General features: G+C 40.5%; 1 protein-coding gene across 1 annotated transcript; it reads right to left on the bottom strand.

Annotated features, from left to right (window-relative positions):
• Positions 1 to 36,305: 36,305 nt before the first annotated feature.
• On the bottom strand, positions 36,306 to 62,554 carry SDHAF3 (succinate dehydrogenase complex assembly factor 3). The gene is made up of 2 exons (XM_052692419.1): positions 62,334 to 62,554; positions 36,306 to 37,043 (listed from the first exon to the last, which is right to left on the bottom strand). The coding sequence occupies exons 1-2, from the start codon at positions 62,514 to 62,516 to the stop codon at positions 36,840 to 36,842; spliced, it is 387 nt and encodes a 128-aa protein (XP_052548379.1). The 5' UTR covers positions 62,517 to 62,554; the 3' UTR covers positions 36,306 to 36,839.
• Between the last annotated feature and the right edge of the window lie 9,535 nt (positions 62,555 to 72,089).

Here is a 72,089-nt window from a genome sequence, read left to right as displayed (position 1 = left end):
TTTATACTGTCTGATAGTGATGGGACAAGGAGGAATGTATTTTAACTAAAGGAGGATAGATTTAAGTTAGATGCTAGGAAAAGTTTTTACTCAAATGGTGGTGAAGCACAGGCACAGCCTCCTCAGAGAAGCTGTGGGTGCCCCATCCCTGAAGGCACTCAAAGCCAGGATGGATGGGACCCTGGGCAGCCTGAGCTGCCCAGCCTATCCTGAGGCAGGGGCTGGAACTGGATGGTCTTTGAAGTCCCCTCCAACCCAAGCCTTTCTGTGATTCTATGATGATATCACAAACTGATAGAGGCTAACTAAAAATGAAAATGAATGACGAGGAAAACATGTTTGTAAAATTGTATTAATTGTAGCACAGTGAGAAGAAATCTGAGATATTTGTATTTAATATTCGGCAGTGACTGCATCTCAAGGTCTCAGGAACAAAAGTGCCAAGGGGGCAGAACTTAACAGGCTGCCTAATGCTCCTCACTTTTCCCAAATCCTATAGTCATTTCCCCTATAGTCAACGCAAACAGTTTTTCCAACCAATATCCCATCAAGAGCTCCTGCTGTGTTAAATGTGCCTCACCCTGAGAGTCGCACTTTGGTGCTGTGTAGCGAAGCAAAGCCATTGCTTCAGTGAATCAAAAGTCTTTCACTACTCAGAGGGGTTGTCACCTCTCTGACAATGTCAAAATTAACTGCTTCACAGCAGGGGAGACCTTTGAAATAATGAAACTTCCTGGCATCACTTAAGTATAAGCAAGATAACAGGCACTTAAGACACAGAACTGTTAATATATGGTCCTTTTTATGAGGATTTTCACCTATAAGAAAAAAAAAAATTACCACTGAGATGAGGGAATAAATGTTCTCAGAAAAAAATCTTCTCTTCCTCCTTAATGCCTAACAGCCTGTATTATTTCAAATACAGTATCTCTGGTATCGCAGAGGTCACTGCTTCCTGCACGCAGGGGACAGGACCTGCATGCCAAGGAGCAGCGCAGTAAGAGGTGATTGAGGTGTTAACAGCCACGGCCTCCAAACAAAGAAAAGGCATGTCCTGAAAACCAACATCCATTTCTTCTCAAGGAAAATTTGTTCTCCAGCTTGATATTAGTTAAGAAAAATGTTAGGAAAATCAGAATCATAGAACTGTTTGAGTTGGGACCTTACAAATCATCTTGTCCAACTCTCTTGCAATGAAGAGAGGCACCTCCAGCTTGAATGGTAATTGGCACAACTTAAACTGCCTTTCTGGAAATGGGACGTGCACATAGATTCTGAGAACCAGCAAGCACTCCTCCATAGATTTCAGCCACATTCATTAATCTTGGAAAAAGCAAAGCTTTTTGCCCCAGAAATCAGAACATTTTTCGTGCTCATCTATGACGTTTATGATTTTGTTTTGATCACACAAAGGAATGGGACGGAAATACAAAATAGGAACACTTTGAAACCACAGCTGCACTCCTGTGGTGGTGTTAGTGGTGGTACAATTGAAACTGTTTTGTGTGTTCTGTGTGCTCAGCCACTGCCAAACAAAAAGCATCTATTCTGCAAACAGCACAGGGCAACACTAGCTCCTGCTAGGATAAAATGGGCTATTTTCACAAATACACTGTGTAATGGACTCTCAAGGCATTGGCAAAATTTCAGTTATGTTTAGATCCAGCTTTCCATTTTCAAAATGCCTTTTATGGGCCCACGTGGCAAAAATCTGATGTTCCCATAAAATGACAGTCTGCAGAGCGCACAAACCCTTGCTTCCTGCCATGAGCTGCCTTCCCATGCTCTTACTGTCAGAAGACCTCTATTATTTTTGAAAGCCAGGACTCTGGTCCCCATCTGAGCACACAATTCTGTGCACTTTTGTCTCAAAAGTTCCAAATCCTTCACATAAAAAATCAAGTGAGTTACACAAGAAAGAGCATCAGCTACAGCTGCATCTGATCCTGCCCATGTGTAGTAGCCAATACATGTATAAAACAAACACACTTGGACATTTGCATATAAATCAGACTAGAGATAGAGGGTTCCTCATTTCTTATACACCGGATTCACTTGGTTCATTTCTAGGACAATAAGTCAAACATGAAAATCAAGAAGTGTTTTCAGAATAATATTATCATCTCTTCATTTTTGCCTTGACTGTTTGCTCATTTATTTTAGTAGATGTTTAAAAATACCCATTTTCAGTACAAACAATAGGTACAGGCATAACACAGTCATCTAGCATTTATATAACTTAAAAAAAATCAGTGCTTAAAATAGACATAGCCACAGCATAGCGTGCATCAGCGACTCACACAAAAGGATAAAAAGAAGGGAAATCTTATAAAACTTACAGAATATATTTCTATTAGGCCCAAAGACCCAATTTCTCTCAGTCGCTATAGATAATTTATCTAGGGAACAAAAAAAGATTTTTAGGATACAAGAGGAGACTCTGGAGACACACAGGACAGTGCAGTGAAGGTCACCATTTGCTTCCACCTTCAGCTGTCTTCAGCCTGGGCTAGGCTGAAGAGTGACACAGTCCGTGCTCATGGCAGAAATCGGAGCAGGGAGAGAAAGCTGTTGGTTTTCTCAAAGGTACAGCAAGGGGGTGGCTCTGACTTTCCTGTCTGAGAAGGCAGATGCCTGGCCAAGGGAACCAGACTGTTTCTAGAGGTCTGCGGTGATGCACCCCACGTCAGTGCTCCACTAGTTTCACCCTCACTGAAAGAAATAGCCTGTAGTTTGGGTGCTCTTCAACTTTCTGTATCACCGAGGAAATCTATGTGTCATATACTGTGGGCATTGTAATTGCCAGGAAAAGTTATCGCCTATGGCAAGCATGTTAATCAAGTAATGTTGGGGTGAGAAGTAGGACTGAAGAATCTTTTCCTAACACCCAGCCTGACCCTCCCTGATGAAGCTCCTTGCCATTCCCACAAGCATCACTTGGGGTTCACACTGGGGATGTCAGCTGACACCCATGAGTCTGCACAGGTCCCTGGTGAAGAGCTGCTGAGGGCAGCAGCAAGGTGTGTGCTAGCACAGAGCATTCCAGGGCTCACTGTCAGCACGGGGTAACACACTGGTTCATGGTAGAAGAAGCATGTTTCTTGTAACCTCCTCTGTTTTGAGTTTCGTGCTAGTCCTTCAGGTTGGGGGCTGTAATTAAAAAATGAAGGAAGAAAAAACCCTATCACTTTCCTGAAGAAAACTGCTCCTCTAATGTTCATTAGGCTCATTTGTGAAGCAAAACATCCCTGGGGGACAATTCCGCACTTATAAAATAAACATTTTCCACGCATGTGGTTAAGGACCCTCATAAAATATGTAACAAGGCATTTCTGCTCTGAACATGCCAGGCTTCCTGGCATGAAAGTGCTCGTGGAGAACCAAATGTGACTGTGGAAGAAGAGAGAGAGGTAATAAAACATCTGTGGATTAAAACAGAGATTGCAGGGAATCGGGGATTGGTTCCCCTTCTATTGATTTATGTTTCTATGGGGAGCAGAGCTCTAAGAATGATACAGGTTGTTTTCTACCATCTATAAATCAGGAAAGCAACTCTCAGTAGATCACTGCTTAAAATTTATTTCTTTTGGCTTGCTGTAGAAATCAGAATGCCAAGCTTACGCTTTCATCTTTTGGAGGTTTTCCCCTCAAGCACCCTCTCTTCCGCAAACCCTGGGGAATTTCCCTTCGGTGAGCACATCAAATCCCTCTGTTTCAGAGCGCTGCCGCCTCTCCTTCCCAGGACGGTGCCGTGCACTGTGTGGGAGCAGAGCTGCAGCCAGCAGGCAGCCTTCTGGCATTTCAGAAAAATCAATGGCACCTGTCAGAACAACTGCCTGGGACTGACAGCAGAAATAACAGCGAGAGCAGCTCTGTGAACTCCAAAGTGCTGCTTCTCCATGATTAAAAGGCAGAGCTCTCCCGTTTCCCATACAGCACTTTTAATTGCTTGGACTCTTTCTCCTGCAGACCTGTGCTGGCCGATTTATTAGACAAATATCATTAGTTGGTGTATCAAGTGGGATGAACACTACAGAACTGCAGCCCTCTTTTTCTCCCATTTGTGCTGTCTGCACGATGTGAAACTGAAACACTGGGGCTATACTAAATAATAGATAAGCAGTATTTAAGTTGCATGAATAATTTATTTTTATCTCTTGCAAAGGGGAGCCTCCTCCCATCCCTACACTGCTTGCCTGGGTTGAAGAGGCAGTTTGTTCAACCTCAAATTGAATGCTTTGTTTCAATTTCAAGATGGAATTTTAAAGATAGATGTATATATCTTGGGAACAAAAAAATCAGACTGTCTTATTTGAAGATGATGAAATAAATGCTTTGACTTTCATAGTGCCACTGCTCACATTTCAGTGCACAATTGGATATGAATACAGGAATACTTCTGAAGCTGAAATTGTTCATAAATACAGATTTTTATCAACTCATGAAAAGAGTTTTTCCCAAAGCACTGCTCTCACTGCCGACATCAGTTTGTCCCTTTGTAGTACCAATATCCCCAAGACACATAACCTGCTAAAAACAAATTTGTTCCAGACGGTGCTGAAACCTTCTGACAGAAGCTCCCTGAGAAGCATTGCTGAAGCCCAGGTGGAAACACTGCTCAGAACAGTAGCAAGGAATGAGTGCTTGACCTAATTGGAGTCCATTTTTAATGCTAACTGTACAGAGTGTTACACAACCCACTGCAGCATAGGGATGATGTCTTCTTTTACGAAAATGAATTTTTTGTGCCCATCCAAGAGGTCTAAAGCACCAGCAAGACTGCAGAGAGGGAATGCCGCTTGCAAGAACCCAAGCTTAGGAAGCAGCCAGATGAGATTTCTCTTTTCTGGACCTGGTTTCTTTAAGCAAAAAATAACTTTTTTTTTTTTTAATTGTAAGGTAAATTTCCTGCCTTTTCCTACTTTTCTTTCAATCACTTATTAATTTATTTTTTATTGTTTGAAACAATGTGAGAAATATGTGAGAAATAACTATCTGAATGACCATTTTTGATCAAGAAAGTGCTTAAATGAAACGAAGAGCGTGTTGCTGTGTCAGAAAGAATGGTCTGCAATTAGTTTCCCAAAATCATTTATACCGTCTTTCAAAATCCGAATGAATGGGTAATTCTGATGTAGGAGAAGCTGATGCAGTTTTCTCCTCAGCACACTCAGCTTTCTGAAGATCTCCCAGGAAGAATTTTGGATCCAGTATTAAGGTCAACTCCATAAATCTACCTCAGCAGCACTACACTGCCCAACCTGCAATGTGAAGCACTCAGACATTAGCAAAGAGCAGCCTAAGGATGCCCCTGCGCTCAAAGTCAGGCCTCTCTGGACAACACACCAGGACACAGGTCTCAGTTGAGCATGCCACTTCACCCTGCAAATCCCCTGCTGTCTCTAGCTCTACTGCCATGCTGGTGGGGCTGTACACGACATACTTCAGAATCAGAGAATCAAAGAATATTTAGAGTTGGAAGGGATCTTTAAAGGTGATCTAGCCCAACTCCCCTGCAATGAACAGGGACACATACAGCAACATCAGATTGCTCAGAGACCTGTCCAACGTGACCTTGACCGTCCCCAGGGATGGGGCATCCACCATCTCTCTGGGCAACCTGTGCCAGTGCCTCAAACCTCATTGTGAAAGACTTCTTCCTAATATCCAACCTAAACGTCCCCTCTTCAGGCTTGAAACCATCTCCCCTTGTCCTACCACCATAGACCCTGCTGAAGAGGGTCTGCCTCCTTCTTTCTTGCAGCCCACCTTTAGATACTGAAAGGCCGTTCTACAGTCTCCCCAGAGCCTTCTCTTCTGCAGTCTGTGCAGCCCCAGCTCTCTCAGCCTGTCCTCATAGGAGAAGAGTTCCATCCTATGGGTCATTTTTGCGGATATCCTCTGGACACTCTCCAACAGGTCTGAAACCTTCTCCACCTGTCCCACTCATCTCACAGAACCATCTCCATTGTGTCACAATGTCTTGTAGGAAAAAATCAGGAAACAGATCGTGAGCATCCCAGAGTGGGAAAGATGCTAATTTTCAAAGCTCTATTAATATATATATACGTATAGGTGTTGAAAGTATTTATGCAATGCGTAGGTTTCCAGCTAAGTGCTTCTAAAAACTGACACTTCTCTGTCAGTTGTTGTTTCACATAAGTCCTTTAAAGCCCTTTTGTAAGTAATTAAAATATATTTTAATAATTACTAAATGTTTTAGAGGGGGAGTTTTCTTTCTATCAAGCTGACACAAGATGCAGCCCTCCCACATGGTGGCACCTCACTCTGTTATTATTGGTGCCCTGCCCTGCTGCTGTGGCGGGTGTGAGTTGGTGGAGCTCAAGATTCCTGTTCACAAAACCTGCATAAGAGGAAGGTAAAGAAGGAAGGATCAGGACCATTGGACAGAACGCAGCCAGCTGTGGCTTTATTAAATTTGAGGGAAGCAGAAGATATTTGGGACTCCAGCTGCGAGTGTTGCAGCCAATATGGGGCGTTGGTTTGTCTTTCTTTGTTTCTGATGGCTGGAGATGCATGATGCTAGGCAAGCCAAGCAGCACTGGGCACATTGCTGTGAGAAAATATACAGTGGTAACAGCTTGAAAGCACCTGTCAAGTTCCCTGATTGGTGCAGTATTATTATGGTGGAAATAATTCTGCCATCTAGGGCCTGGAGCTTTGCTCACTTACACAACTTTATGCAATAAAGATATGCAATGGCTGAAGATACCTTAACAGAGTGAGGGAAAGAGACTTTTAATGTTGTATTTCATATATGCACACTGCTTGTTCTTCACAGAGACAGCTTTGCCAGCCCACCCATGGAGTCCCTGAAAGTGCCGTCTTCTAGATAGATGGAACTGCTGGAATATCACGACTGCTAAAATTGCTTGGAAATTAGATTCAGATAATGTTGCCAGTGCTCAGAGATCAGATTCAAACAGACGAAAACAACAGGCAGGCTAATGCCCTGCCATTCTCAAGACTATCAGTTTTTACTGCAAAGGTATCATCTTGTTTGTTTGTTTCCTTATAGTGGTCTAATCAATATTAGCTATGAAAAGCAGCATGGAGATTACTGGCAAGCATGAAAATTTTCCAGAATTTTCTTCCACAATAGGTTTCAACATTAATTTTGCTTTGTTTTCATTTCTGTTTGTGGAAGACAAAACAAAACAGCAGAGATACTACTGAAATGAAAATGCAGTTCTCTCCCAGCTTAGAACCCTCTGCTGTTCCCTGGAGAAAATGCCCCCCAGCAAGAACTCACAGCAGTTCAGCTGCACACAGTAGTTCCAGCTTCAGGACATAGTACAGCCGGGCAAAACATCTGCTTGAGGATGAAACCTTCCTTCTCACTGGCAACCCAAAGGTTTATTTCTTCTCTGTTCTTGTTTTCTTTCAAAGAATCTCAACATCTCCACTACTGAAGTCTTCAGTGGGTAGCAAAGGCAATGTTTAACAATCTAGATCTCTCAGAAATGGTTGGTTTCTCCCACCATATTTCAATTCCAGTGAATTTAAATACCTAAAGTGCGTCTGGATTCAGAAATCCTAAAGTTTCAGAAGTATCAGCAATTGTGTCTCACTGGTGCTAGCAGAGTTTTAGAAATCCAGTGCTTTATTTTGAAATCATAATTTTAGGAAATATGAACTTTGTAGGGGTAAAAAAAAAAAAATAAGGAAAGAAGAGAGAAAGAGAGAAAAAGGAAATACGTAAGTAGTACAGTACCAACCAGTACCAGACATTGACGCAATAGAGATTCCTGTGAATGACAACCAAGATGATTAGAGGCTGGTGCAGGTGATGGACAAGAACACACTGAGAAGTGGATTCTCTCTGCCTTAGAAAGGAAGGCTGAAGGGAGATCTTCCAGCTCTTTTCAGTTGTCTAACAAGAAATCATAGAGAAGATGAAATCATGCTGCTCTCAGAGCTGTACAGAGAAAGCAAAAGAGGCAAGAGCCACAAGCAAATGAAAGGGAAAGGCTGGCTGGTTGCACACAAGTAAAACAAACTCACTGCTAGGGTGGTCAAGAGAGGAATAGCTCATCCAACAGCTGTGGACTCTCCATCTCTGACGACATCCAAAGAGCAACTGGACACATCCTGGGCAACTGCGATCCTGCTTTGAAGCAGGGCATAAAAGGGATTGCCGCCCTTTGTACATGATTCTGTGCTTTTCAAAACCAGTGAATGAAAGGTTTGCCTTTTGCCTAAGACATTCTGGTACCCAGCAAAAGGCTTTTAAAGTTATGAAAATGACATCAGGTAAATCGATCTTCCCTAGTTTCTCAGCTGCTTATTCAACAACAATAAATCTATTAAATGCCATTTTTTCACTGGAAAACCATGAATCAGTGTCTTTTAAAATAACCTATCTGCTTTGTCAACCAACTTTAGTCCATCTGGTTTGTGTTAGGCACGCTGATTTTATTAAATAAAACCTTGGATATGCTATCTATCCAGCAACAAAGAAAAACATTGCTAAAGACAATTGGCCTGGTCTGATCTCTCTGTCTGTGTATGCAAAGAGCAACTTGACGGAAGTCAAATGAATTTGTGCTGGCATAATAGTGGTTCCTGGGGGAGAAGAATGCATTTTGGTTGCCCAAGGCAGTTTGACCATAGAGGAGAGCTGCTCAGCAGAAGCTAATGATTTTAAAGTGTTTACTTCCATAATCCCTGGGAGGGCTGAATATCTCTGCAGATCAGGATTTCATGCATAGATACACTGGATCATTTCAAATGATACACATTTACATTTACACAAAATCATTTCTGGCAAGAGAAAGACCTGTTCACCAGGTGGAAGTGGGAATAGCTGTTGTGAACAGGCAAAGCATTTGGGGTGTTTGGTGTAAGAAATAATCTTCAACTCAGCTACCTTTCTTTTATTTTCATTTCTTACGTCTGCAATAGAATGAATTAGCTTTACCATTACCTGAGTAAACAAAAAATGTCTAAATACAGCACATACCTGAGAGCACCACGGTGACATTTGTGGAGGTGAGAAGGATAGAAGTTTTTGTGGGCCTGTTCCATTCTGTGGGCAGCGTAATGAAGAATCTGCTTGCTGGCTGTTACTTCACTTGATGCAGATGGAAGGATTATGGGTGCTTTACTTTTAGGGAGATGGCAAAAGGAGAGAAGGTAGAAACAACAGCTTGTGGTATGTTTCTGGATTGCTTTGAGTTTTTTGCAAAGATTAGGTCTCGTTTTAGTTTATGCAGTCATCGTAGTCATTAGAAATCTAATCAGCTCACTGGAATCAATGAAGGGAAAGACAATTTAAGCACACCATTTTTTTTCTGGTAAATGAGAGCTGAAGCAGAATGCGAAGTTCTTTTGCAAGTTGATAGAGACAGAAATTTAGGACTAGAACACTTTACCTCAGGAAAGCAGCAGAAAAAGCTTTCATTGTAGGAAATCAAAAAACTTCACTATATATTAAGATCTGAAATGTAAAACCTTTATATCAATTTAATTTCAAGAAATGTACTGCTTTGAAATTCTGTAAGTCTTCATAAGAAGAAAATGTGTAATGACTTCAGAAAACAGGACTGAAAATCACCATTTTGAAGATCTGTAAAATCTTCTTTGGAGGGGGAGATGGGCAGGAAAAGATTGCGTCCATGAAAATTAGCCTCAAAAATCTGCATTTTTTAAACTAAATCAGCTGAAGTTTTGTGTGCCTTTAAGAAAAGGCTCCAAGCCCTATCGTTTTTTCTTCTTTTTTTTTTTAATATATGCATTTTTCAAGCATATTCAGAGTAATTTATATTACAAAAGGTCCTTTCAGGCTGAACAGCAGCTTTTGGTCTCAAATGCCACCTTTGTTACAGACTTGTATACAATTCAGGTCTTTTTAGCAGAGTCCAGAACTAGCTCAAATCACTAGGTCTTGCATCATGGACCATGACACTGTGTAGAAAATATATTTAAATATACACATACAGTCTTTCTGGTTCTTGTGATAGTTCTAGAATCTTCTTTTTGTTTGTTTGTTTGTTTTTAGTTTGGTTTGTTTATTTTTGTTTTTTGTTTGCTTTTCTCTTAATTGCCCTTTCTGTTTTTTCCTCACATTGCATCTGCTCTTTATTTGATGACGCTCTCTAGCATTCAGTGCCTGGGAAGAGTTGTATCATCACGGTGAATATGGTGGTGGGTGATGGAAGGGGTCAGGCCCATGCAGTGCTGCCTGGTTCTTGGCAGGATATGTAACAAGGACACTGCTTTTGCAGCTGGGAGCTACTTTTGTCAATGTCTACAGCTGAAAACACCCCCTGCCCACAGCTACAATCCTTATCCTCAGGTGAACAGCAGTTAAGTTAGCAAGGCATTGGTTATCCTTGTACAAAACAATCCTGATAAAAGTCAAAGCTGAAAGGCAGCATTTGCATAGAACACCTCAGCTCTCTTGCTAACAATAAGACGTTTTAGAAAAACAATAGCACCTTTGATGTACTTCTTGAGTGCTCTAACAATGCATAGGAAAGAGTTCAATTAAAGTATGGATCCATTTGAGACTGAGTAATGCACCATGTGCTGCTGACAGTGTCAGAGAACTGTGGAGAGCACTGAAATGATTGCGTGACTCCATAAGGAAGAGACAACAGAGCATTGATATCCAAAAATAAAAGGCAGCTTACTGGTATCAAGGGCTAATATGGATTATTGACCTAAATAATCTCTGTTCCCCTCAGACCTATTGTAGCAGATAGAAACCTGCCTTTGAGGTTCTCCAACACCCCCCCTTTTTAAGAGTTCAACTTCAGTCGTCAGCATTTTAACCGAAAAATTTCACCTAATATACTGGTGAATATATGGACATATATGGATGATCTTTAAGGTCTTTTTTCAATCTGATTCTATGATTCTATGATTCTATTGCAAGGTTTTTGCACGGAAGGAGGAGGGAAGAAATAAGAATGAAAATTAGACGGCCATTTCTGAGGACTAGTTCGCCTATTCTGAGAATTCAGACAACATTCTTTGTAGGATATGGCTGGATTTTGTACCCGGACAGCTCAGTTCTCCTGCTGTCCCCTAAAGAATCTCTTCAGATTCAGCCATGGTTGAAAAGCTTCAGCTGATAGAAAGCATGCCTTGGAGGACAAGGGGAAAGCAACCAATGTCATTTACCTGGACTTGAGCAAGGCCTTTTACATGGTCCCCTACCACATCCTTATCTCCAAATTGGAGGAATGTGGATTTGATGGATGGACCACTTGATGGATAAGAAACTGGTTGAGAGGCTGCAAACAGAGGGTGGCCATTAATGGCTCTGGAGCACCTCCCCTATGAAGACAGGCTGAGGGAGCTGGGCTTGTTCAACCTAGAAAAAAGAAGGCTGCGGGGTGACCTTGTTGCAGCCTTTCAGTACCTAAAGGGAGCCTACACACAGGAGGGGAATCCGTTCTTTGAAAGGGTAGATAACTGAAGGACAAGGGGAAAAAGTTTTAAGTTGAAGGAGGGAAGATTTAGGTTGGATGTAAGGGGAAAATTCTTCACAGAGAGAGTGGTGAAGTGCTGGAACAGGCTGCCCAGAGAGGCTGTGGATGCCCCATCTCTGGAGGTGTTCAAGGCCAGACTGGATGGGACCCTGGGCAGCCTGGTCTAGAATTAAATGGGGAGGTTGGTGGCCCTGCATATGGCTGGAGGTTGGAGATTCATGATCCTTGAGGTCTCTTCCAACCCTGGCCATTCTGCAGTTCTGTGAAATGAAGAACTGAGAGTGATCTTTAATTTAAAATTAGACATACTGCGTATCCAAACCAGAGCCAATTGCTGCTGAGAAGAGCTGTGGCAGGATGGCACCATGCTCCTTGAGGCTCAAACTCAGAGCTCAGAAATGTCCTTGTTAATTCTTCCTCAGCTTTTGAAAGAGAAAAGATCATCTCTGAGCTGACACCAGTTGTGAAAATTTTGGTCTCAAAGCAGATGCTTTTCATCCCAAGATGTAAAACCCCAGGATGTGAGAAGACACGGTGTTTTGTATGCATTCCTATGCTCTGTGAATGCTGTTATAGCTAGCAACAATCCTACACAGCCAATAAAATAAGACACTAATTGTTGTATTTATTCCCCTGTGAAGGTGTGCTCTGCCACTATTAATTGTACTTAGTCACAATCTGTGCATCACCAAATTGTTCTCCACAGAGATGAAGAGAACCAAATATTTACCCACATGAATTTATTAACACCAAGTCATGAATCATAGTTCTACAACCTGTGTGGTTTTTTTTCAAAGCAAGTAGAAACTGCAGAGAAGGAGATGTGGAATAGCACTGGGGTGCTGGGGCTTGGGCTCACTGGGGGCTGTAGCCCATGGGCTTCCTTCAGGGTATGAGGGCAAAGACTCACAGCCCATGTCTGTCCCCCCGTCCTGACCAATTAGGATGGGTTGGGGACATGGGCATAGTCTCAGCCCTGGACATAGCAGTGGGTGCTGTGATTGTTGGGCCTGTGGCCTGCTCACCCCACCTGTGGTGGTCAGCAGCCTTCTCTGAGGAAGAAAGCATGGAGCTGGCTCCATGCTTCTGTTTCAGCCTAAGTGCTCAGGATGGAGTTTCTACTGCATTTATCTTTCATGCAGATGGAGCTTTTCAGTGGCACTGCTGGAGACACACCTTAAGACTACTCTGAACTAAGCACATGAGCTGGCATTCCGCTAATTAGCTAGTGGGGTTAATTGGGTTTCCCAGCACGTCCTACAGGAAATGTACCAAAAATACTTTCCTAATAATACAAGAGGTAGTGAACTCTGCAGGCAGAGTCCTTGAGTCTCCCAGATAATTACCCTTGCAGCAAGGCTATGGGATGGGCTCAAGGCTCACATTAATCCCCATTTCTTCCAGATAGATCTGTCCCTTTATGCCATGTGACAGATGACTGGATCTTCTGGCAGGAAGAAAAATTCCTCTCTTCTGCTTCAATGGGAAAGGACACTTATCTTTTAATATACTGCAAAATATGTAAAAGCAATGTGCATTTGGTCATTTCTTTTGAAGGACTGGAAAATTCAATTTCATTACAAGTTTTGGGCTTTTACAACTTTCAAGTTAGTTAAAAATAGTGCAAGTCCTCTCTCTAGATGAGCAGCAGTCAATTTTACAGTCAGAAAGTTGGTATAGGTGCTACTCCTCTGTATTGCAAAGCAAGCCTTGCCCAGGGGCACATATACTGCAGACACCAGACGGGATTCTCACTTTGATTCAATCACAAGTTTCATAAGAGACCTGAAGACACAACATGATGCTTACAATTCGGAGTGTGGCCAAGAGGCGTTAGGATCCATGACAATCTCCTTGTGATCCTCAATTAGCAGTGTGCGTGTACAAGGAGGGCTGCATCACACAGTCTTTCTGTATTACAGCAGTGTTATTTCCACCTTCAAATTGGAATGACTGGAGCTTTCAACACGTTTAAGCATACTTTTTTCTTGTTGCTAAAGCTTCTGAATACAAATGTGTAATTTTCAATAGAATACTTAACCTCTGGATTGGGGTGTAATGAATTTTGGGAAGATGGTAGATGTAAAATATTTGGTGTGAAACCAAGGAGTTCTACTCCTCTTCAGTAATGTTTAGTGGCTAGAATAAGTTACATACTCCAGTCATGTTTAATGGCTAGGCTAAGTTTCATACTCCAGTCTGGTGAACTTGGCACTGAATTACTCTTTTAGAAAGTAAACCAGACTTAAAGGCTATGCAATAAATACCACTTAGCTTTATTCCTGCCACTTAGTGAAATTTTTCACTATCTTTCAGGGGAATATTATTATCACTGAAGGTGACTGCTAAAGTAAAGTTCTTATAGCCTTATTTATTACAGGATTGTTCCTCGTGTTCCCCTTGGCATATTTTACAAAATTAAAAAAAAACATTCCTGTCCACAGTGAGGCATACAAACACCCTGTCTGAGTTTATATTTGGTATTTATTTTCCTTTTTCACTTGGAAGCTATTAGCTCTAAAGACTCTAGAATATACAATATGGAGAGAAAATATAGGATTCTCTTTTGAACTTTGTTCTTGGTAGTCTAGAAATACAGCTTTAACATGTGTATAGGAATAATTTTTTTCTGTAAATCAAAGAAAAATATATTTGGTTAAATTACTTTGGTTAAATCCAGAAACCTTGCTTCAGAAGTTTAAAAACATGAAGGGTAGCAGTTTTATTTTCTGATGAAATCTTGGAGCAGTAGCCTCCTCAGCAGCAGGTGAACTCCAAAAAACAAATTATTACTTGTAAATGCTGTAGATTGAGCTCATTAATAATGTACTACTCAAGAAATTATTTCAACATATCACTAAATATTTTGAAATACAATTTCCTTTCACCACTGCTTGTGGACACCTGTGCAGCATCTTTGGATAGATTACCACCATATTTCAATTGGTAGAGAAAATATATCAACAAAGTAAATTTATCTGGAAGAAAGACTCCCTGGAACAAAAAAAAAGTCATTATCTTAACAAGTTGCTCTTTGTAAAAAGGGGGAAGAGATACTAGGATAACTTCTAGGATATTTTGGGGTTTTTTTGCTGTAAAACCACGATGTTAGCACATCCAAGTCATTATTCAGCTAGTCTACTGCTCATTTTTTGTTTCACATTCATTGCTCTGCTTCTAGAAAACTTGACTTCTCCAGAAAAGAGAACAGAGCAAATATACCATTCCATAGAAACATAGAAAGTAGACTCACAAAACCTTCAGCATGCCATCAGTTCCCGTCTCCCAACAGCCAGCAGCAGTAATTATGGAGCAGAGGTTCTGCTGGCACACTGGCATTTCTGACATGATGTTCTCTCCCTCATTTGACCTACAAATCTTGTTGATGCCGTGCTCTTTGGTCTTTGATGGACTTTTCAGTGAACAAAGAGTGATTTTTTTCTCTAAATCTCTGTGAGGTTTTTTGTTCTGAACAATGTTGTGCTGGATTGAGAGCCAGAAACCAGAATTTGTCTTCCCTCCAGGTAAGACTTGAAATCAGATCTTTGTATCAACTCAGTGCATCTTAATGGTGCCATCTTTTTTCTCCTTGCTTTTCTTTGACATTTTTGGTTGTTGTCTGGTGTTTTGCTTTGTTTTCAAAAACACAAATGGATTGTTCGAGAATTTATTGAAAAATATTAAATCCAGTCACTGCTCTCTAATTCAATGATGACATCCATTTACTGGGCTGTGTATGTGATAAGGAAGTTGGGAGATGAATGGGAATTTTTGTTAACTTGCATTATTAAGTCAATTCCATTAAATCTTGCATCTTTTACTTCAGGGACGTCAATTAGATTTTTCTGAAATGCAAATAATCGTACTTCAAGACAGGAGCCATTTAAATGTGAAAAATGTTTGCTGCTGAGAGAAAGCAGAGACAATGAAGAATACAAGTTATCATAGCACATGACACAGACAAATCCTTTGCAAAATTTCTCTGTGTTGCCCTCACCTGGATCAAAACAGCACAACGAGTACACAAGTTTTGTGACATCTCTGAATTTTAGTAAAATAACTCGTCATCTGGTAACAAAAAATACTCCCTAAGCATTCCTGATAACGAGAAGGCATTTGAAAGGTACAAGCAATGCATGTTTGCAAAAGTGAACAAAACCAGCAACGCATATTTAGATGCTAGATAGGTAGTTGTGAAAGGGAGCATGAACAGAAACACTTCAGTTATTCTCTCCCGGAAAATAATTCAGAATCTGGTCTACACTGTTGGATCTGCTGTGTGGGCTATTCTTCTTACTGGTGCTGTTCAAGAATTGCTGAGATGACCTGCGCAGTCAGAGCATCGGTGACTCCTGGCAGCAGTCTGAATGGAGACTGGGAGCTGAGAGCCAGACTGTCCAGAACTGGTAGCTTAATGAATCTAATCTCATCCTTAGTCTCCTCATCACATTTACATTTAGATAATGTGAGTTTTCTCAAAATAAATAAATAAATAAATACATTTTAAAAATAATAAAAAATTGAGGACTGGAACTTCTATGATTGCTGCTTCTTTTTTTCATGATACTGCATATTACAGAACTCTCTGTGGTTTACAGTTAATTCAGAGTGAGCTTGGTACTCTTAGACCCATGCAGGCAGTTTGGTCAATTAGAAGCATTTCTAATGAGATCAACTTCTGTCTCAACTCTTGTCACTGTTCCCACTGTGACAGCCCAATTTTTATTTATAGTGACAAGAATAGTCACTGTGTATTTAACACTGTTCCTTTTTTTCTGCCATAGTCACAAAATGCCTTGTCCCGTGGGCTTTTTTTGGCATTTCTTTTTTCACTGAGGATTTTCAATGCCAAATGAATTGCAGTTTTCAAGTAGGTCCCGTAGTATCAGTCTCATTCAATGCTGTAGAGAAGAAAACTTAACAAGATTTCAAAGATGGCAGAAGAGAACAAAGAACTCCTGAAATGAGAGGTAAAGCTGATTTTTTTTTTCCTGAATGCCTTTTGAAACTATAGGTTCCTGAAAATTGCTACCTTTCTTTCTTTATTTGAAAAACTGACATATGATTAATAGTTGGGTGCATGATCCTATACCCAATCTTGGCACAGAGCCACAGAATACCAGATTTGCACAGCAGTAATACATATTCTGAGAAGGAAATTAGAGGGCATTAGTAGGAAGCCACATTCTTAGGATTATTGCCTGGAATCAGACCATTTGGTGTCACAATCCATATGGGTGATTCCTACAGTAAAACATGGGAGTGAAAGATAACTGAGAATGTCATGCAAGGTCAAACTAACACCTAAGCTCTTCTGATCTCATCTGCCTTGTCTGTAATATTCCTTCTTCCCAAGCATCACACTGCTACAAATGTTCTAACACAGAAACTGGACTCCATCATCTCTCAAGAGCAGCAGCACAACTACAGTGACACATATAACAGTGATGTTACCTCTGACACAGGTGTATCACTCTGGCCGTGACATCCTGATGGATCAGGGAGATCCTGCTCCACACAGAGCTCTCAGAGACTGCGCTGCTAACAACGGTCATGGAAATGAATGGTGACAAGCCAGCATTCAGCACAAGTTTCATTGTAGCTGACATTTTCCAGGTCAAACTCTGCTACTGGTTATTAGGAGATGGAAGTGAACTGCAAAGATGAGATTTCCCTTTGCCACCATGCTCCATCCCACAAAAGGGTAGTAATTGAAATGCAGGTTTGCTTTGAGGATTATTTATTATGATGCTTGGCTCTACTCAGAACCTCCTTTACAGGAGAGGACCATTTTAAAAAGATAAATATATATATATTTATATTTATATATTCTCCCTTCTTTCCAGCTGCAATGATTTAGGGAATTTATTCCACTAGGAAGTACTGAAGGTCTGAAGTTCTTCAAGCATGCAGCTGGTCATGGATGCCTGAACAGGTACCACTCAAATGGAAAGTTTGATAGATCTATGCAAGGAGGAGGACGAAGAGCTAGTTAAGTAATTATGACTGATTCATAGTTATTAGGGAAGCTTATTGACCTGCAGCTGGCTTGGGAAACATCTGTGGAATTTCCTGAAGAAAGTGAGAAACAAGGGTGGTCTCACAGGCAGATGTGGGCTCACTCAGCTCATGGAAGGTGTCCATTCATGATAACACCATTGCTCTCAAGAGATGAGAACCACTTGTTGAGGCAGCAGGTAAAACCACACACATTCTTTGGAACTATCTCTAGCCCAGAGTTTGACTCTAAAAACCACAGTTCCACAACAGGCATCTATCTGCCAGCACTGGGCGTTGTAAGACCACCCTGAGTCGTGAACAAAATACATCAGGGCCCGAATCCAGCATCCTTCCTCTGGGCCTCACTCACCCAGCCACAGAAGGCAAGAGAGGAAACCCAACCCACCACAAAACTCTCCTCTTCATGTTTCTCTGGGCTGAGAATTTTACACCTTTCTAGCATGGAGGTACTGTAGCCTCGTGACCACACTTGGATTTTTAGGCAAAAAGTATGTTCAGAAAAAAAAAAAAAAGTTAAAAAAAAAAAAGGAACAGAAGAAATAGTCTGAATGTTTCTATGGTTTTGTTCATTAAAAATGCATGCTACCACAGTGATAGCATTCCTTCCGAAATCTCTGTGCAACTGGGTGATAAGGGGAGACATCACCATACCATGTAGCTCAGTAGGATGAGTCCATTAGATAACATTTCAGTATCAGTACCAAGCCACAGACAATGGCAGAAAGGCTGTGTCATCATCTGTTCTTCACTTTGCTGTTGTTCTCTGCCGATCCTTTGGAGCTTCTGTCAGGCAGAGAAATATTATTCCTGGAGCACACATAATGGTTGAGTTTCCACCTTTTAAGGCACTCTGTGGAAGTTTAATGCTGTCTTATGCGTTTGTATTAAAGAAAAACCTCAGCACTTTCTCAATGAAAGTAAGGTACTTGAGAAGAATGACTCTGATCTGCATTAGAAAAGAAGGGAAAACAAAAGTGTAAAGTTAAGGATGAAAAAAAAGCTGATGAAAACTGATCTAAACCCTGGTCTCATTGAAGTCGAGAATGGACCTGACTCACCCAGTTCACCTCACTGGTCCAGCTCGTGCTTGTGAGAACACAGTAAGAAATGTCAAATCTGATGGGGTAATGAACGCCTCGAACAGTTTTTGTGATATCCTATTAAGCAGCATATGACTCTGTTAATGACTTCTTCAGCCCTCTTTCTTTTCTTTACCCCTTTGTTAAGGCTTACATAATAAGATTTAATGCTGGGAATGTATGAAATTGTTGTCATTGTTAGGTCCATAAGGCTACAATTGTCTCTTTTATAAAGATGATTCTTCCGCGTGAAACAGCAGCATGTGTTTTGCTACTGCTCTTGTGCTCTTCAAGCCATTTCCTTCTTATTGTGGGTGTCTCATCACCTTGTAAATGGAAAAAATGTTCTTGCATCTCTATCCATTTTTGAGATGCAGTTTGTGTGGCACAGGGAGTCCTGCAACCATCTGAAAAATAAAAGCATAGGACACTTTGAAAAGCAGCATTTGCAGCAGGACTTTCCAAGTGATGATGGTTTAGAGGTTTTGACAAATACAAATGCAAGAGTGAACAACAAAGAAAACTGCTTTGTCCAGAGAGTTCCAGCAACCTGTTGAAGGAGTTCAAGACCTTACTGAGGAGTTTAGTTTCTGAAATGAAAACTTTTGTTATTTTCCATGCTGAGAAGTAATTTTGGCACTGATTAATACTGAGTGGCATTATATCAGAGGAACACAGATATTTTTGTTGACTCACTGTCTTTCTAAATGCTGAAGGTCAGTTGCCAGCTTTGTCTCTCCAGTCCACAACTTTGCCTCCCCATCCCAAGGGTCTTAAATCCTACCAGGCTGGTTTGTGCCACATTGGAGCAGTGCCTCAGCTGCCAGGACACATTCCTTAGGCATGGTCTCCCATTGGGATCATGCAAAGGGTATGAATAATCTGGAGTCTTCCATTCCCTTTGAGAGAGACAGGTCATGCCAGGTTTGGATCTAATTAATAGCTATTTACAGTTTTTGCTATACAGTATTTACAGTTTCTGCACTTTCAATTTAACTGCTTGTATTTTTGTGTGTTCAGAGATGCTGTGCAGAACTTCAGAAGAGGAGAATCCAGCAGAGATGTGTTATTCAATCACTAAAACTGCTTTTATCAACTTGGTGACTGTCTTTTATCAACTGGTGACTTGTGACAGCTGGAATAGTCACTTATTTATTAGTTATGCAAACCCAAATAAAATGTCCAAAATGTTTCCCACTTCCAAATTAACCCCAGAAGAAGAAATTTACATATCAATAACAGTTTTGGGTTTTCTTTTGCACTGTTATCTCCACAAAAAAAGTAGACTGGGGCAGATGGTTACACTTTTCATGTTCATCAAGGCAAGAAAGAGAAACAGACATGACAATAAAAGTTGTACAAAAGGCTAGTGTTTTGTATTTTACAATTGAGCATATTTTATTGAAGACATTTATGGTGTAGGAGAAGCAAGAGTCCCCAGTTTATAAAGGAAATGAAGTCATAAACATTTCCAAGTCAGTACAGAGAACCCAGATTACTTTATTCTTTGTTTAAATTGTGAAGAATGAGAGGCTATCAAGAGAGATTTATGTTAAATATAAGGAACAATCTATATTCCTTGATTGAATCTGACCTTTAACTAATGGAGAAAGAGAAACAATAAATTGGAAACACATTTCAAAGGAGACATCCTGAGTCAGGTTTTCCTTTCCATCTAAGGCCTTCATCTACAAACCTTTGAAGGCACACAAGTCTTAATTCTTTGCCATTATGGAACACAAGAACTTGAGAGAGACGTGAAGATAAATAATATGTTGTTGTGTGACTTAGGAGAAACTTTGTTACTTAATATCAAGTTGTTTTCTTCAAAGGATGGCATAGCACTGAACAATTCATATTAGAGCCCAAATAGTTTGATATCTTTTTTTTCCCCCTGATTTGTATAATCCAGTGTATCTCTCCCTAACCTTTCTGAAGACAGAAGCCTTTCACCAAGGTTTTGGTTTTGTTCTTTTAAATTCAGATGACAACTGCAAGATATAAAAGACATGATCTTGTCACACTGTGTAGGAGCTCTGACATTGGACTGAATGCAGTACCAGGACTTGTGGGAACCAAAGCTCAGCCAACCCTAAGGAAATTTACAACAACTTCTGGCTCTGGCACACAGTCGTGTTTCTGCCTTTCCATAGAATGTTCATGTTTTGGTGCTTCCTGGCTCTCCATTTATACTGTTATAATTTCTAAGAGTACACAACTTATTGTCTGTTCCATTGTCACCTTCCATATGCTGTTCAGCAGCAAGCAGAAAGTTAAGATCCCATCACCTCATTTTATTACTTTGCTGCTCTACCACCCGAGGGGGTTGGCTTCCTTTCTCTTGGGCTTCCCACCCTACACTCAGCTGCCACAACTTTGTCAGCTGGGAGCTACTCTTAAAGCTGGAGGGTTACAATGCTACTTTCCAGCATGAGCTAAGCTGCTCAGCTATGGAAATGACCTAAATTGGATTCAACTCAAGCTTATTCTGAGGCGTGAATAGGCTGGGTTCATTTCATCTTATAAAACGTTATCATCTCTGAATTTTTGAGTTCAACTGAGCCAGAAATCATGTGATACTTTAAAGCAAGCTACTTTCTGGATTTCCGATGTGTTGTGGAAGACAAAAAAATTTGAGATTTGCTAAGGAAAAGAAAAATAAATAAATAAAAATCACGTTTGTCAGTGTCTTGGCTAACTGTACTACTGCTGAAAAGAAAGCATTGTGCAGCAGGTAGAGAAGTGTCTGTTTCAGATCATCAAGTAGGCAGAAATGCTCAGGAAAGCCTTATTACACCACTCAGTGTTGTAATTACATCTCTTGTTAACACTGCCTGTGTGCACTATGATTGAAATCTCAGTGATGACTGAACTACATTAACTGGGAGTTCAGTTGTTATGTGACACATTTATATAATTTCAGTGTACAGCACTAAGAAAACAAATTAATTTGCCCACACAAGATATAATGATGCTTATTAGCTGTAATCACAACTGCTTATGAACACAAAATACAGCGCACAAATAACACTGAGAGAAAACACCAAAAGCCAAACAATGTGCTGTGACAGAAACATCTTATTTTACAGCTAAGCCATAACAATCCACACAATGCTTTTCCTTACTGCACGGTAGGAAGTGGCAGTGTTATTGAAGAGGTATGCAAATGAAAAATAGCTTTTCTTCATCTGCTTATGTCAAGTACATTCCTGATGTCTACTGCCAAAGCACCAAAATAACTCCCAACATTTCATGACCTCATTCCCCAAGATCTCCTCTGCTCTATACCTTGCAAGGTTATAATTACAAACATCTCTTCTGTGAGTCCCAGTCTTCGAGGTCTTTCCTCCTAAAGGCAGTCCTGTTTCCATGAAACTTCTTGATACTTCTTAAATAAAAGCTTCCTGCCACAGCATGGGAGAGAAAAGTGAAGGCTGTTTGTAAATGCACGAAGATTCGCCTTGAAAGTTGTTCACACCTCTAAGTTTGCAATGTAAGTATGTTGCATAGATTGTAAATTAGGCCTTTCAGTATAACTTGTTTCCATATTCTTAAGGACAGTTGAATTTGCTGCTTTGAAAGAAATCTTTAACAATAATTTTTCTGAAAAATTCAACTTGATGCTTTGTCAGTGTCAAATGATCTGGAAAACTGTTGGTTCAGAACAACTCAGAACTTGGCCAAGCTGGTGACAAAGAAGTGATATGCAACAGTTCCAGGAGCCAATGGAAGTTAGAGATGGGTGAACCACAAAATCCATATTTGTCTCGAGGTACTTTTTTTCCTCATAGTCTTTTTATACATTTATATGTAAATTTATACAAATAATTAGTTATGGTGCATAAGAAGAAACAGCATAAAGAGTTTCAGAAACTAGACTGAAGAATTCTAAGGAATAATCCACTACAAAAGTAGATTTAAATAGGATACCAAAGTTGAAAGAACTGCTTCCAGCAAAAACTAATCATACATTAGTACTACAGTCATACTTAGGGGAGATACCTAAGGATGGGTCCCCTGCAGTCCATCCTTATTCAGTTGTAAACACATCTTTCCATGAGAAAGAGATTTTAATCCCACTAGTTCAATAGGTCTCTAGATGAATAACATCTTATATTCAGAAAATTGTAATTTCCAGTGATTCATATCCAGGGTTTGTTGATATCAGCAATTAATAATCCTAACGCTTAGCAGTATCCTGCTTATGTCTGTAAACCTTGCCTGAAGCCATCCAAAAGGTGGATGTCTATTAACAACTAAGATAATGTCATTCCTCACGATTATATAAATTGTTATTTCCCATTGAAAATTTGAGTGAAAAAGGTTGGGTGAAAGAACAACAAAACAGATTGTGTAAATGAGGTCCATAAGGTTATTTCAAAGATTTTTTTAAATAAAGCCTTTGTCACATTGTTTTTACATCAATTATATTGCACTCTTTGGCAGTAGAAAACTCTGCTGTAAAGTATTTAGATGCATTAGGTTAAAAGGATGTGTTCCCTTTTCAATAGCTACCATTTGTTTAGAAATTGAATAAAGAAATCATTTTAATATCTTTTCTTTACTCAAGAGTAACCTCTCATAAATGGTCTATTATTTATTCCTTCAGAGCTTATTAAATATACAACAGTGCTTGCATCCTGCAGGTTACTTACTTCAGCTCATTATTAGAGACAAATGCAATTACCTTAAAACAAATTTGATATATACATACATTTCTGAGGACATAGCCATTACCACTGTGCTGGAAAACAGAATTCAGCCCAGGTTCTTCAAAACAGAAACTCCCAGAGAGAATCACCTCAAAAACTGATGGCAGCTTGTCTTCATGTAGTGACTTTCAGCACGGAAGCATGCACAGCTAGAGCTAAGTGCAGCTTTGGGCAGTGGGCATGAATAGCCACATTGCAAAGGTTTTGGTATTTTTGACTTCTTTAACTAAGAAAAGAAAATAAGATTGCAAAAAAGTTTTATCAAACTACCACAGCAAAAGTAATAATGATAAAACTGAGTAAGGATTTCTAAATGTTGCTTAAATTATCAATGTGTAGTACTGCAGATGACTGACTCATCTTTCTAAATCAAAGCAAGGCTATTCTGGAACAGCTCAGTTCTGGTACCCAGTGCCTGACTCTGGGCATGAATATCCCAAAGACCATTACTTGTAGGTGCCTGTCACTGTCACAAGTACACACACTGGGATAAGTTTTTTCACTGTTTCATCAGTGACGTATTTCCTGAAACATCTCTTCCCATAAAACTTTAGTTTAGTGAAGTCATTTATCAGTGACAGTACTCCAGCTGAACTTGGAGCCAGCACACTGCAGTTCAACAAAGCTAATCAAGGCTTTCCTCTTGCTTCAGAGCAAAGTACCTATATCAGACTATGCTATGTGCACATTTTCCCACATGCATTCATCTTTCAGCGTTACTGCATGCAATTTATATTAGAGTAGCTGTAACCATTCCACTGAGAGTAAGGTAAATCCCAGTACCTCTCACTTCCTTGTCTCTGCACTGGCCCGAAAGCTCAGCAGATTCCCCCTTTCTTTGTATTTACATATTCAGCTAAAAAACACAGTTTGGTACTGCAAAGCTCTGGCTCATTAGCAGAGAGAAGAAGACAGGCAGACCATTGGTGACACAAAGACTGCATAGAAAGGATATGTTAATCATTTTGAGACTGGCTCCCTCCAAACATGTAATGCATCTAGCACAAATCCCTGACACCCTAGGATGAAGTAGGATATCATAGCAGTTGGAGCACCTGAGAGTGGCAGTTACATTAAAAGTCATCCAGAGAGTGCTTTGCATTAAGAAAAGCTTGATAACACCTTCTCTGTACTTCCTAGCTTAATGCTATCTCACTCCTTTGCAGACAAAGTCCCTCACCCACCCAGGCTCTACCTCTCTTTTTATCTTCTTTCTTCTCTATATTACAGGTTTGCAACAAACTGTTTTGTTTTCTCTCTTCTAATTTCCTCTCCCACCTGCGAAAGTGCATCAAGCTGAGCTGAGAATCAGACTTTTTCAATTTGCAGAAAAAGTGCCCACAAATGAAGTTATCCAGCTGTAGCAAAGTGGGGATGGATGTGCTGAAAAACTTCACCATAAACTGCAGGTGAATATCTGAGGTGTGGCTGTCAGACGGGCTTCCACCATATCTGACCCTATCTGGCATAGACCCATAATGCCATTCAGTACTGTCTTTGCCTAGAAAAGGCTCCCCTAAAAAGCACAGCATCCCATGTAAGTGAAAAAACTAGAAAAGTGAAATAGCTTTCTAGACATTTTAATATCTCATTTGTTAATGTATTCCAGGTTTTCACACTAAAATGTAATGAAACAAGTAAAAATCTATTTTGTATCCAGAAAATGAACGTTTAAATTATATATATTTTGTAACTCATTAAGTAATCTGCTTGCCAATCAGGATTGCTATAATTAAGGTATCTGGCTAAAACTGAATGGTTCCATTTAATTAATCTCGTGTACTCCGTGAGCTCACACCAGTAGATTTATTTCTCATGATACTTACACTGACATTTATATGTGATGTTAATTTCCTGGTGTCACGTTAAATTACCTGTGAAATACTGTTTTACAGAATCGGATGAAAATAATGTGATTGGTTAATTCGAAATGAAGTAAATTGACTTTGTTTTTATGAACTGATAACATGACTTGCTAACAATCCCATTTCATTTGCAGTGCTGCTCTTCACTCTGAGGCTTGTGCACAGCAGTGGGAGTCAGTCAGAGCAGGTCCACCCTGCGTAATGTTCCCCAGCATGATTGCCTTGTGTTCCCTGGGGGAACTAGAGCAGACACATCATAAGGTATTAGGAGGAAGTTTTTCACACAGAAGGTGGTGCCCAAGAAGGCTGTGGATGCCCCACCCCTGGAGGCATTCAAGGCCAAGCTGGATGTGCCTCTGGGCAGCATGGTCTGGCGGTTGGTGACCCTGCAAGGGGGTTGAAACTTAATGATCTTCAAGGTCCTTTTCAACCCAGGCCATTCTATGATTCTATAAAATATTGTACTTTACAGATTGGATTCTGTTGCAAGACCTGAAAGCTGCAATGCACAGAGGGAAGCCCATGCTCTGATGGGAATGCAGATGAACTTAAGCTTGTAAAAGTCCAGACTGACTTCAAAAAGTGTAAGCAAATAATGGAAGGCTGGAGCAGGGAGTGGCAGGTGGGTGTTCTGGAAATTCATTCCATGTTTTACCTGGGTTTGCAGTGTGGTAAGTTGCAAGGGGCAACGAAGGGAGTTATGATGCACTCAGTAGGTCCATAAGTCCACACTGCACTCAACAGTAATAACAAAATAGTATTTCACCTTGCTAAAGGGAGAGGAGAGGAGAGGAGAGGAGAGGAGAGGAGAGGAGAGGAGAGGAGAGGAGAGGAGAGACCAGTGATACTTTAGCTATGCTGCACCAGCAAGAGTCTAAATCTGGGTCTGCTGCATTTCAGCCCTCAGCTCCTTCCCACCCTCTCCCTGACCCCACCAACCAAAAGCAGAGGATTTAATCTAAAGGGATCTCCTAAAGAGATCATCATTTTTAATCAGTCCACATTTTATGGTGGTAAAGTACACCAAACCTTCAGCTAACCATAGTATTTGATGGAAATTGAGTTTTTTATAAAACCAAAACTATTCTGAATCAAGCTGAAGACTTTTTTTTTTTCCAGAGAATATATTTTTAAATTATTTATTTGAATTTCAGCACTGATCCATTAACTTATCAGTGATAATAGGGAGCATGTTGCTTCTTGTGCTGCCGTGCTTATGTATAGCAGTTGTCAGATTTGGTAATTTTCTGTTTACAGGAAGCCAACATTTATCAGTCATTAGTCTCTCTCCCTTTCATCCTTTTGCAGCAAGGAGTGATCTGTATTTTCTCCAGTGGAGTCACTGAAGTTTGTAAGCCATATAGCCTTGAATCTGATATTATTCACGATGGGAATGCTCTCTCAAATTAACTTATTGAAGAGAAATGTAAATCAATTATGTTTACAGCTCTCAACAAACAGAATTAAAATCTTCCACCAGTCTGCTTCCAGCTCCTAATCATCTGAGTGATTAACACAGGGCCTGGGATTTGCAAGGGAGTATGAGATGAATTGGCTTGTCTTCATTATCGGACCTGGTTCCATTATTCCCAAGGTGTCCTAGAAGAAACAGGCAAACAAAAAATCCCCCTTAAAATAATTATCCTTTAAACAATGGATAACACCCATCATTTTAGCTTAGGGCCCATGCATGGGGTGCGTGCCAGTCGGAAGGTCGCTCTCTGGAGGCTGCTGATGAGGAAAATCCCAGGCCAAGAATGTGTGTATGGTCAGAGCAGCTCTGCCAGTGTGCTCATGGGGAGGCATGGGTGGAGGTGTGATAAACAGAAGCGCAGCTCTTGGAAACAAAGAGCAGTGGCCAAAGGGGAAAGCTCACAGTGCTATTACCTCCCCATTACAACATTCTAATATTGACCCAGCACAATCCACCCATCAAGCCCATGGCAGCTGTGCAGCTCACCTCTTCCACATCCTTACTCAAACCTTTGCTCATTCAGGAGCTTGGAAAATATACAGGCAGTACTGATATCTATAAACACGGCATTTGCTGGCTTGTCACACTGATAGAATGTCACCCTTTACTTATCTCAACCTTATAATCAGAAAGTCAGAATTACAGTAAGTGGAATCTTTTCTATCCTCTGTTTTAAAAGGTCTAATTATTTTATTACTCGTTGTATGTACATGCAGATAAGTAATAATTATTCTGAGTATTATCCTACATAGTAGAGGCAGTTAATGCTCAGAGATAATAGCACACAGACAGCTCATTATGCCAATTTGTACTAAAATAACAGGGAATTATTAATTCTTCTGAAAAAACTCACTTGAGTTGGATAATAGCAATTTTCAATCACTTCTTTATTTGCTGAAAAATTAAACTCTGAGCAGCACTGATTTCTGTGATGGATCACTACACGCTTTCACGCTGGATTCAGAGCAGAAATAGCTGCCCAAGTGGTATGAAGACAAATTCATATAAAGCTATGCTAAAATAAGGACGATCCTGTTTATAAATGGCCTGCTTACAGGAAACATTATTTACTATTCTGTGCTGCTGACTACTGAAAAACTCTGATGAGAGTGAGGAGGGCGAAGTCTCCCAGCATTACAGAACCACACAATGTCGAGGTGCAGAAAACCAGTTGGGCACTGGGCAGGTTTGGTTTCTCCAAGACTGAGATTATGCCACAGAGCAGGAGAATAGCAACCTGACAAAAAATACACCAGCTTTATTCCTTGGTAATCCCAAGATCTCTGTACTCCCTGGTGCACCAGCAGGGAGTGTGCCAGGGACTCCTGGCTGCACACTTACATCCAGGAAAGGAGAATCACTCACGGAGGAAAAACCAAAATAAATCCTCCATGGTCAAGAAAGACTTCATTTCAAGACTTTTTGTCTTAGATGCCTTGGAGTCTCGTTCTGCAGTGAAAAGAAAAAATCACCACTGTAATGAGCAGTTTCATAGCTCACTTTTGCTCTTTCTCATTTGTTTGCATCTTTTTTCTGCACCAGCATCTATCTATACGCCCAGAGAATGAGAGGGTTCCCTCTATAACACATGAAATACTGTTCCTGCCTCCAAGCAGGCATTACAGGCTTTGCACTTCCTATCTCCCAGCACAGAGGAATGTGAAGCAATTTGCTCTTGGCTTTCCTTTGTTCCTACACCAGCCACTGCCAGTGCTTTAGCCAGATCTGCAGCACTGACCCATTTCCTCACTGGCACAAACAACACCTACCCGACTGGTGGCAGGTGAACTGTGCCACCACCTCCATCATACAGGGGATTTATTGTAGGAAAGGTGTTTTCCAGTTTCCTGTGCTCCAGAGAGACGATGGCAGTATTGGCTGGAAATCTTATATCCACAGCACCGATGAGTCTCTTTTCTGTAGATTATAAAGGACATTTTTATCATTCGAGTTGCAGGAACCAGCAACATAACTCAGTGGAATATAGTACCTCTATAAATATTTCACTGGAACATGCCAACCCCTATAAATTGTTCATACGGCTACTTCCAAATTCTTCTGAAGCACATTGCACATCAAATGCATTATAAGGCCTTTGTTCCGAAGCCACAAAAAAGGAACTGTCAGTCCCATATGTTGGCAAAGAGAAGAGAACCCCATCACAGCTTTGCTCAGGTGCACTCCTCAGCAGCACACCATCCCCAAGCTCTGAGGCACCCCTGGATTTTGGTGACATGCCATCCAGGCAGAGCACCACAGAGAGAGCAGAAGAAACACCAGTTTATGGCAAAGGCTGTGTCTGTAACGATGAGCTCCGTTGCTCAAACTTGATCCTGCTCTGCTGTGCTGCCCAAAGGCAGCAGTGGGGATGGCAGATAGCAGGGGAGCAGCAGGGAGCAGCAGCAGGCCGGCTCATCCCACTGCAGCCTGCAGGGCAGACGTGCTCCAAGACACGTAACACATCTTTAGATCAGCACAGGGTCTGAGAGTTGCTAAAAAAATAAAATAAAATAACCTGTCTATCTGGGGGCTTGTTGTCCAACTTCATTAAAAACAGTACTTTTTTTATATAAGGATTTGAATAGTTGATATTGGACACCTTTCCTGTTACCCTGAGGCTGAAAAATCCCAACTTGAAAATGCTTTGATCTCAGATCTGTAGGTGCCTGAGAAGAGGCAGCAGTAACACGCACTGTCCTGCCACAAGGGCAAGATAGAAGAACAGTTCAAAGGAAAGGAAAATCTGAGCACATCCCACCAAAGGTAATTTCCAAGAGACTTGCTGGCTGCCCATGACAGAGAGATGGAACAGACACTCATTTCTAACACCTCTAGAATGTGTTAAAGATGTCAGGGAGGCTCATACTTCCTTGCAATGACAGTGGAGACCCCTACTTATCTGAGCAGTGGTGATCATAGAGTCACAGAATCCTTTGAGCAGGAAGGGTCCCTTAAAAGCCATCTAGTCCAACCCCCTGTAATGAGCAGGGACACCTACAGCTACATCAGGTTGTTCAGATCCCCCTCCAGCCTGACCTTGATTGTCTACAGGAATGGGGTATCTACCACCTCCCTGGGCAACCTGTGCCAGTGCTTCACTTCCCTTATCATAAAAAACTTCTAACCAATCCAAATCTCCCCTGTTTTAGTTTGAAACCATTTCCCCTTGCCCTGCCACAACAGACCCTGCTAAAAAGTCAATCTCCTCCTTTCTTCTCCCCTCTTCCACATGGGATGGATGTTTCCCAGTCCCTACCACCACATCCTCTGGGTCATGAAGGATGTAGCAGTTGTGATGTCCCAGTGATGTTTAGAAAGAAACAAAATGAAAGCTAGAGCATATAGTTCAGTTTTTAAAGACAACTAAGCATTATGCCTTGTATTCCCAAAGCGTCCATACTAAGAAACACGCTGCATGGCATGCTGTTAATCATAACAGATATTGCAAAACAGCAGTTGAATTCCACAGGTAGCACTGATATTTCATGTTTATAGCTCTTCCCAGTTCCCTTTACGCAGGAAACAAAGTTTTGCTCTTACAAATTACTACACCATAGCTAATCACATAGTGATCTGTTTTATTAGAAGGGTACACATGGCAGTGATTAGACCAAGCAGTGACTGTACATCACATAATGTTCACATGATGCATCCACAGAACTGTACACACATCTCATTCCACATATTCTCTTCAAGGGTAAGCATTATTCTTTGTTTAAATCTTTCCTTAGTGTGGCATAGCCCAGGCATTCTCGGATTTGTAGCATATCATTTACTTACAAGAACTTTGTACAGATGCCTTAAGAACCTCCAGTGGTGCTGGTTGGCCATGGGCAGCTGCCAGGTGTGCACCCAGCCGCACCACCAGCTACCACCAGGAGCACAGCAGACTCAGCTTGAGGAAGAGAAATGCAATATATTGCCAATTGATAGAATAGTAGAGCAGCAAGAACTGAAAAGAAGCAAAGCCTGTTGGATATTGGTTTTAAAATAAATATGCTGCTCCATGTCGATAGCATATAACCAGCTTTTACAAGGTTTCTTCTAACATCACATGCCCCTAGGCATTCCAGTCAATACCCCTTGCTTTGTCTCATTGTGTAGGTATTACCAAGCTACACAGTGAGCTCAGAAACGAGTTTTTATACTGATAACTTGTAAAACGACTGTCATAGTTTGAGAGTAGGAATTTAACCAGTAAATTCCTGTAACATGTCTCCTGGCAATCACTGCTGTTTATTTTTTCCTCAGAGAGCTGTTTGCCATACTCTAAATCAGTGCTAGCCAGCACAAGAGGCAGCACAACATCAGCCTGGCTGCTTTTACTGCATAGAGGCTATTGAAACTGCTACCAGATAGCCAGGAGGGCAGCACGTGCTTTGGGAGCCAGCTGGCAGAGCCAGTGTAAACTGAGGAAGAGAGAACCAAGAGATTAGCTCCATATGGCTCACTGATCCTGGAGCACCTCCATTTGGTGAAATGCTGCTTCTGAAGTAATGAACAAGAACTGGTGGGGAAGCACAGTGATTCGGCCACGACCTGCAACAGACACATAGGGCCATTGTGATATTACCTCCTTACAAAGTTAACACCCTCTAAGGAGATTGTAGAGCAGTGGATGTTGGTCTCCATTCTCAGGTGATAGGTAATAAGACATGAGGAAACAGCCTCAAGCTGTGCCAGGGGATGCTTAGGATGGAATATTTCTTCAAAGTGTATTTAGGCATTGGAACAGGCTGCCCAGGGATGTGGTGGAGTTGCCACCCCTGCAGGCACTTAAGAGATGTGAAAGCGGCACTAAGGGCCGTCATTTTGTGGTGGATTTTGTGGTGTTTATACTGATGGCTGGACTTGATTTTAAGTCTTTTCCAACCTAATGGCTCCATGGCTCTGTGACAAACAGAAGGAGGTGCTGATGGATCTGGATAGCTAGGGATGGGGCCATGCAGCCTTCTCATGTGTTCCTCCAGCCTCAATGCTCATAAAACCAAAAGGGATATTTCTCCACAAAGCGCTGACATTTCTTTGATCTCACTGTGTTAGGAATGTCTTCCACCACTGCTCCAGGTTTTAAATCCTGTGCCATATAATAGCTTTAGTCTGGCAGAATCTCACTCTTTGGTGCAGATGCAGCATTTTTTGAAAGGGCAGTCTGTTGTACTTAAGACACATCATTTTTTGAAATCTTAAAGCTCCTTTCAGAACTATTCCTAAGCAAACACTGCAACAATCTACTTACTGTAGCAGCGTGATCAGGCACACTTCATGCTTTGATCGGCAGTACAGAAGAGCACAGACTTCATGCAGTGTCTCAGTATCCATGACAATCACGTACACAAAACAAACAGATAACACACTCATGTTTTGCTACACAGCCATGCAATTTTTGCAGTAGATTTTGCCTCAGGGAGCAGACTAGCAAGGGAAGACTCTCTCACAACTATTTAGAAGGTCGAGTCTCAGAATTCATATCCATGTTGTCTTAAAAAACTGATAATAGAACAAATACAGGTAGGTCTTATATTAGAATACATCACGCTGTTCTCTGCAGACACCTGCTGATGACATGCATGAGCTGAGGGGCTTGGAGCAGTGACTGTGGACAGGGAGCACTGGATCCTTAAATACCTTGCAGCAAGTGTTGTTCCTGTGCCCTCTCATGTCCCAGGTCCTCCTTCAGCCCCTTTCCCATCCTTTCCCATCTCCACAAAGGGCTCTCCTGCTTCAAAGACTTTTTCCTTCTTTTCCTGTCATCTGTGTCCTTTGAGATACCGCTGGTAGGACAATCAAGTTATAATCTCATGCACCTGAGGGGTTTTTTTGGATTTTGTTTTTGTTTTTGTTTTTCGGGGTGAGGGGTGAGAGGTGAGGAGAGTGGAAAGGGGGCCACAGGATGGAGGAGATGGCAGAGCTGGGAACACAACAAGTGACTGCTGCACAAACTCTAGCCCTCATAGCAACAACAAGAAGTGTCTTCCTCCCTCAGTTTCACAAATACCATCATTCTCACTTCCAACACCATCCATGTGCTATACATGCACTGAAAAAAAAAAATCAACTTCTGATAGCTGCAAACACAAATCATCTGGCCAAAAAAGCGATATATGAAATTACTGTATTATCCTAATGGATTGTTTGAAAGCATTGTGAATCAACAGCTTTGATGATACTTTCAATTGTATGAAAAAGGTTACGTTCCCCTGAGAGGCTGCATCTTTGAAAGCATTTCTGGTACTTGGATTACATCTTCAGATGAATGTAAATGGAAAGTTGATTATATAAATGTAAAGCCCCTTACCTGTCTGGGAACTGAAAATGGCCTTCTTTTACAAGCACATAGTCAGTGAAAAAAAGGCTTTCTGTTTACATATATACATAACTGAATTGCTTTTTTTAAAGGCACTGAGTTCTTCTGTGCTTTTAAATTAGGTAATGTCATGTCTTTCTATTCTGTGATAATCTGTAATTTGTCAAAACTGTTACTGCTAAATGAGAAGCTGTAATTGTTCAGGTATTTACCTGAGCCATCACTGCATGTCAAGGCAGCCACAGCCTCAGAGAAGCTTGATCTTTGCAACACATTATCCATAGCAATACATAAAACACATCCTTCCCCACAGCAATCACAGCTGTTTCTCTGAAAGAATCAGACAGCAAGGCAGGCATCAAACATAAGCTGAAAATGATGATATTGGGATGTCTACGGGCATTGAAACTATAGTCCTCAAGATGTGTTGCAGGCAACATAACACCTGTGAGATCTTCCACTTCAGCTACAGAGTAAACAATAATGGGACAAGGAGTAATGGCCTGAAACTTGAACATAGGAAGTTCTATGCTAATGTGTGGAAGAACTTTATGGTAAGAGTGATGAAGCACTGGAACAGGTTCCCCGGAGAGGACATGGAGTCTCCTATGAAGATATCCAACCTGCCTGGACACTCTCCTTTGTGACCTAATGTAGGATAACTGCTTTAGTAGGGTTGGACTTGATGGTCCTCTTAAGGTCACTTTCAACCCCTGTGATTGCATGGTTCTGTGAGTAACGTGGATTATAACAGCTGGAGGAGATCTGACTGCTCAATATTGCCATCCAGGAGCCAGTGAAATTTTAGCTTCTGAATCATCAGTGAATAACCAGCTACTCATAAATACAGATCCAAGAAAAAATAGAAAGCCCACTAGTAATTCAAAAAGATTAAAGCACCTCTAAATAGCTGAGGAATTCATAAATTCCTTCATAAATTCTGTTTTCATTATGCTATTTATTTTTAAGAAAGAAAGAAAATTTACTAATAGCTTCTGCTAGACTGTCAGTTAAAAGAAGAAAAAGAAGACGAACTCACAACACTGAAGTAATAAAACACTGGAGGAACGACTATTTTGTTGTTCTTGTTGAGATCTACAGCATATTTTGCATACCCAAAGTGTGATCATTTTCAGAGGGACGTATTTCTCAAAACCGTTTGCTTGCTGATACCACCTCAGCCCATGTGTCTTCTCCAGCCACCACCACCTTCCGCTCATTTCCGCATCCTCCCAGCTGCCAGGCAATCACTCAAGGTGTCAGCACAGACAAGGTCCCACCAAGTTAACCAATGAACTTTGTCACTCATTTTAGCTCTCAACGGCCAATGAAGGATCACCCAAACACAAAGGGTCATCCTCAGTGGATGAGCTGAACGGAGTGAATGAGTTCTTGTAAGGCTGGTAGTGGCTTTTCAATCTTTATCTGCATAAAAGCAAATGATTTACACAAAACATAAAAGCACAGTTTAAAACTTTGTACTAATTTCTAATGTGGTTATAATTATCCTTCATTGTGGGTTTTTTTTTTTTTCATTATAGTTCATTATATTTTTCATAAGATAATTAGTATCTTTTCCCCAAGCAAGTATTTTGCCACTTCAAATCACCAACTGCTTGCAGTTCTGAAGTAATTTTGATGGATTATTTCCTTTGTTAATTATCCATCCAAAATTCCCCATAAAAACTATCCCATGCCTTCAAAATAAAAGTGTCACTCCCTGCCTTCCTCAACTAATGGCCATTGATAAATGCATACATTTATTTGCTGCCTGGATCACAGTATGTCTTACTGCTTGCACTGGCTATGTTAGAATCAGCCATCCTTAAAGGTGTTTTGCTCCTTCACGTGGTATTTTGGCTTTTGTAAGAGTTGTTAGAAACAGCAACACAAATGCAATACAGAATACCGACTACTACTGGGAATGAAAGTTAATAGAAAACTGTGAGTATGCAGATGATTACCTAATCTCCAATTCACTTAGGTCTCATTTCAAGCTTGAATTTTTCATACCAAAGAGCAATTTTTCATTATGAATTAATTTAGCCTCCAGAAATGTGTGTTATCTACATACATATGAGCAGATATAAAAGTATTAGCTTCTAGTTTTGTATTTTCTAACTAGCTCAATTAAACTCACAAATTGCTTAAAATATGTTAATCATAGTCCCATATCATAGCATTCCAAAGAAATTTGAAACAATGTGGATGCTGGAATTAGACAGGTGTATAGCAGTCAAGGAATGGGACCAAACTCTGCTGCCAAACATCTGAACACTGTTTCTGAATTGAGTAGATCCACTGAGGAAATTACTGGTTACTGTAAATCTGAAGGTACAACACAATATACCCTTCTGCTTTAAATTCTGGAGTTGGATTAGATCTCTATAGCCTTTGAAGTATAAAAAGCTTTAGTTACATGTGAACAACAACATTGGAGAAGTTTTCAGGCTTTCTGCACACGCCCCATCTGCTTCCCACATTGTTACTGAGGTGAGGCCCAGGTAAGCAGCAGGTAGAAGGGAGCTGCAATTCACTCCGTGTCCTTGAAGTGTCAAGACCCAAGATTCGGAAACCCCAGCCCTGCAGCCTGGGTATCATCTCTGCCCTTTAATCTCTGCTTCGATTAGGCACTTTGCAACCATTCCCTGATGCTAAAGGATGCTCTTGTAACACAAAAAGCAGAGTTGCCAGAGGAAGGTGTACTGCAGCAACTGCAAGCATACCTTGTGCTGGAGTCTAGAAGTTGACCTTTTAATAGAAATGAGCAACCTGCAACCTAAAATCCCAGCAAAGGCTTCAGAAATGGGAAGACAGATATGGGAGAGACAAGCAGTCTGCTCCCCAGATTTGCCCTGTTAAGAACCAGGCATGTAGCTCTGGCAAACAGCATGCTGTTAGAACCCCAGACAGGTGGAAATGTGCTTACATGTCAAAGCTGTTATTCCCAAAGAGGAAAGAAATTATGTCGTCTCAAACACTCCATGGGTAACAGACAGCAAATGGTCCAGAAATAGAACAAAACTAATAATATAAAACTCAGTTTGGAATATGAAATGAAAGCTGTCTTTTGCATAGTAAGGGAGGTGTTTTCTTAGCAGATGAAGTAGGATTGTTATTTTTAGTTGCAACAGTGTATTACAATAGGCAAGCATGCTCCTCATGACGGCTGACCCATTACCAAATATCACTGATGCTTGTTACACTGCATTATGAAATGGTTAACTTTGGCAACTGAGGTGCTTATAAACTGCTCAGTATAAAATAACGAGTTGGATGGGACTCAAAGCTTTTAAAGATTACTTGAACTCTAATAGAACAAAATCATGAACGGTTTTTAAAAAGATATGCATTTGTGAATAAAATAATTTCCTTCATAAACCAATGATTTCTTCAAAATCAATTTAATAATGAATTTCATCTTTTATTTTAAAGCACATTTCACAATGAAGCTGAAGAAGAATTAACAACAGTACGTTTCTAATACTGATCATTTCTTTCCATTGAAATGAATGCACTTCAGCACCATACTTTTGTTCTGTCTACTGAATTCATATCAGAAAAACAAATGTTAACTGTACCTTCCCCTTCACAGCAGAGGATGATGTAAAAATGGGAAGAAGTTTTGTTCCGAGTTGATTAAAATTAAAACCTTCTATTTTTAAAACATCAAATTAGCATTACCAAATTCTTTAAGTCTCCCTTCCTTCCATTAGAAAAACAAAAACACTGCAATTAACATAAAATTGTCATAATGATTCTATTTTACCAGACATAATTGCATAAAAAGTCAGAGATACCACCTTCAGACAGGTTATGGCAGCAGCAGCAGCCATCATTCCACAGAAATCACATTCTACCCAGCTGGAAAAGGAAGTTACAAAATGGTTCTGTATGCATTAAGTCAAATGTTCAGAATCTTTCAGCTTTTGTGTTCTGAGTCTTCAGAAATAGTGATTTTTTGCTTAGGTTTGGTAGCCTCATCCATTAGCTCCTTCAGCTGCCCAATCTGCTCATCACGGAAGTCATTAAGCTTTTCTTCTGTGAGTTGGATTCCAAATACAGCCTTTTTTCTCGAGCTCTGTTTGTCGTCATTAATTTGTTGCCATATCAGCGCTGCATAGTTCTATGAAGAGAGGATATAAAGGTCACAAAAATGACACGTGCAGGATACCTGTCAACTTCTTTTAACACCATTTTACCATACAATCATACTCTTACACAACCTATGAAAATCCACCAACACCAAATGACAAAAACTACATCTTGTTCAGAAAGAACCACGCAATCACCGAAGACACAAAGACCAGAGGGTCTTCTGAACATGAGAACTTCTCTTGGTCGTGTTCCTTTCGGACAGACTAAACTGCATTGCCCCAGGTGAACCTCCCCAATGATCTTCTGAAGGGAAGCACGCACCCCAGTCAGTGGGATCTTACCCACTGTGAAGTGTGATATACAGCTACTGAAACAGACAGAACAAGATACGCAGCGTATCTCAGATTGTTACTAACAGAGAAAAGCCATCAGTGTTAAATAATCTCTGCCCTGGAAGTAGTGCCCTCAGCAAAGCACTCCACCATGTGCTGATATGTTGTTCTCTCACTTAAGATTCAGCTTGAATGCAGAAAATGCACCATCTTCTCACTGCACGTGAACTGTAATGCAGAACTCCAGATGAAGATCAGAAATAAGTTTAAAAACATAACAGGAGAGGGGAAGGAAGCTTACGTTTGCTCTTTCAGGAATGTACCACAAAATCTGGTGATCACAATCTGTACCCGGCAATGAGAAGGAGCAGCATCTTTGCTTTTGCTTTAGCTTTCCTTAGAACTTACAGAGTGTAACTATTTACCAATAGCACCTCCTCTAACAGCAGAGCCAAAACAAACCCCTGCTCAGCCTTCTCAAACAAGGAAAATCACTTCTTCCTTTCTTTTTTTATTTTACATATAGCTACACCTTCTAAATACAACAAACCTTCTCTGGCAACTGTGATCCAAACCTCCGACAGATTTTCCAAGGGCATCTTATTCCAGTTACAGTTCACACTGTGCTCACAGTACGTGAGAGAGAAGAAACAAAGCTGGAGACAGACCAGCCTGCAGGCACAGCAGAGTCATGCTCAGCATACATGAGGCAGCAGAGGAGAGCAGGAGAGCAGCTGAGCTCAGCCATCGGGCTGCCTCAATACTGTGGCATGAGATTGAATGATGTGGATTCTGTAGCTGTCTGCTACAGAAACTCACAAAGTATTTACTGTAATCAATAATCACCTTTTTTTTTTTTTTTTTTTTTTTTTTTCTTCCAAGAAGGTCACTATCTGAAGTGAATACACAGCTTTTCCTCTGTTTTATCAGAATGGCACAGGGATGGGTGACAGCTGAGGTTTTAGAATATCACTAATTAAGGAAAGTCAGCTTGTTGCTTACAAAGTTTAGAAGAAATCAAATACAAAAATAAAAGCCCCAACTGCCCAAACAAAAGCTCTGCTGCCTGACAGCCAGATGGACAGACTGCCATCCTGCCCAGTACACGCTGACAGGCTAGCGTACACCTGATATGATATGAAATGTTGAGCAAAATGTATGATTTAATTATAAGGTAAAATAAAAATTAAATTCCCATCTGCACTGGGAAGAATGGCAACCATCTTCTCTGTCTTCTTTGGCATCCTCCACAAAGGTAGGCTTAACATGTAGAACATTGTATAGAGTTGATGCCTTTATCTCTTCCAAAATATCATCTTCACTTACAGCCAAATTAATGACGTAACACTGATCAAACAACAACATCACTGGGACAGAGCAGCGGCAGCTGCTCATTGCCCTGTTCAACGTCTCAGCCAGCCATCAAGAAGTGATATCAAATGATTTTAAACCATTCCTCAAGATGATATCTAAAAACAAGCCTGGCCTGGCAGGTCACCCACATCACTCATTGGAAATTAACTCCAAATTGTAGCCTGTCAAATTCTTGTTCTGTTGCAAAATATTACACCTGCTGCCAGGGCTGTAGTGTGAAGAAACAATAATGAGAATGGACAGCACAGCAAGCAATGCCCTCAGCTTAGATTGCACAGAAACACTGGATTTATGTTTCTACATACATTCAGACAGATTTCTGTAGCTGACTTACTCTTTTCTTTTTTTTTTCCCCAAAAGATCTCTCTTTGCTTTGTTTTCTGTTAAGCTAATTAAGTATCAATTGCAGACAAAATATTCAGAGAAGTGGTGTTTAAATGGGGGATATAGCTCACGAAATTCCAAAGCATTAGGACTGTGGCCAAATCCAGAGTCTTCAGTACAGCAGAGATGTGGACCTGTTGGAGCACAGCCAGAGGAGGGCCACAGTGATTTGGGTCACTGATGTAACACAGCTCCTGCTGGGAGATGCTATTAGATTCACCACATAGCCATGGACATCATCAACATCTGAATGGCAGGAGATCAAACATTTCAGTTCTGATGCAACAAACACCACTTACATTCAGAAGCTACAATGAGGCCTCTCCAGGAACACCATGCTCCATTAACTAAAGCACTAGAAATAAGGTATCTTCATAAAACTATGGCTAAGCTATAAATTTATATACAAGAAAAAAAAAACCTAATGATAAGCTGATTTATTACAGAAGCCAATGTTTTTTCTTACATTTTCTTGATCTAGCATCTGATTCACTACTAATGCCATAGGTACACAGTCCATTGCCTAATATTGAATAGAAGAGGCAGAGCTGTGCAAAATTACAACAGCAAAGATAAGCAAGCCTTCTTTATGTCCTGTGTTCACACAGTTTTGCTGGAGGTACAGCTTAAATAAAATCCCAATCCTCCTTGCATGCACACACAAACCTCTGCTGCTCAAATTAAGCAAACCGTGAACTCCAGCTCTTGGGTAGTGAGAGGATATGGAGCGGAGTCCCAGCACAGCTCATGGCGATGCCAGATTCATTCACCTGACTCACGAGTTACATTCCATGAGAGCAATCTGGCTAAAAATACTTAAAGATCTACTTACCACCTTCAGAAAGCTTGTACAAGTCAGAAAATCTGCTGTTTCTTTTACATTTCAAATTTCAGACATGCTTGATGTTTTTTCTTAATAATAGAGAAGCTAAAGATAGAAAGTTACGCAGAAGTCAGTGTGTTAAATACGTAAGTTTATTCAGAGGTTTGCTATGTACAGAACAATGAAGACTTATAAAACAGACCAGGTACCTTATAAGACCAAGTCCAAGACAAGTCCAAGAGCAGGGAGTAGCTGAGAACCCATCCCACAACTGAAGACATCTCATGCCTCAAAAGTAAATGAAGGTTGAACAAAATCCTATATTTTCTAATTAACAGACCAAATGGTAATTAAGGAGGAGCTATAACCACAAGCTGCACGAAGAACAAATTCTACCACTTGCAATGGGATTTTGTAAAACTGATGAATGTTACGTGTGTAAGAGAAACTAAACATGCAGACCCAGGCTGCGTGGGGTGACACGGTTCTTCTTCAACTCATGATAACCTGACAAACCATCCTTCAGACATGAGGGTCTCATCACTACATTCCTTTCTCTAACTGGCTTCAAACAACTTTCTTGCTTTCTTGTGCTAAAAAGAATGTGTTTATTAGTTGGACTATTTTTTGAAAGAAAAAAGACAAAAAAATACCTTTTATCCTTGAATGAATCTGTAATCCCTCCTCTGGAGTCTGTTTCCTGTTTGGGAACCCTGCTGAGGTGAAACTCAGCAACACCCTCAAGTGAAACACGTGACCAACAAATTCTCAGTTCCTTTTCATCTTCAGAAAAGTTTGAATTACATGGCATTTTCACTTCTGAGGGTGAAAGACCACATCACCATTTCTAACGCAGAGGGCTAAAACAGATTTCAGCAGTACAAAGTCATTGGGTTGTGAAGACTGGAAACAACCAGAAAATGTCAAAAGTTTTCTAAAACTTCATCAGGAAAGAAAAGCCAAGAGAACTTTAAGAACATCAAGTTTTCCCAAGAGACTCAGGACTGATGCTAAACCAACCAAAACTTCAGGGCAGTGACCACAGTAACGCAGGGATGCACACACTGCAGCCACAATGAACTGGTACCATATGAGATTGGTTTTTTTGGTTGCTTGCTTGTTTGCAGATTGGAAAGAGAGAATGAAAAATTGTTCAGCTAAAATGGAGCCAGGGAATGTAATTATGTACTACTTAGTAATCAGCACGGAGAATTATTATTTGATCAGGAAGGTACAAATGGACTCCTTTTTTAACACAGTTTACTAATATTGTTAAACTGGAAGAAATGACATTTATTTAGAAAAATGTGAAAAAAAGTTCAAGAACCAATTCAGCTTTGCTTACCGCTTAAATTATACATTATTTTAATTTCCTTTTTCATATAAGACTTATGAGATCGCAATATGAGGTAAAAGTGGAAAGTTTGTGGTTTGACCATCAAGGTAAACACATATCAATTACCCCATTAGAGTATATCAGAGTGACTTAGCTGTCATTTGTGGAAGAACAAGCTGTGATTAATCATTTCTTTCTGGACGTACAATAACAACATAAGTTTTATGTATCAAAGCCAAAACTGCAGTTTCTAAAAGCTTTTTGCATCATCTGATAGCAGCCATGGTCTTTAAGAACATCTTACCTTATGTCAATAAGCTTCGTCTTAGGTCTTAAAGAGAAAACTTGAGCTAATTCCAGTGAAGGAGAAAGGAATATTCAGCACTCAAGGACCATGAGGATGATCCAAGGGCTGGAGCATCTCTCCTAAGAAGACCAGATGAAGGAACTGGGCTTGTTCAGCCTGAAAAAGACTGTGTGGAAACTTCACTGCAGCCTTCCAGTATTTAAAGGGAGTTTATAAACAGGAGGGAAATAAACTTTTTTACGTGGACAGACAGTGATGTGATGAGAGGGAATGGTTTTAAACTAAAGGAGGGGAGATTTAGATTAGATGTCACAGAAAAGATTTTTACTGAGAGAATGGTGAGATGTTGGATCAGGCTGCCCAGAGAGGCTGTGGATGCCTCACCTCTGGAGGTGTTTAAGGCCAGGCTGGATGGGGCCCCAGGCAATGTGATCTAGTATTTGATCTAGCAGTTGGCAGCCCTGCCTGTAGCAGGGTGGGACTGGAACTTGATGATGCTCCAGGTCCCTTACAACCCAAGCCATTCTATGATTCCATGATTTTGCGACATGCTGGATAGAAGAACTCCTAGGAGAAATAAATTGACCAATTCAGTTCTGAAAATAGATCAAACTGAAAAGTAAACACAGCACAGGAAATGGAACAGGAAGAACAGACTGGAAGTAAGACCAAAGAGATGATCAGAAAACTGAGTTCCAGTGGCTTGCCAAGCTCCTGTGATAATCCTCTCTTCCTATGGACAGGTTGTAAAATTCAATCTGTAAGTTTCCCTTAAAAATAAGCCATAAAAGAATGAAAGGGGAAAGTAAAGAAAAGAAAAAAAAGCCTTCTCTGAAGTACATACCAACGTTTAGAAAGCTCTTTAAATTGGTGCTAGACACAAAAATACTTGGAAGAGAAATACATCAAAACCCTATTGAACTTAATAAACTGAAGAACAGAAGTCACACTTCTTTCATGAATACTGTTTCACATTTTTATACAAATCCTACTAAATCCTCAGCAATGTGAAAGATGCTTATTTATCCACCCAGATTTGATTTCACACTTCACACAGTGCAAGGCAGCTCTCCTGCGATCCTGTGCACTTTCCTCTACTCTTGGTATTTTGTTTGGCAAGTCTTGTGCTACAGCCTCACAGAAGAGTCAAGGATTCCTCACAAGCTGTTCATTTAAAGCGGGGCAAGGGATAAGACCTGAAATGATAGCATCAATACATTTTTTTAGGAATGTAACTTGTTCAGTACACTAGTTACACTGCAATATTTCTATTTAAATATTAAGCTAGAAAATCTTGGCAAAGTGTTTTACTGCAGCTAACTCTAAGACAAATATCAGCAATAAGAACAGACATTTTAGGTTAAAGAAAACTACATTCTGTTTTAGAACTATAGTCACACAACCACAATTAAAGCACACAATAGAAACATCATCAATTCTTCAAAAAGAGGACAAGCACCTTGAATTTGCTTTTATTTCTTTGAGAATGTATCATATCACTACCCAATTTTCAAAGACAATGATTTCATATCTAGGTGTTTGCAAAAGCAAAATAAAGCCTGTTTCCAAGACAACCACATCAGTTTCCAGACTGCTAGCTGCAGAAGATGAAATATCCAATTGATGATACTACTGAAAGGCCTTCCATGCATGTTCTATGCAATTTATACTCAATGAAGCATAAGCATACATATAGAAACTTGGTATCCTTATTTTTCCATTACTCACATTCCTGTATGCTTATTAGAGCCAAAACTTTAAGGTAGCAGAACAACAATAAAAAATCTCAAGTATAAACAAAAATTTCATCTGTAAATAGGCGCCTTGCGTTGATTTCAATGACACCACAAATAACATTTCTGCCGAGGGTGCAATGAATTTTTCACTGAAATGGACCCACACAAGAATAATGCGATTGAATGAATTAGGTAAAACCTTATGGGCAATATTTAATAAGCAGTCCAGAAGGTTATTACCTGAGGGACGTCAGATCTGTCCCTCAGGATGGACAGAAGCATCCCCAGTTTCAGCTGAACATATTCTATACTCTCTGTTCCAAAGCAAATTTGGCAACTGAAAATCACAGAATCACAGAATAGTAAGGTTGGAAAAAAACACTGGGATTATCTGGTCCAACCTCAACCCACCGCCACCATGCCCAATGACCATGGCCTTCAGTGCCACATCCACACATTTCTTCAAAACCCCTGGGGACAGTGACTCCACCACCTCCCTCTAGTAACACTGGCTGAAATGTACACCCTGCAGTGGTACTTCAGGCAGACAAGCAATGGGCTGTGGAAGATTATGGGCCCACCTTTCCAACAAAATGGCACACACACATTGCAAGGTGTGTTCCTCATGCAGCACAATGAAAGTGACTAGCTGTCAATAAAGAAAGCCTACGTACAGGGGGACTCGTATTCTTTCAAGAATAAAAAATGTATTGCCGCTGGGAAACACAGGTGAATCCTTTTTGGGTGTTACTTAAACAAGCATGTCATCTGGTCTAGGAATTTTTAAGTTCTACTCTGAAGAAATAACTCCATGCAGTTAACCAAAATCATCCTGTTAAAATGCAGTCCGTGTTGTTTCTAAATAGCAGCAATACATCGTTTCTATGAAAATAAATGCATGCTGATAAAGTATTTTCCTTACAGCAACTGACAACATACTGGTTCATATCTGTAAAACCGCACTGCAGTAAAGACAATTTATTCACACTACTGATGTGTACTTGTTAAAAGGCAAAAGGATTAACCCACTAGCCTCTGTGCTACACTCTGGGCAAGTTCTTTTCCAGTTCTTGCTGCTGAGCACCAAAGGATGCTAGACGACACTCACATTTAGATAAGAAATACACTTTGTACACACATAAACTTACTTCCATTAAATAAATTGTTTCAAAAATCTCCTATACTCCCTAATAGAACATACCACAGCTCTTCCTTCCTTTTTGTTTTGCAGCTCTCAAAATTGTAATGGAAGGTCCTCTGCTCTGCTTTATTTTCTTAAATTATGGCAATATAACAAGCGTGCAGCCAGAAAGTCTTCTGATATAATAGTGCAGACAAAAAGGTCAGAGAAATTAAGTTGCCTTTCTAAACATAACCCTAATATTGTGCTGGGGCTTTTTCCTGTATGGTTTTTTTTCCTGTTTCTGGAGATGGAGAAACTCTGAAGCCTACAACTCTAACCTGGTTTTTAGCTTGTTCTGAACTATTTCAGAAATTGCCAGAATTTTTCACTGAAGAAAGCAAATGCATCATCAGTGTATTTAAGAGCTGCTGTAAAAGAGGATGCATCTCTACTATATCAAAACCTCCAGATTTGGGGAATTAAAAAACCCACTGTGATCATCTACAAGCCACTCTCTATCTTTCTATCCAAAGAGGATTTTTAAAGCAGCTTTCACATTACAGCAAGTAAGGGCTGAGCTGTCACAGAAGAACAAAAGATTGGAAAGATGAAGTGCAAAAGGAGCGAGAAAATTTCACTGATCATGGAATCACAGAATATCCTGAATTGGAAGGAACACACAGGGATCACTGAGTCCAACTCCTGACCTGCTGAACAAGTTCCCAAATTTAAGAAAGTACCTGTAGAGAGAACTAATTTGAAAGCAACTCTGACAAACTCCATAAAATATTCTCTACTGCTCTTGGGAAAATCAAATATATAACAAATTCAAGCCTGAATATATAGTCCTATAATCTCTGTACAACACATACTTCAAAATGAACTCATCCAAATCTTGTTTCATTGCTTCTTATTTGTTTCTGCTCATGTACAAGGTGTTCTTAACATGAGAGGTGGCTTCCTTTGAATTATTAAATGAGACAAAAAACAAGCTACGGAAACCAAGTAAGTCAAATAGGGTTGTATGTATTTTGAGATGAATGAACATTTAGCCAAGAAAACCTTAAGCTTTCACAAGAATAATTCAGACTGCCTGCTTACTCCAAAAAATTTTCACACACTTGGTATTGCTGAGCTAGAACATAAGTTAATTTGCTTCACAATTTAAAAGATCTTTAAAAATAAGTGAAAACATCAAGGCAACATTTCACAAAAGCAAATACACCATGCTGAGATCGCTCTGACTGGCTTAGATCTGCTCTGTGGCTGCCAACCTCCCAGGTGCTTCAACAGCCACATGCTATGTTGTTCAGCTTTGGGTAAGGTATTGACATTTGGAGCAGGAACAGCTTCCCTGAATAGATGATAGCAGAAATGGGAAGTGCAGCACAACAGTTCTACCTGTGCACTGAAATTCCCGAGATAAAGTACCTCTGCTCTGAGTTAAGCAGTACTATTTAATCATTTTGGTATGGCACATCTGCATTTGTTCAAATGCTCTCTCCACATTAATACGAAGTTATTTTTTCATTAGTGTGAATGATAAGCTGCTGCATTTTTTTATCTGTGCCTTATTGGGAAGTATGTTCTTCTAGTGTGTACAATGACCTGGAAAAGAGTAGTTTTCAAACTGACTACATATCAAGATCTAGAAAAATCTCTATCTGCCATCCACTGGGAATGTGAATAAAACTTGCTCAAGGTTTCTACAGAAAGTAAGCTATATTATTAAAATTAAGCTGTACTAGCCCTATAAGGCTACTATACAGGTTTGCATGCATACTTTTGCGCATCTTTTTTTTCTATAGAAGAGCAGTGGGATCATCTGCATTCTACTGTATTCATTTATGAGAAAAATCCAAAAACAGATGTCCTTGTAACTGCTTGTTATATCCATTGTAGGAGTGACTTCAAAAACTACAGTTATGCAAAAAAAAAACAAAAAACCTTTCCTTGCAGAATGCAGCACAGTGTTTTATTGCATTTGGTGCGCGTAGAATTGGCCTGGGAAAGTTCTGCCACTGGTGCTGTCAAGAATATCACACCTATCTGAAATATCGTTAGGATCCCATCTTCCCTCCACAACACTGCCTACAAGCAGTCTATTCACAAATGAAAACAGTAAAGTGGCATTACTAAGGAAAACAGAAATCTTTGGCGAGTAACTTAGTTAACATGTGCTTCTGATGGACGCATGGCTACAGCAAAGGCCCTAATCAGCAAATGGGGTGGCTAAATAGCACAAGGGGTCACAAGAAGTCATCTGGCACAACTGAAGAAGAACATCTGAAGGTGAAAAGAAAACATGAAGCCAAATTAATTCAAAGAGCTCATTTGCGCTATTATTTACAATTAAAACCATTAATGCTGTTGCATGCTTTCTGCTAGCCTTCTAAATAGATTCAGATGAAGCACTGTTTGATTCCAGTTTAGCTAATGCATCCTAAAACTGTAATGTTGTCAACTAACTGGAACTAAGTCATCGATATCACAGAATTGATTTTCAAACAAGAAGTCTACACAGACGTAGATGCTTAATTTAATCCTACCTTTACCTGTTGCTGTGCATTAGAAGTGCATATGTGTGCAAATAAGTGCACAAACAAAACATGAAAAACAAAATGATAAAACTTAAGGATGGAGACGGCACCCACGTCCAGTATGACCCTACTTTCTAAGTCCTTGCCCACTGCCATAAAGGTTTTTCCAGCAACTGCTCAGCACATTGACCTTCATTTCAGCCAGATATGTAATTTATATGACTGGTGCTGGTTCCATAACACCAAATCTCACAAATTAAACTAAAGCATACTAAACATTGTCAAAAATTGCAGCCAACATCACATCTACACAGTTACATTACATACAAATTAAACAAATAACTGAGCGAAACCAGGCAGTGTGATTTTCAGTTCTTTGTGCTGTTATTCTTGGATGGCAAACAAGCAATGGGCTGTACCACAGGGGATGCTGACATGTATCTCCAGAGTTCACGCCTGCACTTCAGTACCAGCCCATCGTGAATGCAGATTTAAATTATGGCTTTCTGGCTTTTATCACTGTCATTAATTCTGCTTCAGATCCAGAAGCTCTGGGAATTTTCCAGTTAACACTGGAAAACTGTAAGTTCAATCTTTTCTCAGAAATCACAAGGAAAGGTCTAATATTATTATGGTTTGGATGTCAAAAGACCAAGTGTTCTACACATCACAGTAACACACTTTCAGTAAGCTCTTCAATAAAAAAGTAGGGACACAATTGTAACCTTGGAAAAACAAAATAACACCAAGGTTCTGCATCACCAGTAAAAATTAAAACTTACCTAAAAATTCTATCAAACATCTATTTTTGATGTGAAGTAAAAGCAGAAATGACTTGCTTCCGCTACGTGCTTACATATTACGTGCAATTAATGTCATTAAAGACATGAATATTCTTCTCAGGTAATGGCTAAACATGAATGATTTTACTTAAACAATTAAAAAAAATTGGAAGCTAACACTACTTTCCAAGAACTTCCCAACCTATCATCTAATTAATATAAGATATATCATTTAAATCCAAAATGGAAAAAATGTATTAAAAGCAAGAAGAAACAACTTCTCAGCCCCCTCAAAGCAGCAGAACCTCAGGATTCTGGCAGTGTTTTTTCAGTCCAGTGCTTAAGAACATACAAAAAAATTTCACATCATCTAAAAAAATGAACATTTTATCATTTCCCAATCAAAAGTAATGCAGCTGCTCATTTGAAAACCCGAACACAACGCAACAAAAACCAACACAAGCAGCTTTTTCTGCCACATGAGACAGCATCACAGCGGATGCCAGACTGGGAGAACTACAGGCTGGATCTCACTCGGGCCCTTTGCTCCAAGCAGCCTCGGCTGGATCTCACTTGTACTATCCAGTCAGAGCACTTCAACAGCCATCCACTTCAACAGAATGCATGCGCAGAGAGTCTGACAGAAGCAACCTCAGCAAAGCAGTGGCCAGAGCATGGGCTGCACCAGGAAGGGTTGAGAGGCCACACTGCTCAGCCTTCAGAAGAGCAAGCCCAGGGCACGAGTGAGCAAGAAGGCGAATATTTACTTACAGTTGATTTACTGAAGCCGAATCAGAATACCAGCTTTTTGTGAATGTACGTATAATCTAGCTTTTACAGTAAGTTTCCATCTAATTCTTCTGCAACAAACTCAAAACTTCACTGGCAGAGATTTTCAGTAAAGAAACAGAATGCATTTATCTTTTTTCTCACTAAAACAGCCATCAAAGCTTTGCTTGTCCAATACACAAGAGGAAAGAAGAACAAAACCTCCTTTCCAGCTGAAATGCAACCCACGTTTTGCAACAGCAGCCACAAAGTATCAGATGAACATTTACAAGGAATCAAGCACACCTTCAATAACCTCTAAAGTGTGACAGGATTCTATCTAGCAAGCCAAAATGAAATAGCAAGAAAACTAGCAAGCATTTAACAGATGCCTTCCCTACCTCTGCCAGAAGTGCTACAAACCGCAGCATGCTGGAAATGCTTTATTTTGTCCAACATTCTCTGTACCAGAAACACAGAAATTGTTTAAGCATTGTTTGCCTCACTAACCTGAAAGCTCTTCAGATGAATCTGTTTCCTGAGGTCCTATTCCACAATCCAGGCAGACAACACCTTGTCATGATCAATTTTGCTCCTCCAGCTTCACTCACCACCCTCTGATCTGGCCACCTTCCAGCCTAAAGCATCTCAGTGTCCTGTTACCACAGCTGTGCCACCACCAACTCAGGGAAAAACAAGGTAGCGGTCACATTCTTGTTTGGATCAATTCATTAGTAAAATCTTATTTCAGATCTTGCCAGTTGAGATACTGGCAACCTCTGCTGTTTGATGAATACATCCCAGTATGTCTTAGCAGACAGGTCTACAACTTGGCCATCTTCTTCTCAACGTGTCTGTGAAGGTTTTGTAAGGGTGTGTCTTACTAAAATTCACTGAGCCCTGTGTTTCTAACACACTGCCTTGTTACAGATTTTCAGCAATCCTGACACAGGCACTTTTCTGCCATACAGAATCCCTCCAGTGACACTTCTCAAGTCCCAGGATTTCTAGACTCCACCTTACTCAATACAGAAGAAGAACAAAACACCTTACTTTCTCTGCTGATACAGCTCCATTTTAAAAGATAAATATTTAACTGTTTACAGCACAGGTTGTTCTTATCAATGGAAACAAAGACGATATCAGGCAAACTGCCACTAACATTTCTAAAAAACAAGAGCCACCACAACTATTTTCCTCTAGCTGGTCAATTTGGGAAACTAGTCTCCTGTTTTGGAGTGGCATCTGCTGGAGACAGGCACCCCATTCACCAAGCTTAAAAAAATAATAACCAATGTTCACAGTTTTCACAAAGCAACATTCATTCCTTCTTGATTGAGAGCACAATGCTTTTTCTTAATGATGAAACTTCTTTCAGCTATAACAAAGGTAGTACTGCCCACGGACATGACACTGCCCATTAAGTTTCTTTTCATCAATTAATCAGCAGCAGAAGCAGTGGGAAAAAAAAAAACAAACACAGCTATACAAGATCTCCTTTCTTTAAACCATTAAGGATACAATATATATTCATTATTTCATTAAAACTCTTCACATCATGGCTCTCCAACTCTTACAGTAACTCACCACAATGGCTGTTAAAAAGCTCAACAGTATGCTTCACTGCCAACAACCAACTGAAATTAAAAATTCAAGAGGTCGAGCAAACAACTGGATATCATTCTTCTGCCAGACACCTTCAAACGAATTCTACACATTAAAACAAATGCAAAACTACAGTAAATGAAGTAACTACACAGAGCAAGGCAAGAAATTTCAGCACAAAGAAGAACAAAGCAACATTCTGGTACCATGGCCTGAGGCTGACCTATGCTTTCCACATGATGCTTGAGGTGAAGCAAGACTTGAGGCGTCTTCATGGCTCCAGTGAGGACTCCCTCCCTACTCCCACAGCAGCAGATGCCTGTGGCTGGAAAGCAGAGGGCTGCAGTGCATAGGAATTTCACTTCTGTGTGCACCCAATATGTAGATGAGGCATGCTCAGGAATAGGGACACACTGGGTCCTTTCATCAGACCAAGAACACTTGGTGGAAAACTTATTAGTGATCTACACAACAAATGAGAACTTAGAAAGAATGACTGGCACAGGAAAAAGAAATGAAAAACAAAATTCAATACATTATGCCAAAAGCATGCATCTGTTATGGAAGAAGAAAGCATTTAGCTTTCTTGTGCCAGAGAAAGGCTTAAAGAGGAAGAACAGAAGAAAACCAATTACACTCAACTGTTTGATCACAAGACAATGAGTAAAACATTTTGAAGAACTCCAAGAACTTTCCAGCTCCAGGAAAAAAAAGGGACTCTTACCACGTCAACGTCTGTCAGAAGCAGAGTTACAGACCAGCAGCTATTAAGTTCCTCAAATTTGGTTAGGATTTTTTCACTTCAATATAGCAGCAGCTTGTGCAGGGTGTTTATGTCAGATTAGTTTGCTGTAGCAGGTTTGACTCATCTACAGATCCAGCTGGGAGATGTAATCTGAGTAATGTGAGGGAGGTAGGAGCAGATTATGAGAGGTGTCTCCACGGAGAGATAAGACATGTTTCTCAAATGGAGAAAAACCAACAACGGGCTTCAGAAAAGCAAATATCAGCACAATAAGGAGTCAGCAGGTAGAATGCCAGGGAAACACAAAGACAGACAAAAGAATGGTGTGCATCTCCTCTTCTCTGACAAAGGATCAGAGGGTCACCACCAAACATGGCAAACTACCTGGGCAGCTACCAGCTTTTGCTGCTCCAGTAACAAACTACTCTGGTGCACATCAAAACCAGAAAACACCACTAAATAGATTATGGCCACAGAAGGTAGAAAATGCAATATAATTTTTGAATTAAAAATCCTTCACAAAATCTTCAGCAGTATTTTAATGAATTTATAGCTTTCAATAAATAACAATAATTCAAGCTGTGAAAATTCTAACTAATTTATATTAGAAAATTCAAAATCCTACTAGTTTTTAGTAGATAAACGTGCCTTATAAATTTAGGTATTTGCTGCCATCACGTGTACACTTCAAAAACTGCAATCTTATGAACAATAATCACTTCTGGTGTACCACCAAAGTCTAAAATCAGCTATCAAACTACAAGTGAGGGCACTATTGACAGAAGTCAGAAGGTGACAGAGCCTGAAAGATTGCTAATGTAGTACAAATTCTTCCATCAAGACAGACTATACAGATATTACTACACCTCATATAGCGCACAAACTCAAGTCAACTACATAACTCATATGCCTTCCACTGTGCAACTGAAAAAGGCAAAAGCTTGATTATGAGCTAAGTGGCATTTCGTGGTCTACAGAAAACAAACCAGTTGCTCTGATTTATTCTATGCAGATTTTAATACTACCAACACTATTCAGCACCTTCAGTCACGACAGTCATGGAGAGTTGTCTTAAGTTCCCACCCTTTCATCACTGTTCTTCTGCTTCAGATTCAGATTCAGAAAAATGTAGAAATTCAGAAAAGAATAAAGAGATAATATTGCAATGATATAATCACCTGCTAATTTCCTCTAATTTATGGATAAGAATAATTCAGGAAGGAAAAAAAGCATAAAATCAGTGTATAAATTTTGTATCATTCAGGAAATCACATGTAACAAGGGAACGTGCATCTACTTTGGGAAATGGTTTTATACTAAAATAGGGGATAGTTATACTGGATACAAAGGAAATGTTTTTTACAATAAAGATAGTGAGGCGCTGGCACAGGTTGCCCAGAGAGGTGGGGGATGCCCCATCCCTGGAGACAGTTGAGGTCTGGCTGGTCCACGCTTTGGGCAATCTGATCTAGCCGTAGGTGTCCCTGTTCACTGCAGGGGAGTTGGACTAGGTGACCTTTAAGGGCCCCTTCCAACTCAAACGATTCTATGATTCTACTGCACTAGCCATTCTTGAAAGATGGGTAGAAGATCAACCCAGAGGTTTAGCCTGGTAAGGTAAAAAGTGCATCATGCACTTTTGCCTTTGTCTGCTCTGTCTCTCACTAGCATCTCTGCAACAAGAAATGAGCATATTATCAGCACTCAAGCTCTCCACATATCACTAAGCCTAAAAATAAAAGTAAAGTCTGTTTGTAGTATTACTTGCAACTAACTTTTAGTATAATGAACAGTTCATTTGAAAAATCTCATTGACATTAACTTCTGGAAATGACCTTTAAAAATCAATGAATACAAATGTTGTCAGACGCTAAGATTAAATAAATGTTTCCATCATGTCCTTAAAAAAAAATTTTAAAAAATATATATTTTTTTTTTTAATGGTTTTTAATTAGCAACTTCCAGACACAGAAATAAAAATGTTTTGCCAGAAATTTGCTGCTCAGTGTAGGAGCGAGCTGCAGTACGAATGGTAGAATATCAATTAGAAGACATAGAATCAGCTTCAGTCTTAAAACACACAAAGCTTTTGGCATTGTGAAAGACAGCAAAAACAAAACAAAGATTGATAAAGATGCTACAAAAGACAAGATTATGAAGTTGAAATCTAAGGTTTGGTGTATTGGCAAAACTGACACTAACATTAGTAAACTGTATAAGGGAGCCTTGATGAGTCCAAACATATCAGCTACACATCTAGATGTGCTGCACAAGTTCAGGGCTCTGAAACTCCTCCCATCTGCACAGAACGACTTGTAAATACCTCGTATGATGCTGAAATGTGAAAAAGCAATTCTGAAAGAAATGTTTAGATATGCTCCTGATTCCATTTTAATTCACAGAAGAAATATCAATTTTGTGCCTGCGCACAGAACAGAAAAGCATATCCATACAGTACATGCAATTACAGCACTCGTGATATTACTGCAGTAATTACAAAATATAGTACTTGACAGCACTTGTGGTAAGTTGGCAGTGTTTATACAATGTTGACAGTGGAAATGCATTGAAAACATAGTAACACCTACCACGCTTATAGACACTACAATCTGGCAGTATTCAAACAAGTGCCAAACAAATGCTAGAAGGAATGTATCAATTAAACATAAACAATCAGAAATTCTTATAAATTTGCAAATATGGTTTAAACCTGGTTTTCTGTTCAACCTGCTACAGTCTTAAAATACAAGTCCAAAAGACTGGTGGATGTATTATTGAGGTATTTTCTCCATCTGCAAACTTAACCTGGTAAGGATTTCTAGACCTGTATCAAATCAAACCTTTTGAAATGTCTGTCACAGAACACTGATGAAGTAGAATCAGATTAATTTGCAGCAATTAAATAAACTGCTAGAGTCAAAGAGTACTATCTGAATGCATACCATTAATATAATTGACCCTTGATTATTATAACTTCAATATAAAAAAAAGAAATCTGGAGGCTCTCAGAGTTACGTGCTGTAAAAGTACATAATTTGCATCCTTAGGCTTTTTATTTCCTAAGTTTCAACCACATACACAAGTATTACAACGCTTCACATACCACAGTTATGAATACGCTGTGCTTCCTTTGGTTTAGACAGAATTGAATACCACCACTAGATGGAAACCTGAATTACCTTTTAAAATCACGATTCTGCAAACATCCCATTCCCGTGCATGTTGCTACAGCATCTGATTTTGCCATGTTCTTACTCAGACATCTAATCACAAGCTGGCTGATACAAAGCTGGATTCATCAAAAAAGTTTCCACGAGCAGGCAGCCACAGAACTTCCTCTGAAGCATACAAATCTGCAAGCATTAACATAAAGATCCTTGCTCATCTCCCAGGCAAGTGCTATTGAATGCAAGGAGTGAACTGTTACGCATATTAGAGATTCAACCTGTTATACAGCAATCTCAGCTTCTCTATCGAAGTTATAATTAATAAAACTCCCATACAGCTCAGGCTTAATTAATCCCACACAAAATATCAAAGGCACTGCCTATACTTCGCGAATGCATACAATGACCAAATTATCTAAAATTTATAAAACTATTTGCACACCACATATTTATACTAAGTTCTACCACTTCAGTGGCATTTACTCCACAGTTTACAATAACCTGAGGGACTGGCAGCCACAACCATCTGCTGTGTCCCCAGTAATTCACACAGTGCTTCTTGCTGTATCAAAACAGTTGCAAATAAAGCAGCAGACTGATACATCTATCAGGACAGCCACTGCACCAGCTACATGCACAGACACAACAACACATATCATCACAGAACTACAGAATGGTTTGAGACCTTAATGATCATCTAGTTCCAACATCTTGCTGTAGACAGGGCTGCCACTCACCAGCTCAGGCTGCCCAGAGTCCCATCCAACCTGGACTTGAACACATCCAGGGATGGGGATCCACAGCTTCAATGGGCAGCCTGTGCCAGTGCCACATCATCTTTTGAGTGAAGAATTTCTTCCTAACATCTAATCTAAATCTCCCCCCTCTTCTAGCTTAAAGACATTCTCCCTTGTCCTATTATTATCAGACTGTGTAAAAAGTCAGTCTTCCTTCTGTTTATAAGCTCTCTTTAAGTACTGGAAGGCTGCACTGAGGTTTCTCTGGAGCCTTCTCTTCTCCAGGCTAAACAAGCTCAGTTCCCTCAGCCTTTCTTCACAGGAGATCTGCTCCAGCCCTCTGATAGTTTTTGTGTCCCTCCTCTGGATCCACTTCAACATCTATGCTATGGACACCAGGCCTGGACACAGTACTCAGTACTGTCAGACACATACACAGTATGGGACCTTGCAAGGGCAGAGCAGAGGTGAACAATCACATCCCTCTCCCTGCTGACCACTTCTCCTTTGATGTGGCCCGGATACAGTTGGCCTTCCAGGCTGCAATTGCACACTACTGGCTCATGTTCAGCTTTTCATCCACAAGAACCCCTCAATTCCTTCTCAGTAGGGCTGCTCCCAATGAGTTCTTCTCACTGAGTCTGTACTCACGCCTGCGAGTACAAAATCTTGAACTTGCCCTTGTTGAATCTCATTCAGTTAAGTTGGCCCACATCTCCAGTTTGTCCAGATCCCTCTGGATGGCATCCCTTCCTTCTGCCATACCAGCTGCACCACTCAACTTCATGTCATCAGCAAACTTGCTGAAGATGCACTCAATCCCACTATCATTGCCACTGTTAAAGATGTTGAAGAGCACCAGTTCCAAGACTGACCCCTGAGGGACACCACTAGTGAATGGTCTCCACCTGGACATGGAGCCTTTGACAACAACCCTCTGGCTATGATCATATAACCAGTTCCTTGTCCATTGAATAGTTCACTCTTCAAATCTATATCTTTTCAACTTAGAGATAAGGTTTTGGTGTGGGACCATGTCAAAAGCCTTACACAAGTCCAGGTAGATGACATCAGTTGCTCTTTCTTTGTCTACTGATGCTGTCACTTTGTCCAAGAAGGCCACCAGAATGCTCAGGCAAGATCTGCCCTTGGTGAAGCCATGCCATCTGTCTCAGATCATCTCCTCATCATGTGTGTGCCTCCAGATAGCTACCAGGAGGATCTGTTCCACGCCCTTCCCAGGCACAGATGTGAGGCTCACCAGCCTGTAGTGCCCCAGGTCTTACTTTCTCTGTTTCTTAAAAATGGAAGCCATGTTTCCCTTTTTCCAGTCACCAGGGACTTCACTCAACAGTTATGACTTTAACAAAAATGATGGAGAGTGGCTTGGCAACCACATTTGCCAGTTCCTTCAGGACCCTGAGATGCATGTTATCTGGTTGCATAACTGGCATGGTAACATGATATAAGCATTAAGAATACCAATGTCAAAGCTTATGAATTTGGAAAATACATATCAAGGTCTAAAACAAAATCTCAGTTTTGCCTTTAAGTCTTACTTTCCATTAAATCCAGACCACACTATTACTGAAACAGGAAAAAAAAGGAAAAAAAAAAAAAAAGAAAGAAAAAAAAGTGGTATATTTCCATACAAGTTAAACTGAGCGGCTTAATCAAATGGTGTACCACACCAACCCAGAGCCACAAACACACAAGGAACCGCTGGCGTCAGAGTGGGCAGAGGAATCTGGTGGAGAAAATACTGTTCTCTAGCTGACAAGTACTCCGTGCTCATTCCCATGAGGTGCAGACCCCACACATGCCAGGCCGCTCCTCCGCATCAGAAAACCCCCAGGCTGTTGGAGCCTTAGCAGAAGAGAAGCGGGCTCCCACTCCTGCTTCTAATCCTACACTTGAAGGAGCACTGGAAGGATGGGAGTGAAGCCAAGGAATTTCATTACCAAGAAATGTTGTTATAGCGATTCATTTTGGTTCTTTGGCTATTTGGTTTTCTTGTTGCTTTTTTTTTGCTCTTTGGTTGTTGGGTTACTTTGTTGGGTTTTTTTTTTTGTGTGTGTGTGTGTTGCTGTTGTTCTTCTTTTTTTCTTTTATTTTTATTTTTTGTCAGAGGGATTTTTGGACATAATAGTTGGTTCAGGGAGCTCACCAAACCCTGGGTGCCCCAAGGAAAAGCTGCCATCTTACACAGGCAGACTTCAGATCTGGCTCCAGAACAGGTCACCCCACGCGCAAGGTCAGGGCAGCAGGATGATTCCCTGCATCTGGCCATGTTCAAATCCCACATGCTCTTTCATTTATCAGCCATAACTATTCAGCTTTCAGAGAAGTGAGAAATTCCTTCCTGCTTCTTGAGAGATATCAAAGAAAATAAAGGAAACTGCCTCCAATTCAGTGCTTACAAATTAAGACTCAATGGCTACCCTAAGTAGCAGCTAAATATATAAGTCTCAATAGGAATTTATTCTTAATAAGAAAGTTTTCACCCAGATAGTCATAAAAAACACTAAAAGCAAATTCCAATGTATCCGGTAATGTTACAATGAAATATTACTCTTAAATCCTATTTCACAATTTTCATAAAAGTCATAAAATGGCAAAAACCTTAAAGTCATATTTCACTTCCAAAAATACGTACTTCTTTGTCAGGCAAAGAGAAGATCACTCATATAATGTACTTTACAGAAACTTACAGCATAATACAGAAAGTTAGCAGCAGTTGCAGACTTACACAGCCCATACACTTGCTGAAAAGGCAACCCACATTCCACTCCTGTTCCAGTCTGATTCCAGTACTGGCAACAGCTTCCTCATCTGCCCAGTCAATTTGTTTGGTCATTTGCTCTTCAAATTCTCATTTCAATTTCTCAGTGTGCTTTTGATTGCAAGAAGCTTAAAAATAAATCAAAAAGGGGGAAGGAAGATCATACTAGCCAAAAGAAATAAGAAGGAAAACATTTGTTAGACCCAGTCACCAGCAGAAGGAGATGCATCGTGACAGCTGTGCCCTGAGAGATATTATGGGTCCATGCCATAAATCATTCCAGCAAATCAAACACTGCAAGTGCCAGGCAAAACTGAAAACAAATTTGATGAATGATAATTACTTTTATCATTTCTGATATCACGTTAACTAGAAAAATTAGCCATTCTTGAGAGGCTAAGGGACCGGTTCCCCAGATAGAGAGATACAGTTTCATCTTAATTTTGCCAATATAATGCCCAGCCATATTAACAGGAATGAAAAATAGTCACCTTTCTTCTCAGTGTACAACAGCAGATGCCAGCTCCCCAATCAGTCTCAGTTAATTTGAAAGCTTATAAAAAGACTTTCTGAGTGAAAAAAGGCCAAAGCATTTCAAAGACAATTTATTCTATCTCTCTGATGTGAGAAAATGTCATGTAATTCTGCAGAATGATTCTGCTCATCTCAAGACAGTCCAGATCTTCCAATCTACCAAGGTCAGACTTTTTAAACAAGGTAAGTATGAAATTACCTATTTCAAAATTAAAAGAAGAATTATGTAAACGATGTAAAACAAATACTTAAATTACCTAGCTGAATATTCTACATTATGTCATTTGTAACCTGGAATGAAGTAATCAATATTACCTTAATATTACCTATTCTTATGTAAGCGTTCTCATCAGCTACCATATGATTTAGAAGACTGTTGAACTAATTCACTTACCATATCTGTCAGCATTAATTCAATACCATTCCAAGGTAATAATCACTATCAATCTAATTATATCAGCCACCTCCTGTAAGTGAGTACCAATTATTTTAATTAAAATATTAAATATTTAGAAAATAGGAAGGAGCATACATTAATAATTGATATACTTAATTTGAATCTACCTGAACAGCCATAATTCCTGAACAACAACGCTTGCTTTCTTTGCAACTCCCTTTAATATTTCCCAATGGGTCTCAAGAAGCAAAGCATTAATCCAACAGAAATGACAGGAAAAACACAATTTTTATGTTGTTCTACTTTTATACAAATTTGCACATAGCTGCAGAGTATTTCTACCAGTTCTGATTCACTAAAGAACTCTTCCAAGAATATTCAAAGCGCACTTTATCTATTTTATAAACTCAAGTCAGTCTGGATTTGCCATAAAATGGCATTTTCCACCAGCACAAATTGTGATGGAACAATAAATTTCCCCCTTTCTCTATAAACCAAAGAGTTCTTTTCCCATCTCTGTTATTGCAAACTGATACTGCAGCACTATTAGGGCAGTAATTAGGGCAGATTCTTCCAGAATCATCCCCATACTGAGACAATACTATCTGGGGGTCTTTTCAACACTTTTTTCAATTTCTGTTTAAACTTAATCTAAGAAATCTCTCTTCAATGTTCTACTTGTGCTTCTGTGTACTGTAAGTATGTTCAAAATGACTGCACCCATTGAGAATTAGAAGCTCCATTCTATTTCTTCGATGAGATTTGGGTTCTTCCTTACTGCAGTGTAACAGAACCTAATATTAAAGAATTGTAGCAATTTTAAAAGCTACAGTGGCTTGAACACCCTGTAAAAATAAAATTCCTCTAATGGTTGTTCTTAATGCATTTAAAAGATTACAGTTTTCACACCATGTTTCAAGAGAAATAAAGGGGATTTGCACAGTTTATTTTCCCAGGTAAACAAACCATGTGTTCAGTTCTCTTGAAACAGCATCATGATTTAAAATAGCATGGTGAAAAAACATTGGAAGCAACCCTAATGACTGATTAAAATGTAGGCAGTTTGCTAAATAGTAAATCTGTAAATACAGATCAAATAAGAGGACAACAACCTTACAAACTATGTGTTCAAACCAATGACCTTCAACACATCCCATATCTTACTAGGAGCTCAGCTCCATTTCTGTTTTGTAAAACAGCATATTCAGGCACTTTCCCACACACAAGGTCTGACCCTATCCATAAAGCACCGTAGAAGTTTTAACAAGAATTATAGAATCATTAAGGTTGGAAAAGACCACTGAGATCATCTAGCCTAACCATCAGCCCACCAGCACCATTAGCATCTTGCTAATCTTGCTCTTGGCTAATCCAAGTCTTCCACAGAATACCTCAGCTACCTGGTTCAGGCCTTCAGGGGCCGCAAACCACAGCACGCTGTGAGAGGCACAGTCCCAAAGGCCAGAAATGCAAAGGTCTGATTTAGAAATTCCACCCTTGAAACAGATAATAATCTGGGGGAGAAAAATCCCGGAAAGAAACAAAAGATTAAAGGAAAGATGAGAAGAGCCACATTAACCACTTGCTAATACATCCCAGCATCTTGTTAGAAGAAAGGTGTATTTGCAAAGTTCTTAGTGCTCACGCACTCAAAACAGTTATTAAATTAGTTTAATTTCTTTGAACATATCATAACTAATAGCAATGCATGCCAGGTTTCAAAATTCACATTCCTTTCCTCATAATTTAATTTTTCCTAGTTTTCTCTGTAATCTACTTCTAAAACATTTTTAAACTGAGAAATGTGTTCACTATTTGTTCACTTCACAGAAATGGCTAAAAATATCTCAGTGTAAACACCATTTTCCTTTTAAAAAATATTGTAAGGAAGATTTTACCACTGAAAATAGTAACCTGCAACTTGTCTTTTTAGCTCATGCTAACACTGGAAACAGCAAAGCAGAAACATTTGAGCACTACCAAATAAATTGCAACTGAGAATTACAATAGCATCAGCCACTTGCAAAGAAGATACCAAATTTCCAATTTCAGCATCAATCAGTTGGTAAGCACCAAATAAAATATACTTCTTGCTTTCCTCTAAGGAGGATACCAGGCAGCACTCTCCCTCCCTTCTTACACCCCAGTGTTGGGTTAATGGATCTGTATTACTCCCTGCATTTTAGCTACTGCATACCTAACAGACAGATGGTTGGTCCAGGTCTCCCCCAGCACCCTTCCATCCATCAGTCTGCAGCTCTGCACACCACCTGTTCTAATCAACTCCCAACACAGAGCAGAGAAAACAATTCAATTTTCCTCCCTGGCAAGGAAAATAACTTTAAGAATAAAAAGCAAAAGTCAAAAAAAAAAACATTTCAGTGAGTATGAAAATTAACTAGAGGCTTAATTGTCTATAAAATCCTAGAATCTTTTGAGTTGGAAGGGACCCTTAAATGTCACCTAGTCCAACTCCCCTGCAATGAACAGGGAAACCTATAGCTAGATCAGAGCCCCGTCCAGTCTGATCTTGACTGTCTCCAAGGACAGGGCATCCACCACCTCCCTGGGCAACCTGTGCCAGTGCCTCACTATCCTTACCGTGAAAAAACTTACTCTTATGTCCAATCCAAATCTTCCCTCTTTTAGTCTGAAACCATCTCCCCTTATGCTATCACAACAGACCTTGCTAAAGAGCCTATCCTCTTCTTTTTATCTTCCCTTTAGATACTAAAACCCACGCTCAGGCCTCCCCAGAGCCTTCTGATCTCCAGGATGAACAGCCCCAGCTCTCTCAGCCTGTCCTTATAGGATAGGCGTTCTCTCCCTAGGATCATTTCTGTGGCCATCCTCTGGGTGCTCTCCAATAGGTCAATGTCTCTCCTGTACTCAGGACTCCACATCTGGATGCAGTACTACAGGTGAAGTCTCACAGCTCAGAGCAGAGGGGCAGGAGCACCTCCCCTGCCCTGCTGTCCATGCTTCCTTTAACAGCCCAGGATATGGTTGGCTTTCTGGTCTGCAAAGGCACGCTACTGGTTCATATAGGTATGTCTTTCATCATTGTTTGGATGCTCTAACTGAAAGCTCTTTTCCTTTATGGAGTATCTGTCACATTTCCCTGTTCTGTGGCCTTTTTTGGGCTTACGGATCTGTCAGCACCTGACTGGCACCCAGCCACCTAAAGAGTCCCTCCCCTCCGGCACTTGTGAAATGTCACAGAATCACAGAATACTCCAAGTTGGAAAAGATCCATAAGTATCATTGAGTCCAGGTCCTGGTTCCACACACAAGCACCCAAAATCCAAACCCTGTGCCTGAGAGCTTTGTGCACTGTTCAAACTCCATCACGCCTGCTGCCCTAGGAACTGTTCTGTAAAGGCAACAACACCACTCAAAAATGAAATACAAGTTCATGTGGAAGCTATTTACACATGTATATTTAGTTAATCGTAATTATACAACCAGCTACACGTGTAGCTATATATACATACATATTTATGTAACATACATGCAAATGACACCTCGTAATTTCACATCTGTTTCACACGCACAGATAGCTAATTATATAATTGTTACATATAGATGCGCGCACAGTTGTGGTCACACGCCTACAAGGCAACGACAGACCCCCAGCGCTGCCCTGGGCTGCCAGCGGGGCAAGGGAGCGAGGTGCCCCGCCACAAGCACGGGCTGCGGCAGCGCAGGGACAACCGGGCCGGGCACGGCCAGCGAGCGCTGCCTGGGCTGCCAGCGTGCCCAGGCGGCCCGACCCGCCGCAGCTTCCCCCGCCACCCGCGGGGCCGGGCCGGGCAGCCATTGAACGCCGCTTCCCTGGGCACTTGCCTCCCATTCCCGCAGGAAGCGCCGTGCCTCTGCGGGCCCCGCGCCCTTGTGCTTCTTGAACTCCTCCTTGACGTAGCGGTCGCCCAGCTCCCGCAGGGCGGGCGGCAGCGCCCGGTGCAGCAGCAGGATCCGCCGGTAGAGGCTCCGCGCGCCGCCCGCCCCCGGCCCAATTGCGCCCGGCATGGCGGCGGCGCCGGAGCTGTCAGGCGGGGCCCCGGGGCTGCGCTCCGCCCTCGGCGGAAGAGGCCCGGCGCGGGGCGGCCGCGGAAAGCCCCGGGGTGGCCTCGGCGGGTGGAGGGGCGTGCAGTCCGCCGCTGCAACCTCAGGGCTAACTGAAAGTTAGAGCGTATTCCGAGGGCATTGTGAAATCCTTCTTGAAGTGGCAGGAACGGGGCACTAACCACTACCCTAGCTGAAGGGTGGTGGTTATGTTGCAGTGAATAGTAAAGAAATGTTTCCACAGTCCACTCTGAAGCGCCGTGGTGTAGCTTTGTCCAGTTCTCTCTTTTAGCTCTGTTTTCATAGAAATACTATGACTGGAGAAGACAGATAAGGCTATTTAACCCAACCACCAACCCATCCCCACCATGCCCACTGACCGTGCCCCTCAGTGCCACATCCACACGTTTCTTGAACACCTCCAGGGATGGTGATTCCACCGCCACCCTGGGCAGCCTGTGCAGTGCATCACCTTTCTTTCAGAGAAGTTTTTTAACTCCTCCACCGTGAACCCTGCTTGGTGCAACTTAAGGTCATTCTCTCTCATCCTATTGCTGTTACCTAGAAGAGGCCAACCCCAACTTCACCACAGCATCCCTTCAGGACATCATAGGAAGCAATAAGATCTTCCCTGAGCCTCCTCTTCTCCAGACTGAACAACCCCAGTTCCCTCAGCTCTTCCCCATCAGATTTGCATTCCAGACCCCTCACAGCTCTGTTGCCTTCCCCTGGACTCACGCCAGGGCCTCTGTGCCTTTCTTGTAGCGAGAGGCCCAAAACTGAACACAGTACTCAAGGTATGGCCTCACCAGTGGTGAGTACAGAGGGGCAATCACCCCCCAACTCCTGTTGACTACATTATTTCTGATTCTCCAAGAGGAAATAACTCATTTTACACCTGGGCAGAATTTGGAGCAAATTAATTCGTCCGCTAAAACCAAGCTTTCTCAACTTCAGTTTGGTTCATCTGCATTTTGAAGCTTGGGTCCTGCCTTCCTGGGTCTGCCAGGGCTTTGTGCCACCCCACTTCTATCGCCAAGCTCCTACTTTCTGCTGCCTCCCACAGACAGCTCTGCAGCTTGCAGTGAAGTTTTCTCAGCTGTTTAACATCATATCCAACCCACCCACATGGAAAAATCTTCAAGTATCAACAGTCATGGTTATTTTGAATACAGAAAAAGGGGCTAAAACTCAGGCAGCAGAAGCAGCAGTGAACATCTACAGCATAATGATGGTGCTCCATTAAGCTCTTGCTAGCTGCCCAAATAATTGACTTCAAAACAAAAGGGAAACATTTCCATAGGACCAGGGAGCATTAAACTTCCCCCAGGATACTGAGAAATGTAATAAAAATATACTGCCTTGTCAAAAAGCCTTGTCATTATGCCCGAGTAACACAGAAAAGAGCAAACTACAAACTATTTCACTCCCTAACATTTTTTGAAGTTTATTTATTCTTCTAGGCACTTCAGGGGAGGAATGTTGAGGTTCCCAGTGTCTAACTCAGAAGTGATGGAAGGCACAGACAGCTCGTCCAGTTCCCATTCTCCTCCCTGTCTCTGGCATAGTTATCCCAGTGCCTGCTGGGCAGTCCTAATCCCTAAATCAATTGGGGTTACTGTGTTTTCAAACCGTACTTCTGCAGACATTTCTACCAGGAAGGATTCTTAAACTTTTTGCATTTTGTCCATCAGGATGTTCAGATTGTTAAAATATTTGTGTAAAAAACAAACAGATTTGTTTCCCCAGTTGTATTCGCAATGATGCAGTTCCTCTCAATTACGTCCGGGTGCGTTCATCTGAAGAACTAATTTAAATATTCGTTCTTGTAATGACCTTACATTACACATTGCATCCTTACTTACATTGCACACTGACAAATTTCTCCTTGCTGCATCCATGGCGTGTGTGACTGGGAGTCCTTCAGTAGCCTACTGAAGCCCTCTACTGGGCACTTCCTTTGTGGCTCAAATATTAACCAGAATGCATCAACCATCTCTGCAATCTGCTTTTTTTTTTTTTTTTTTTTCACATATCTTTTTGTCCACGAGGACTAAAAGCCATTTTGCTCATCTTCTATATAACATTCATTATGTCTCCATATGATGAACTCTTGTGAACTGGTCTTTCTGTGATTTAGATAATCCATGAATAATTCTTCTGTATCCAACTGGGCTCAAAAGCACTGGCTCAGTGCTTTTGCTGAAATTGGAGCAGATCCTACAAAGACACCAGAATGTCTCTGTGCCATACTCCATAGCACCTGTGGATTCTGGGAGATGATACCAGCTTTGCTACAGGGCAACATAAAGCCAGACAGCAAGGTTCATCTCGTATACCAAATCTTTATTTCCATGTCTAGGACTACATGAGTGGCATCTCAGACTTTTCCCAAGAAATCTGTGGTCCAGCATAGATGCAAAGTCCCAGCCTTCTCTGCAGCAGCTCTGGCTGCTTATCAGTCCTTCTGTGCTAGCAGCCAACCAATAGCAAGCAGAAGACCCTGTGAATCTACCAGAGTAGCAATGCTGTGTGTTCCATTCCTATCTCAAAAGGCAGGAGAGTGGAGGAACTCTTCCATATTTTTTTTTTTTCTTTTATCAGTAATGTGTTGACTAGAGAAGCTGAAGCTGGAGTATTCATTGAGCTGCTATAATTGCTGTAATTTAAACAATTAGCAAAAGCATCTTAAGAAGATTTCTTTATGTGAATCAAAATAAATGGTTAAATATAGAATGCAACAATGTGGTGCACTTTTCCAGAACCTGTGGCCATCCAGATAAAACTAAGCTGTATTGTCATCTGTTAAGAAAAGAAAAAAGAAGAGAAGAGAAGAGAAGAGAAGAGAAGAGAAGAGAAGAGAAGAGAAGAGAAGAGAAGAGAAGAGAAGAGAAGAGAAGAGAAGAGAAGAGACAGAAAAGAAAAGAAAAGAAAAGAAAAGAAAAGAAAAGAAAAGAAAAGAAAAGAAAAGAAAAGAAAAGAAAAGAAAAGAAAAGAAAAGAAAAGAAAAGAAAAGAAAAGAAAAGAAAAGAAAAGAAAAGAAAAGAAAAGAAAAGAAAAGAAAAGAAAAGAAAAGAAAAGAAAAGAAAAGAAAAGAAAAGAAAAGAAAGGAAAAGAAGGATATTCTGCAATTTTTGAGACTGTAGGTAAAATAAAACCCTTGGGTGTCTAATTTCCTGCTATGAACATAAAAAACCATACAGTCATGTCTTATGCTTCCTATCTTTTCAATGTGCAGAGCACAACAAAATCCTCTTACTTCAGAGCAGTGAAGTTTGTATAAATAAAATCTCTACATATTCAAATAAATTAATAACAGTTCCTTTTTACAAAGTATTGTTGATTCAGAAGCCAAGCCAAAGATATGTTCTGATGGTTAAATGCCTGCTAAATCTTCTGTGGCAACTGCACAATGAAAAGTTTCATAAATGACTTAGAAAAAGCTCCTGATATTTGAGTTTTGTACAATGATTTTGCCACTGTCAAAGTAAGGTAAGGTTTTGACCTTGATTCGGCAGAAGCAAAATCAGTCCTAACATAGGACAGTCTGTTCCAAATCCACCTAAAAGTTGCACATGCAAGTGAATGCACACATATGCTGTTGTAAAATGAATTGGCTCTTTCTCCAGGATTTGGAGGAATGCAGGCAGTGGCTGAGTTTGTTGGAGAGACCACAGCTTGTCCTCTGCAGGCTCAGGTGAAGGCAGGTTGCTCAAGCAGACTGAGCTTGGTGTGCCAGCAGGTAGGGCAGCGTGGCACAGGACAGGGCACAGGGAAAAATGTATTTGCATCTGAAAGCTCCATTTCACCAAGGAAAGGAAACGCCATAATTGGTGCTATTTGACATAACTCATCAGGTTGGCCTCAAGTACTCACGTATGCATCTCATAGTGGGATGAAACCAAATCATGGAAAGTACTTCTTAAGAAATAAATAAGCTACACTATGTTTTTGGTAGCCAGCTGTTTCTGGATTTCAGTCAATTGCATGATTGGCAAGTTGATGTTAAAAGGGAGTTGTGTTTCAGGTCAGCTTCTGCCCGTGCTGCTCATTCGTTGCAGGATTCCTTGTTCTTTCATCTGAAGCATATGATCTGTATCATCCAAAACACATTCTTTGGCAGTCAAAAGAAACAATTCCTGAGGAAGTGCCTCTTGCCTCCTGCAGACCTAAGAGATGATGGTTGAATTGCAAATCTGAAAGAGAATTTAGCTGCTGTACTCCATCAACTTTCTACTTGAATGCGTATGAACGGAGCTTTGCAGTGAGCCAAAAGTAGGCAGGTTCACATCTGAGGAGGAGTGCTGGCCTGAACATGGCCCCTCCTGCTTTCCATCTCCCTGTCTCCCCTCCACAACTTTCTTTTCCCTATTCCAGAGGAAGTTTTCAAGTCTTCCCCCAGAGCAAAGGCACCAGCACTTCTCAGGTAGGTGACTGTTAAAAGAATGAAGGATTATAAAGAACCTGTGAGTGTTTTGTCTAATCTCATTTTCAGAAACATCTACTACTTAGCTGAATTTTTCTAAAAGAATTAAACTCAGTGAAATGATTCAAATGATTGAAAAATTTGAGAGTAGACTGATGAAAGAGCACCAAAGCTCAGTGTAATGGCAAAAAAGATGTTTTTAGGGGAAAAATGCTACACCTTCATTTGTAGGCAGCAGTGCCAAATCAGACAGTGAGCTGGAAATTCTTTTTGTCTTTAACCTGTTATTGCTTTCAACATTCAAAGTAAAGAACCAGAAGATAGCCTAGATTATAAATCAGTTTTCCTATGGAAAAAAATGAAAACAAAAATTTAAAGTGTCAAGATTTAGAACCACCACATCTTATGTCTTCTATGACTTTTTGGTAAATACACTCTTAATCAATTTGGTTACTCTGCCACACGTACTGTTCCATTCAATTGCATTAAAATTCTGTGAAAGGTGTGATATTCTCTTGTTAACTCACATGAGCACAGTTTGAGAGAGCACATTTTGTAATTTCCAATACCATGTGAAGTGCACCATTCATTGGCAAAGCCTTATTTTCCTGGTCTGCTTTCAAGTCATGGTAAAACTTCAAGCTCCGCAAATATGCTTCCACAAATGCATCAAAATCCCTTCCAGAGCACAAAAAGAGCAAGAAACAAATTGTTGTTGATGGCTGGGGAGAAAATGGCCAAAGCAAATAAATAAAAATTTTGAAAAGCTGCAGAAAGGACCATGTGTGTGAATACAAAACAGCAGTTTAACCCCCTGAAGTCTGGAATGAACTGCTGCTCCCCCTGCTCTCCAAGTGATGCTCACTCAGATCCCCAGCCCAAACTCCGGGAATAGAACTAGCCAGCCTGCATTACTTCTAAGTTTTTAGCCCAGCTTTGCATTAGCCCAAGGGGAATTTAAAACACAACATAAGCGTGTGTTTAAACGGGGCTAGAAGAAAGCTTATTGTCCTGTCTCCTGTTTTAATTAAATATGCTTTATATGAAAAGCATTGCTTACAAATGCAAGCTATGTGGTTTCTCTGGCAGCATTGCAGCTCTAAGTAAATATGCCATAGTATTATTTTGTTTGCTTTCTTCCCTAATTAAGTTTTAAAAGTTTCCTCAGCACTCTGTGTGGCTGCTGCAGTTTTGGCAGCAGCACTGTGGTGAAGGGGACTGGGTGGAACACGCGTTCTCTTTTCCTCCCTCTCCTCACCAAGTAACTAATCTCAGCTGAAAATCTCATATCTTTTTTAACTATCTACACTAAAGGGATGAAGCATCAACCTTGTTGTACAGCCATGAGACCCTGTGCATTGGCAAGGTGAGGTGCAGCTGCACTGTTCCACACGCTTTGGAGGAGAAATGAGATCTGTGCTGCAAAATTGGAATCCAAACATGAGACTATTGCACTTTGAAGGTGTTTGGATTTATCACTTTACTTCAGCATGAAAGCACAGAGCTCACAGAGTCAGAGACTGCAGGTTCTCCGCTTTAAACGTTTCTTCTAAAACTCTTAGCATTTGAATAATCCCTATCACTGTCAACTGTTTAAAATGAAATATACGTTTTCCAACAGCACTCATAGTTATGGCATAAAAATACCTATTAGAAAAACATTTTTCACGTTTCATATCCTTTCTGGATCTTTGGTAGTGCTCTGCATGCACCCAGTTTGTCTAGGGCAATGTAACACATCAGCCAAACACTGGAATATTTAACTGACCTTGTATTATAACACTTTACCTTTCATGTAAGGTGATAGATAAAATCTTTTGTCCCCCTCCAGATGCTGTAATCAAGAAAGAAAACAAAAGCAGCATGGAGCAGTGTGGTGTTCTGCCACTGCTCATTTGTTGTTCCCTACCCCAAAATTCAGTGCTTCACTGCAGACTGGGGGGTATCACCATGGTGGTTCTTTATCCTGTTTTTATTATTCGCTGGATCTGGTAATTTTTGGAGTTTCATTTCTTGGTACTCAGGATTTTCCTTTGTGGTTTCTTGGTATAACATCACATATTAATGGCAGAGCTTCAGGATGGAGCTGTAGGATACCACATGAAAAAAAATGGAGCTTTAACATAAATACTCGGGTTTTCTTGAACCTGTTTCATGTAACAGCACTATCAGTGTTCATCAGTTCCTCCCTCCACCCCCCTCCCAAATCACCTGAAGGCAGGACTGGCAGCGATCAAAAGACATACTGCATTTCTTAGCATTGAAAAGATCACATCTGTGAAATATGGATTTTAATAATGAGTTCATTGCTGTTTGCTCTGTGAGTTATGGCTTTGCACTTCTCCTAAACCAAAACAAAAGTTATTTACAAGGTGCCACAAGAGCAGTTTTCAGACCAAGAAACAAGTAAGTTAGCAATCACAAGCTCCTCTCTGGTTTTGAAAGCAGTGTCTACTTTTTTACTTTACTAAGATTTGCTTTTACTCTGAGGAGCTGAATGCTGGTTTGTTCCTATATGCTATGGAGCAGTAGCAGCTGTTACAGGAAGAACAAAGCCCTTCAACTGCCAAAGCAATCTGCAGAAAAAATGTTTGACTCCTTCAGGCCAATGTGTTATGGGCATGGTCTCTTCAGGAAGAAAAGGTTGGAGACTTTCCACAAGTAGGGGAAAGGAGCTACAAAGTGTCACAGCATCCTTATGGTCCTGTTTTGTTTATTGAGCCAACATCAGTTATAACACTTTTATATTAATTAATGGGGGAGAGAATGTAATCTATGTATGAAAACCCTTGACAATGAGTTTTCCAAGTAGAATGCTGCATGGTGCAGTGATGTACCGCTGCAGTTTCTGCTCAAAATAGTGTTCTAAAGGACAGATGGTTTTTCTGTGAGCTCTGAAATTCAAACGTTTGCCTGGGTCACACTGAGAAACTGGAGAATGCCATCCAGGTCTGTAGTTCATGTGTCAGGTCATTTAAGTAATGGATACCCAGAATGAAGCCCACCTTTAAAAAATCTTCCACAACTAATATCTGGTAAAGTCGGACTGTGTTCAAGGGATCATTTTTCATTTTCCTATACATGAATGAACACTAGCATGCCATGAATTGTACTGGAGGGGATCAATACTTCAGAAATTCTTTAAAAGGACAAGAATCGCATCCCGTCTGTTTTTCAGTTTCATATATCAAAACTGTGCTCTTCACAGCTTCCAGAGGGCTTTGCTCTGACTCATTTACTGTCTTCCTGCATTTTGTTTTCAAAGTTATGCCCTGGGAGCAAAGCTGCTCATTTAAGAGCTGGATTTCAAAGTGCTCTAAAATCCACAGGCATCTTCAACATGTTTTGAAAATTGTTATACCTCATCAGAGCCTGGGGCAAGTTTATCCTTGCAAGTCTGAAGTCCTTTGGTCTAGCAGGTCTTCAGACAATACCACTTCTTTTCAGCCTTCCCAGGAAAGACTGCATTTAATATGCAAGTTGCTCTGAGATCCACTGGGATATGATTGTCTTGAAAACTCAGTCATGTCAATGACTGCGAGACGGTTTGCAATGCAAATTTGGGGTCATTCCTTCCTCCCTGTTGCTGCTTACAGCTATGCTTTTTTGTTTGTTTGTTGGGTTTTTTTGTTTGTTTTTTTTTTCCATCAACAGCTTAGAGAAATCTGAAGCTCTGAATCCCATGAAATATATATGCACATGATGGTCTGATCCTGAGATCAGCTCTTCAGTTTACCAGACAGAAGTTACTGAAGTTCCAGCCAGTTTAGAAATCACTGATTGACTCAAAAAGTGTAGACCAAATTCCAGTGTTGTCTTTAGGATTCTGGAACACAGGTCACTTTTCTTGCTTCCAGAAAGTGCTAGAGATCCTTCTGAGCTATTGCCTGTATGATACATGCGCTGTCATGCAAGCAAAAGAAGATATTCCATGAACCGTGAGTGTATGTGTAGATATGCATATACCTCTTTTTTATGCATGTGTGTAGACACATACATGCACCAATACACTTCTCCTAGCACATATATATGTTTGCCCATACACATTTTGCCCATACACACTCATGTACATGCATGCATGAGTGCACATAAGACTGTTTTGTTATTGTAGTGGTCTGAAGTAACTTACCAAAATCATATTTCCCTGTCTAACTTTGTAATCAGATTTTTTGAGGTATATAATATGGTGATTTTTTTCTTTCTTTGTGATAACTCATCACAGTAGTTCCCACAATATAAACTGTACCCTGTATTCACTGAGCACTTTACATGCTTGCATTTCAAAATGTGCCTTTAGCTACATCCAGATTGCCTGTTAGTCCTGCATCCCCATTCAGAAGATGGGAAACTTGAGAAAGCGAGACGCACTGCACACCCATCATTCAGTAAAACAGTGGCAGAGACAGGACAATAACTGCAGGCATTCCCGGGTCTCAAGTCAGTTCTTTAGCCAATAGCTCATATTGTTTTTGAGGTTTGCGTAACTTCAAGCATTAATCCACACTGTGTCAAAGTGATGGCTGTTATTAATAACTTTTTGGGCAATACTTTGTCATTACATGGTAAGTTACCCACAAAACCAATGGCAAGTTTAGTAAAATCTATCTATAGACACTGTCAAGGCTCTCCTAACAAAGGGAACGTGCAGTTATTGAGGTTTGAAGTCTTAACCCTAGAGTGGACTGAAAGACATTCGTTCCAACAGCAGAGCTGCAGATGACAAAAAAACTCGAAAGATGCTGGTTGACTCTGACTGACGCTGAGTAACAGAAATATGTCTTAAGGCAAGGTTAAAACATTCATTAAAGGGGGAAAATGAAACGACGCTACAAAAACTGAGGTTTCCCCCTTACACTTTAGTAGTTACAAAATACACTTCTGGCTCTTTAATTGCAGTTTGCAAAGGCTCTATTACTGAGTCACTGAGTTTCTGTAAGTAACAGCCCTGTCCTGGCCTTCTTGGCATTTACTCCTGTGCCACCCACATTAAACTCCAAATCTGGATCCAAGGATTGCTGAGCTGTGAACACTGTATTTGTATAATTCTGCCAGTAACCACCCATATAACCTCAGAAGAATCAAAGAGAACTGAAGATATGCTGAAACATTCA

The sequence above is a fragment of the Tympanuchus pallidicinctus genome, unplaced genomic scaffold (assembly GCF_026119805.1).
Source record: "Tympanuchus pallidicinctus isolate F22 unplaced genomic scaffold, pur_lepc_1.0 scaffold3, whole genome shotgun sequence".
In the NCBI taxonomy this organism is placed as follows: domain Eukaryota; kingdom Metazoa; phylum Chordata; class Aves; order Galliformes; family Phasianidae; genus Tympanuchus; species Tympanuchus pallidicinctus.
The sequence above is the reverse complement of the archived record's forward strand: the minus strand, read 5'-3'. Positions and strand labels throughout refer to the sequence as shown.

What these genes read in the sequence shown, in the direction of transcription:
- SDHAF3 (XM_052692419.1), bottom strand. Translation starts at nt 62,516, where the DNA reads ATGCCGGGCGCAATTGGGCCGGGGGCGGGCGGCGCGCGGAGCCTCTAC. An exon ending in GCTTCCTGCGGGAATGGGAG is followed by an intron (nt 37,044 to 62,333) that starts GCAAGTGCCCAG and finishes CTCTCTTCATAG; the next exon opens with AACTATGCAGCGCTGATATG.